Raw genomic sequence first — 72,089 nt, 5'->3', positions numbered from 1 at the left:
AAATATGCTTAAACATGCCAGGTCCCATACAGAGCCTTCTGAAAAGATGGCCTGTTTCTTTATAGGAAATGATCAACCATAGAGGGATGGAAATGTCCTTCATCTGTAACTTGTTATGCATAAACTGTAAGACAGATGTAGGATGTACTTGTACCTGACCCTTGTTCAAGCTCTTCAGGTTGGTTTGAGCTGATATTGAGAATTTACAACCAAATGTAAGAGTTCGCTTAAGTTTTATAACAGGGCACATACACCTGATGATGAAGCGGGAAAGGGGCCTGTTTCATTGGACAGACCATCGGCTATTACTATGCTTTTAAAGATAAATTCATGTTTTATACTTTATTTTTTAAAAAAGCTATGTATTTCAATAGTATTTCAGACACGTACAAGTGAAGATTTGTCTTTTTTTCTGTTTATTTTGACCACAGTGGTCCAAACTAAGCTGACTATTTCATTCATCGGCATAGAAAAGTAGTTGCATCACTTTCAGAACTAGCTCCACACAGCAACGCAAAGCAGTAATGTCCAGTCAAAACTTCCAGAACAAAGAGAGAAAAGACATCATGAGTTATTCAACAGTAAGTCAACATAAAATTTTAGCTCTTAGAAAGTATTTTCTAATTGCTCTTGATTATCCAGTTACTTAATCCAGCAGGCTATTGTGTCATTGTGGTGATAATAACGTTATTACATCAAATTAAATCAGTTTATTTATAAAACCTTTAAAACCAGCTCCAGCTGAACAAAGGTCTGTAAAAAAAAAAAAAAAAAAAAAATGTAGATAACATTAAACATATGAAATATTATTAAATAAGATTTAAAGAAAAACACACAACCCAATAAGAAGTAACAGCAAATAAAATCAGTTTTCAGGTTGGGTTGGAGTCTTATTTTGCGTAAAATAAGATGAGCTGTAAAAATAGACATTGACAGAAAATAGATGAATATGTAATGGTATACTGTTCTACAGTTAAGGTGCACTTACAGAGAAATGCTATCCCCTCTGAGCATCTTTTTTAGCTTTGGGGATGACGAGCAGCTGGTCAACTGACCTGTGGGACCATGAGGACGTGCAACAGGTTTGACAGATAAGCTAAAGCAAAACCATTTAAAACTGTAAAAACAAGCAGAAGGATTTAACAAATGATCTCTAAAATGTACAGGCAGCCAATGGAGTGAGGGAAAAATGGGGTAGTGTGTTCTTATTTTCTGCTTCCTGTTACAAGTCATGCAGCAACGTTCTGGACTAGCTGCAGAGTAGGGACTGGTTTAACTCTAAGTAACTTGTTTCAGTAGAATTACTGTGGTTTTTTGTCAGAACCAAAGCTGCAGGTAGTAACAATAAAAAAAAAAAAATGCTAAGGAGGGTGAGCTTTAGTACTCAGAGTTGTGACTTGAACTAAGTAACAGATCTTTAAAGAAGGAGCTGTATTGACATTCTTACCATCGGCAGGCAGACCAGTGTCCTCCCAAGTGGAAAACCATGGATGGCAAAGAGGTCCAGCTCCTTCTGAAAGACTGTGACATAATAACTAACAATTCAGAGAACAGCAAGCAGTAAAGCCTAGACAGACACAACCTCAAGAGGACATTAAAACAGCTCATCACAAGCTGCTTCTATTACCTTTTTTTTTTTTTTTAAATTAAAACTATATTTTTAAGTTTCAACAAATAAAATTGTGATTTGTGAGTGTTTCCACTGAACTGTCTGTAGCGCATTAGCATCAAGTCTTGTAAAATCTAGTTATTTTTGCAAGATTTTACAAAAATTGCGGCTTATGCAAGGTAGCCACGTAGCTTTTTGGGGGGTTTTCTACTTGCTACAAAGAACTTCCTACAGATTTTCTTAGCTTTTGTCTCTTATTTTAGTTTCTAAAACTCTGAAATTCACTGTTGTTTGTTCTACACTGTTCCATCTTTATTGGAAATTAACTGGTCATTGGCCGCTATGTCATGTCCAAGGACACGTAAATGAGGAAAAGAAGTGTTTCCATTACACTTTTGCAATACGTTTCTACATCGAAATTCACAGAGGCTTCAAAAGACATTTCTAATCTCTCCCCTGGCACATTGTATTTTCCTGACCTGTTCTAAATCTGCTGCCATCATTCCAATACCAAGCAGGCATCAATTCCCTCCATGACTACAGACCAGTGACCCAAACCTCAGCGGTCTCAAAGTGGTTTGAGAGACTCTTCCGGAGGCACTTTAAGACAGCACTCTTTCCCAATTAGGACTAGCATCAGTATCCCTACAGGATAAACAGAGCCACAGCTGTATGGAGAGCAGAATCATCCTCTATGTCCAACCTGGAGCAGAACAGGTCACGTGAGGCATTTTTTTTATAGATTTTGGCTCCACTTTAAATATTGTTTTCCCCAGCATACTAGTCAAAAAGCGGTGGGTCCGGGACCTCAATGAATATCTGAATCCGTGTATCAAAGCACTGACAAACTGCTCAAAAACAGTGAGATTTGGTGTTCCCCTGTTGTAGGAGCCACAATAGTATGTGTGGATATTCATGAGGTGGCACAGGACTCTCAGCATCAGCATCGGCGTGGGCGTGTTAGTGGGTGTGTGTGTGTGTGTGTGTGTGTCAAAATGTTTGAAAGGTACCAACTCACCGGTGTTTAGATGAATGGATGAGGAAGTGGGGTGAGCCGGAGGTTGTCCAGTTTTTGTTGACCGCGTATCGCATCACACATTCTGGAGGAGTCTGTATAATCAGTGTAACGTTTATTCATGTGTGGGAAATAATTATGGAACTTAATGGAAAGAATAAATGTGTCGCTAATACAGAAGTATTGGAATTCACTGGAACGCGCGTCGGACAAAGAGCCCCGAGTTTAGCCCACAACGGCCCTCATATAATTGATCTTTGCCGCAACAATTAAGTCAACAAAAAATTGGCTCTCAGAGACCTTGTCCCTTGGAAATATTACGTTTGGATTACCCTGGGCCTATGCGATTGCTTCTGAGGAGGAAACTTTCGGATGTGAGAGACGCTACTGGAGCGCAGGACAGCCTACATTCACCGACAGCCTGGTATTACGTTCATTCATGAAATTGTTGGATCCGAGGTATGGACACGCACACAACAGATGCATGTGCATGAAGATGGACATTTAATTAATCACGAGTAAGGGAATAAAATGCAGTCAAACAAATGCAACTCCGTTTCTGGTGTAAAAGACAAAGATGGAAAAAGACAGTCAAAGCTCACTGTTAAAGCTTTAGGAAATAAGATTGAAAGGCTTCAAAAGGAACGTCAAACGAAAGTTAATGAAGTTAAAGCTGTGATAAAAACCATCAAAGAATTTATGCAAAGTAGAGAAAATGTCAATACTGTTCAGTCTCATTTGGATAATTTAAAACTGCTAACACAAGAAATAACCATGCTTCGTGAATCTGTGGTTCCACTGCTTCCGCTAGATGAACAAGAGAAACAAAATATGTGGGTTTCAAGCATTCATAAATTCAATGGTGCATTTATGGATGATGTCAGAAGGTGGCTTTTAACTACAGATGGACAATTAGTCAGTGATAGAACTGCAACTACAGAGGGAAATTCTCATCCCCAAGAATCTCATCTAACTTGTGGTGAATCTTCTGGAGATAAAATCATGACAGAATCCTGTGTTTCTGACACCGCAAAGTGTAATGATGATATTGGAGAGGAGGTGAAGCCAAGTGACAGTGTTTCCAATGTTGGCAGCAGAGGCTCAAGAGGAAGCCGCTTATCTAAGAGTAGGTCATCTCTATCTTCAACATCTTCAGACCGCATAAAAGCAGAAGCGGACATGGCTGCATTAGTGGCGCGACAAAAGCACGCCTTGGAAGAGCAAGTGGAACAGCTCAGGAAGAAGAAAGAGGAACTGAATTTAGAGACTGAAATAGCAGCATCAATGGCTAAAGTAAAGGTGCTACAGCAGGGACCTGTTTGTTCTCAAGCAGCATTTGTTTCACAAACTGGATCAGATGGAATGAATTCCTATTTTGAGAAAGAACAGAAGAGATCTCAAACATTGAATGCTTATGCTAAAACATTTATGCCAACAGTAACTGGACAACAAGCTTGTGACAGTGTTTCAGCTTTGCAGTCGTATACACATCTGGGTGCCCGCCACAAAATAAAACAAGTGGATGTACAGATACAAGATACATCTTTAAGTCAGGACAATTTAACAATACAGCAAGATGGAGTTCAAACTCAGAATCAGTCTTGCTCCCAATCAACAAGTCAAGCACATCCAGCAACAGCTAATGAAAATATGCAATTAAAGTCAGTGTTGGAAAGACAAAACGAAATTATATCGTTACTGGTTAATCAACAGTCTTTATTTTCACTGCCAAGAAGGGACATTCCAATATTTGATGGTGATCCTCTCCAGTACAAGACCTTCATGAGTGCTTTTGAACATAGCATTGAAGCAAAAACACAAAATGCAAAAGATTGTCTGTATTTCTTGGAACAATACACCAGGGGTCAGCCTCGGGAACTAGTGAGGAGCTGTGTTCACATGCCCAATGATTCTGGATATGTCAATGCCAAATCATTACTTCAGGAACATTTTGGCAGCTCTATAAAAGTAATCACTGCTTACATGGATAAAGTTTTATCCTGGCCTGACATAAAATCTGAGGATGTGAGAGCCTTGCAATGCTCTCACATCCTGCAATGCTGCAATGTTATGATGGACACTGAATTTATGCATGATTTGGATGTTCCTGGCAATATGCAAATAATTATCAGGAAATTGCCATATAAGCTGAGAGACAAATGGAGGAATGTTGTTTGTGATATACAAGAGAGGTTTTACAGAAGAGCCATCCTACAGGACATTGTCCAGTTTATTGAGAAACAGGTGAAGATTGCGAGTGATCCACTGTTTGGTGATATTCAAGATTCCTTTTCATCAACAAAGGAATGTTGGAGCTTCTAAGTCACAGTCACACGCAAAGATTAAAAGAAGTAGCTTTGCTACCACTGTTGGAGCAACAGAGAAGAAGGTGTTCGGTATGAGAGAAAGAGATTCGCTTGTTGTTAAGAACTGTCTTTTTTGTGGATCAGGACATCACTTGGAGGTGTGTCCACTACTGGAAAGGAGGACACATGGGGAGAAAATGACATTTCTGAAAGGAAAGGGGATATGTTTTGGCTGTCTGTGCACTGGGCACATGAGTAAAGACTGCAGAAGACGACTTCACTGTAAAGTGTGTGGTTCAAAGCATCCCACAATGTTGCATGTTTTCTCCAAAGAAAAGGAAACTGGTCCAGTCCAGAAGGAGGATAATGTTGAGACAACAAGTAAAAAGGTTTCAATTGCTGTCCAATCCAGTGGTTTAACCGGGGCCGGGGAGCGTGATTGCACTCTGTCAATTTTGCCTGTAAGAGTCAAGTCCAAGAAGAGCCAAAGAACTATGATAACTTATGCCTTCTTAGACCCTGGTAGCTCTGCATCATTTTGCACAGAAGAACTGATGAGGAAATTGAATGTCACTGGCAGAAGAACCAATATCCTTTTGCGGATAATGGGTCAGGAGAAGATGGTTGGAAGTGACATTGTGTCAGATCTGGAGATTGCTGGACTGGATGAAGATGTGTTTTGCGAATTACCTGATTTATATACACAGAAGATCATGCCTGTACACAGTGGTAATATTCCTCATCAAGAAGACCTGCAAGGATGGCCACATTTGACACACTTGAGGATTACAGAGATTAATTCTGCAGTCGATCTGCTTATTGGAACAAATGTCCCTAAAGCACTTGAGCCATGGCATGTCATAAGGCGTGCAGATGGTGGTCCATATGCAGTTAAGACAATTCTTGGATGGACAGTAAACGGGCCACTCAGAGTTCACAGTGCAGGGGACACATCAAATATACAGTCAAGTGTCACTGTTAATAGGATATCTGTGTCTAGGCTTGATGATCTGTGACAACAGCAGATGAAACTAGACTTCCCTGAATGTGTTAAAGATGAGCAGCCAGGATGGTCCAGAGAAGATCATCGCTTTATGGACTTAGTCACAGAGTCAGTCAAATTGGAAGATGGTCATTATGTCATTGGTTTACCTTTGAAGCAGATGAATTTAAAGATGCCAAACAATAAAGAAGTGGCAGAACAGCGTGCTTTGATGTTACAGAGGAGGTTTGTCAAAGACCATCAGTATCATACTGATTTTACGCATTTCATGAATGACATCATCTCTAAGGGTTATGCTGAGAGAGTTCCAGTTCAAGATCTTGAACTAGATAATGGGAGGATTTGGTATATACCACATCATTGAGTCTACCACCCTAAGAAGAAAAGGATAAGGGTTGTGTTTGACTGTGGTGCTACATTTAGAGGAGTTTCACTGAATGGTCTACTTTTACAAGGTCCTAACCTCACCAGTTCGTTGGTTGGTGTCATCACCAGGTTCAGGAAGGAGCCTGTGGTCATCATGGGGGATATCGAAGCTATGTTTCATCAGGTCAGAGTACCACCATCTGATTCTGATCTATTGAGATTTCTGTGGTGGCCAAATGGAGACTACAAGCAAGATCTTGTGGAGTACAAGATGGTTGTTCATTTGTTTGGTGCTACATCATCTCCAAACTGTGCAAGTTTTGCATTGAGGAAATGTGCAGAGGATAGCCAGCAACTGTTCAGCTCAGATGTGACAGACGCTGTGCTTCACAATTTTTATGTGGATGACTGCTTGGTTTCAGTGAGCTCTGAAGAGGAGGCAATTGTAATGTATCGTGGATTTAGTACTCTTTGCAACAAAGGAGGTTTTCAACTTCTTAAATGGATTAGCAATCGACGCAACGTTCTTGCTGCCATACCACAGAATGAAAGGTCCACAGAGATGAAAACCTTGGATATGGACAGTGATGATTTGCCAGTGGAGTGTGTATTGGGTGTGCAGTGGTGTGTCCAGTCTGATCTGTTCAAATTTAACGTCTAACTTAAAGACAGACCTTTGACAAGAAGGGGAGTTTTATCTATCATAAGCTCCATCTTTGACCCCTTGGGGTTCTTGGCACCGGTTGTACTCGTAGCAAAGGGAATCCTTCAGACCTTGAGTAGAAGGCAAGTTGGTTGGGATGATCCTCTGCCACAAGATGTTGCTCAGAAGTGGATAGAATGGTTAGAAGGACTTCATCGGCTTGAAGAGTTTAGAGTCGAGCAATGCTTAAAACCTCTGGACTTTGGGGTAACTGCAAGCGCTGAGCTGCACCACTTCAGTGATGCAAGTGAGGAGGGGTTTGGGACGGTGACCTATTTGTTACAGCATGACCGTAAAGAAAGGGTGCACTGTGCATTCATAATGGGGAAGGCACGTGTTGCCCCACTCAAACCCATCACCATACCACGTATGGAATTGACGGCAGCAGTGGTTGCCAGTCAAATGGATAAACTCTGGAGGAAAGAGTTAACGATGGACCTGCAAGAGTCTGTGTTCTGGACAGATAGTACCTCTGTCTTGAAATATATCAAGAATGAATCATCAAGGTTCAAAACTTTTGTGGCTAATCGAGTCGCAGAGATACTTACCTTATCCTCATCATCTCAGTGGAGGTATGTCGATACCCACAGTAACCCAGCAGACATTGCATCCAGAGGAGCCAATATTGAGTCTTTCTTGAAGACTGGTACTTGGGTAGCAGGACCTAAGTTTTTGCAGGAGCCTGGAAAGAAGTGGCCACAACATCCTGATAGCTTCAGTAAGCTCTCTCCAGAAGATCCAGAGGTGAAGAGTTTTGTGACTGTGAATATTACAGATGTCAGTAAGCAGGTGGATCCACTCATGAGTTTCATTGACCATTTTTCTTGTTAGGTCAAACTGAAAAGGATGGTTGGTTGGCTACTCAGGTTCAAATCATTGTTGTTGACACTTGTTCGAAGAAAGAGACAGTTGAAAGTGAATCAGACAAACTCTGGTGTTAGAGTGACAATCCAGGAGCAGTTGACAGAGATTGGTTTGGACAAGATGCATGCTGGATCTGGTTCCTCGTCACTGGAGGCGTTTGAGGAGGCAGAAACTGCTATCCTTCGTTATTGTCAGTGGAAGAGATACTCACAGGAAGTGGCAAGTCTGCAGAAAGGAGGAAGTGTGAAGAAGACAAGCCATCTCTACAAAGTTAATCCCATTCTAGGAGAAGATGGTGTCCTACGAGTTGGGGGAAGGCTCAGTAGAGCAGCCATGCCAGCTGAAGCAAAACATCCAGCTATTTTGTCCAAGGATCTACACATTTCTGAACTTGTTCTAAGATATGTGCATCAACTGACAGGTCATAGTGGACGCAACCACATGCTGGCTGAGCTAAGACAAAGATTCTGGATTCCAGGTGCCAGTATTGCGATTAGGAAGATTCTATCTACGTGCATTACTTGTCGCAGACTACATGCTACACCAGGATGGCAAAAAATGGCAGATCTTCCACTGGAGAGAGTACGTCCAGATGAACCTCCTTTTACTCGCGTTGGAATTGATTGTTTTGGTCCTTTCAAGGTCAAATGAGGCAGAAGCATGGTGAAGCGGTATGGAGTCATCTTTACCTGTTTGGCAATAAGAGCTGTGCATCTAGAAGTGTTGTCATCTTTAGACACTGACTCTTTTATTAATGGCCTCCGAAGGTTCCTTTCCAGGCGTGGGCAGGTGTTGGAGCTGCATTCAGATAATGGAACCAACTTTGTTGGAGCGGAACGTGAGCTAAGAGGAGTAGAAAGATGGAATCATTCTCAAATTAACGACACTCTGCTTCAGAAGGGAATTAAGTGGAATTTTAATCCCCCTGCTGGATCGCATCATGGTGGAGTGTGGGAGCGACTGATAAAGTCTGTACGGAAGGTTCTAAACTCTGTGTTGAGGTCACAGAGTCTTAATGAAGAGGGTCTTCATACAGTTCTGTGTGAAGCTGAAGCTATCATTAATAGTCGGCCCATTACCAAAGCCTCCACTGATGTTCATGATTTAGAAGCTTTGACTCCCAACCACCTAATTCTTCTGAAGTCCAAGCCCTCATTGCCTCCAGGAGTGTTTTCCAAGGATGAAGTCTATGCTCGTCGTCGATGGAAACAAGTACAGTATATGGCTGATTTGTTCTGGAAGCGCTGGTTGAAGGAGTACTTGCCTCAGCTTCAGGAACGGCAGAAATGGCAGAGCATCAGAAGAAATCTGGTTCCAGGTGACATCGTTGTCGTTTTGGATGAATCTGCACCTCACAACTCATGGATGACTGGCAGAGTTGTGGAGACTGTTCCTGATATGGGAGGACTTGTGCGTCAAGTTTGGATTAAGACAAAGACTAGCTTACTGAAAAGACCTGTTACCAAGCTGTGTCTTCTCCAAGAAGCTGATGGACTGTAATCGTCAGGATGGATTTCTTTACCTGCATGTTGAAGATTATTTCAATTGACTTTGACTGTTGGACTTGTTTACTTGACTAATCACTTGGGTTGGGTGTTTGGCTCTTGAGTCGTTGATGTTAATCTGTTTATTATTAGTATGTACATGATTTGTCTCCTGTGTATTAGATACTGGGTAATTATTGTGTAATAATTAGGGGCCGGAATGTAGGAGCCACAATAGTATGTGTGGACATTCATGAGGTGGCACAGGACTCTCAGCATCAACATCGGCGTGGGCGTGTTAGTGGGTGTGTGTGTCTGTGTGTGTGTGTGTGTGTGTGTGTGTGTGTGTGTGTCAAAATGTTTGAAAGGTTGTCCATTTTTTGTTGACCGCGTATCGCATCACACATTCTGGAGGAGTCTGTATAATCAGTGTAACGTTTATTCATGTGTGGGAAATAATTATGGAACTTAATGGAAAGAATAAATGTGTCGCTAATACAGAAGTATTGGAATGCATTAGAACACGCGTCGTACAAAGAGCCCCGAGTTTAGCCCACAGGGGCCCTCATATAATTGATCTTTGCTGCAACACCTGTTCAAGCACTTGTTCATACTGGAGCACACCCACAGTGTGGGCTCAGCCCTGCCCTGTAGTCCCTCTACACCTGGGGTTGCTCACCCACCCAACACCATTATAAAGTTTACAGATGACATAATTGTTGTATGTTTAATCTTAAACAAAGGTGACACTGTATACAGGGATCAATTCTGCAGACTGTCTAGTGTGAGAATGAAAAAACCTGTCTCTGAATACTCTCATCCTGGACTTCAGATGGAACAGGACACCATGGGGTGGAGCAGGATCTCACATCAGCAAAGACGTAAAGAGGGGCATGAATATCCCCATTGCTCCATCTTCACTGTCTGAATTGCAAATTAACTTTATCACTGATGCAAATTTTTCTATGCAATTTTTCCACTGTATGCATGATATGTTTGTTTATGTGTTGTGGTGTTGCTGGTGTGAGGACCCAAATGCAGAGATGAAAGACTGGGATGCAGGATCAAGACTGTTTTAATGCCCATGAGAATAAACTCAGGGAGATAACACAATGAACCAGCAAACATAACTGAAACAGAGGGCTACAAATACTATGAAACCAAACAAGAAATAGGTGCAGTAAATGAAACAAACGAGACCAGGTAAAAGCAATGAACAGGAACAAAGGCTACACAGGAAACAAGGAAACTGAACTGGTAAACTACAAAATAAAACAGGAAACCGAAAATAAGAACAACACCTGAAACTTAATATCATGACAGTATGGCTAAGTCTCAATTCTATCTTTTACCCCTTCCCCTCGCTCTAGACCTAGCCCTAACCCTAGCCCTAGCCCTAACCCTAGCCCTAGCCCTAGCCCTAGCCCTACCCCTACCCCTAGCCCTAGCCCTACCCCTAGCCCTAGCCCTACCCCTAGCCCTACCTCTAGCCCTAGCCCTAACCCTAGCCCTAGCCCTAGCCCTACCCCTAGCCCTAGCCCTACCCCTAGCCCTAGCCCTAACTCTAGCCCTTGCCCTAGCCCTAGCCCTAGCCCTAACCCTTCCCCTAGCCCTAACCCTAGCCCTAGCCCTAGCCCTATCCCTCGGCCCCCCAGTGGAGGGGTAAGTGTCAATGGGTGAAAAAGTTCTGCTAAGAAATGGGACACCACTCCACCGTGATGACGTCATCAAGCTGCTGCACTCTAGCTGCTACACAATCAGAGGCGAAGAGTGATTGTTTTCCAAAATGCCGTTGTCGTCAGCCGTGCTACTTTCTGCTGTCTGGCCAGTCGGTATATCTCCCATTTCTTGTCTGCTTGTTGGACAGTCACCTTTCCTTCCAACCACACCTCTTTTATGAATGTTCTGTATCGAAAGTAGAAATGATTTGTTTTCATCAGCCCAATGCATTCCATTACAAGGGTCAGATACAAGTTGTCTATGAGATACATATGCATAGCTTGATTTTTTTTTTTTTTAATTTTTATCAAATGTAGATATAAATACAGACTGTAGTAGTAACTGTATAAAAATGTTAATGCTGTGTAAACTGCATAAAACGGGAACTACTGTCCCTTGAACGTTGTTTTGCAGACATTGTATTCACAACATGGGAATTGAACGTGTAACTTCTTTATGTAATTATAACTTAAAAGAGGCTTTTTAACAGAAATTAGTCCAAGAACAGGAACGTAAACGATAAACTCCTCTTTTTCTGCTCTGTAGTGGATAAGTGCCCTCGTGTGTTCTGGTGTTCCTGGTTAAAACATGATACAATTTAGCAGTGTGCACAGAAGTAAAGGAAATGCTGCAACATATAGATGATTGTCACTGAAAGAAAACAGCCACAGTGGTTTTATGTGTTCATATATCAAACCAGCAGTTCAGCGAATGCTAGCCTCTTGTGCTAACTGTAGCAAACTTTCACAGAGCAGAACATACGATGGTAAAATAAAACGCCGTAATTTCAGTTATGTTATTAAACCGTATTTTAATGCTGAAAATACTTAAATGTGTAAACCTCTTTTTCAGCGTTGGTAGACATGTTGCTGGTGAACGCGCTGTACAGGAACTAGAAACTGGCAGCCGTACGTCTCTACCCCTTCTTCAATGAAGTGTGGTCCTGGAAAATCTTCACTTTAAGGGGTGTGTAGCCCTCACCCTTAGCCCTTGTCCAAAGGAGAATTGGGATACCCCTTCCCCCCACATGATTGCGCAATATGGAGGGATAGGGCTAAGTGGAAGGAGGAGAATTGAGAATCACCCTATGTCTGTCTTGCTTGTGTGTCTGTGGGTGCAGGGAAGCGTCTCTTAAAATTTGTTGTACTGTTAATTGAAAGGTCAGCAAGTTCCATTCTATAATTGATTAAATTTTTATGAAAGGCATAATATGATACTATGGCATGTTTACTTGACCTTCACCTTTCTAAGAATAATTTTAAAATAAACTTTAACATTAAAACTTCTATGCTGTTGCAGTTTGTCAGAGTGATTGCAGATTTGGTTTTTGAGAAATATTACAGCTATAAGCCTCTTAAGCAGGAGTGTCCAAAGTTAGTCCTCATGGGCCAATGTCCTGCAGGTTTTCCATCATCCAGCTGGACACCCGTGCTCTCAGGAATTAAGTTGTAACTGGAGTTGTAAAAATATAGAAAAGATAAATGAGGATGTGATATTGCCTGGGATATTTCAAGATGGGAGTGAGAGAAGACTGTTTCTTGATAAACAAAACCGATTTGGTTCTTTGGTTGGGTTTGAATGCATCATTGTACTGGCTGGAAACATTATCCATCATATAATTATTATTTAGATAAAATGATATGCACTGGCCCTTAATAAAACAGTATTTGTGGTGTCAGCTGTGATGTACATGCCGTTAATTGTTTTCCTGTTGAACAAAGTTACCTCTCCCTCTCTCACATGCCCTCTGCACCACAGCTTCATAAATAGAGCAGCATTTTTCCTTCCTGACAGTCCAGCCAGCACTCCCTCTGTGGCTTATCTTTATCTTTTCTACTACTGAGAGACATAGCCTTCCTTAGAGATAGCTTACTCCGTACTTTGGTAATTTAGCTATATACACGAGACAAGAAATTGGTCCAAAAAGTGATTTTTAGATTGAGTAAATAGGAGACGAAGATGTATTCCAAACAGTCAAATAACTCTCGGCCATACAAAGGCAGGTCTTTTGATTCTGTCCATCCCGACAAGCAAACGAGGAGTAAAGTAAGTAGCACAAAGATATTCTATTTTGTTTCTTTAAAAGCTTTGCAATAACTATTTTCCTGATTACTAGGAGCTGATAAAGATGAGAATAATCTTGAAACATTTAATACATTAAAATATATTTGTTTAGACATTACAATAAAAAATAAAAAAGTAAAACTACAATATCTTGACCAGTGACCAAGGTAAGTGCTGACTACAAGTGTTAAGTAAGTTTCTTGAATAACACCTAATAACAGCTTTAGCTGGCTTTGCGATCAGAAGTAAAGTAAAAAAAAAAAAAAAAATCCTTCACATTGATGTTTATATTTATGTATTAACTTTATTTGATCAGTACTGACATCATTAGACTGGCTCAATTCCCTGACTTCAACAGGCTTACATACATGTGTACAAAGTCAGTAGATGTGTGTGTTTAGCATAGAGAAGCTGTGATTAACTCTCACTCTTGTGCTTTGCATTCTAAAGTTTACATACCCTGGCAGAATTTACAATTTCTTGGCCATTTTTCAGGGAATATGAATGATAATGCAAAAACTCTTCTTTTACTCATGGTTAGTTTTTGGGTGAAACAGCTGTGAATACTCTTTAAATCATCATGACAACAGAAACAACATAAATGACCCTGATCAGAAGTTCACATATTTCTAAGGTTAAGGGCCTGATAACATGCACACAGGTTAACACAAATGGGTTTTAATGGCTACTAAAGGTAACCATCCACACCTATGATCTGTCTGCTTGTAATCATGGTATCTAAAGGTTCAGTGAGTTTCTGGGCTCCAGACAGATCCTTGCACTGACATCTCTGGATTCTGCTTCATGGGGAAAGCAAAGAATTGTCAAAAGATCTGCCGTTAAAAAGGTAATTGAGTTGTATATAACAGGAAAGGGATAAGAAGATATGCAACTGAAAATGCCAATCAGCAGTCTCCAAACTCTAATCAAGAAGTGGAAAATGAAAGATTCTGTTTAAACCAAACCGCAATCAGGTCGACCAACAAACATTTCTGCCACAATAGTTAGGAAGATTGTTAGAGATGCAAAGAAAAATCCACAGATTACTTCAGCTGAAATATGACTGGTGTGGATGTTTTTAGATGCACATTAAGCACTTGAAGAAAAAATGGTTGAGTCACCAGAAGAAAGCCATTACTACGCAAATGCCACAAAAAGTCTCACTTACAATATACCAAACAGCACAGAAACAAGCATCAAATCTTCTAGAACAAAATCATTTGGAGTGATGAGAACAAAATTTAACCTTTTAGTCACATTACATTAGGAAATGAGTCAACAAGGCCTATGATGAAAAGTACTACTGTGAAACATGGAGGCAGATCACTGATGTTTTGGGGGTGTGTGAGCTACAAAGGAATGGGAAAATTAGTCAGACTTGATGACCAAATGAATGCGGCTTGTTATCAAAAGATACCACAGGGAAATTTGCACTCATCAGCCCAGAAGCTGCACATGACATGTAATATTCCAACATGATAATGATCCAAAAACAAAGACAAGTTGACCTGTCATTGGCTACAGCAGAATAAAGTGAAGGTTCTGGAGCAACCATCTCAGTCTCCTGACCGCAATATCATCGAGCCACTCTGGGGAGATCTCTACCATGCAGTTTATTCAAGACAGCCCAATATTTTACAGGAACTGAAGGTCTTTTGCCAAGAAGAATGGGTAGCTTTATAAATAAAGAGCCTCATTGACAATTACCACAAGACTACAAGCTGTCTTGATGTTTAAGGGGAGAAAAGCATAGTATTAAAACCTGGGCTATGTAAACTTCTGATCAGGGTCATTGGTGTAGTTTCAGTTGTCATGATGATTTAAAGAGTAAACACAGTTGCTTGATAATAAATGGCTTCAACACAGCACTAACCATCAGTGATTCAAGAGTACTGTATTTGTGTTATCATTCATATTCTCTGAAAAATGGCCAAGAAATGATCAATTCCGCCAGGGTTATGTAAACTTTTAAGCAGGGTTCCATAACTTCAGTCCTTGAGGGTTAGGTTAGTCAGTTAGTTAGTTAGTTAGTTAGTTAGGTTAGGTTATTCCTTGCTCTGCATGTTTTTGATGTTTTATAAAGTTACTTAATCAGTTTCAGTTTGTTTGATTGGATCCACCAAATACAACACAGACATGACATGTCTCAGAAATAGATCCACTTGCAACATATGGCAGCAGATGATGCCACAATTTCAAGACTTATTTTCAACATAACGTTTAGCACTTTTTAGCCCTGAACAAACATTTCAACTTTTGCCATGTTGATGTTTTGATTTCACTGATATTTGTACTTTACATATCTGGAACTCTTGGCGTTAAGGCGTCCCCAGCTGGCAAATTGCACTGCTTCTTTTCTAGCCAAGAGCCCCTGGTTCCAGCACTATATCATGTTAGTGACAACTGGCCATTTTTACCTCTGCCACGGAGCATGTATCTGTTTGTCTGTTCAAGATAACTCAAAAGGTTATGGATGGATTTTCATGAAATATTCAGGAGTTGTTGGACATATAGAAAGGCAGAACTGATTCAGTTTGGGTGTTGATCTGGACCAACCTTTTTGATCCAGGAACTTTTTAAGGATACTTTAACACTGGCTGTGGTTCCATGATGTTTTTCATTTCGGAATTAATAAGATAGAATTAAATAATTCAGAATTAATGTATTCTCCTACGAATTTACATGAAAATAATCATTCCAAATGAAGGTTTACATGACACACATCCTCACTTAATTCCTTTTAGAGCGGCTGGTTGGGAAGGGTTCTGATTGGACAGAGGGTGCATATGTGTGTGTGCATGTGATGTATGACGTATTCCGGAAATAAACAAAGTTGACTCCCTGCTTCTCGTCTTTTCAGTTGTAACTTGTAAAAACTACACAATTAGTACCCGTTTTGCCACTTTTTTTTATTATAAATTTGAAGTATCAGCTCAACACCAGCATACTACTTTAGTTTTTGCAGCAACTGAGAAGGAGAAGAACGATAGACTACCGAACACGGGAGGCAAAACAACGCGAGGACAGGACAAGGTAACGAGCATGCTCAGAACGACTGGCATTAACTTAGAGTGGAATGAAGGTTTACATGACAGAGGAATTAAATAGTTTGGTATTAAAATGTGAATAAACCAGACACTTACATTGGAATTAAGTTTCATTCCAAATAGAAATTTGCATCAGGAATTAAGTGTTTACATGGTCATTTTTTTATCAGTTTAAAGTAGATTTATCTTTTATTCAGAATTAAACAGAAATTAAAATGTCCATGTAAATGCAGCAACTGTGAGATAGTTTGTAAGGGATGGGGTGGGTGGGGCATGTGTAAGGAGGGAGTATGTGAATGGGGTAAGGGTAAGACACATAAAACACACACACACACACACACACACACACACACATGCGTGTGGTATGGTGGGTGTCTGGTGCCTGGGGAGAGTGGCGGGTGCCCTGGGGTGCGGCCTACCTAATGGTGGTCTGGGAGGTCCTGGCTCTCCTTTGGCATGGGCTGGGCCCTCTGCCTACGGGGTGGGGGGTCGCTTTTGGGCTCTTGGGGCCCATGCTTGGTCTGCCCTGGGCAGCCAGTGCCCGGCAGAGTCGGGCTTTTCTGGTCTGGAACCGCTGGGGGCTGTTCCCCCTGACTGCAGTGGCTCTGGCTGGAGTCACCCTCTGCCACCTCCTAGGTGGCTGTGTGATTGGCTCAGGGGTGGGGCGGTTGGAGTCTGTACTTGTGGGTGGCTGCCGGCTGCCTGGGTCTCAGGGTCCTCCTGGCATCTTGCCGTTGTGTAGGCAGAGCCACATTGACATGATCACTCTTTTCCGAAAATGTTCTACACTGTATGTTCTGCATTTGACACAATGCAGGTTTGTTCACGAACAGCAGGTAGTTTACTTTATATGTTTTTTATTTAACGTGTTAGTTTCTGGTGCTCCCAACAGTTGTTAGCTTTGTCTTCCTGCAAGAGGACCATGAATCTGTGATTGGCTTACTTGTGTTTATGTGTGTATGTACGTATGTGGATATGTATGCATGTTTTTTTTTCTTCATATCTCTCTCTTCAAGGTGTTTTCTCTGTCTCCTCCCTACTCTTTCTGCTGTCTTTAATTATTATATTTTTGTTTTTTTCTTTTTTCTCTGTTACTATTCTATCCTTTTTCTTTTCTCTCCAGTCTGCTTCATCAGTACTATACAAACTCAGTAATACAAACACTTGTGACATATAAATAGAAAATATTCATTTGGAATAGGGATTCATTAGGAATCCAGATTATCAAGGGGATCATTACATCTACAAAGTTGCCCTTGGCTAAATAATTTTGCTCAGCAGAACAGCATCCAGACCATCATTCTGCTTGCTTAAATGCTGGACAAGACAAAAAGAAAAGAAAAAAAAACATTGTGACATAGGACCATTTTCAATATTTGTTTACATAACTCCAACAAAAATGGTCATAGACCTTAGAAAAAAAAATACAGGACAAGCTTCCAACAGGTTCTAAAATATATCAAAGCTGGTATCACAATATGAAAATTAATCCAGTTTCAGCAGGCCAAAATTGTGATGGTATGGTTTAAAGTCCAGTGTGAGGTTGTATGCTTGGTCTTGCTAATTAAACAAGGGCCCTGATGCTGTGGTCCGTGAACAGCAGGATCCTCCTAAGGCCTGGGATATACTTGCCTTAGACCTAAGGCTATACTAATCTTGATTTGATTATTTATGGCATTTATTTACTTTCAAAAAGGTCATCTTGAAAACCAACCATGTGAACAAATACAAAGCACGCACACGGTCAACACCAGGTGCATGTACTTGTAAATGAGTAAATGAGTACCAGTAATTGAAAACACATGGCAAAGAGGCATTTCTGTACTGTGAGGGAATAACTGTCTTTGCAAGCAGAGAATCATCTTCATCGAGCCAATCAGTCCACTATGGACAGATATGTGTCCCAATGTCCTCGCCACAGTGACCAGCAGGCTCTCAGCTCTGCCACTGCAGCTCAACTTCATCAGCCTGCTCGCGCCACAGCTGGGGTTTTCCTTTTTAATGTGCATGGTCTGTTTTCCCTTTTGGAACTAAATACACACCATAATTATTCCTCCACAAAAGTCAAAACCATTTTACTCTTACCCCACACCCACACTACTTCACCGCTCCACCATCAGAATCAGACATACTTTATTAATGCCAGGCAGGGAAATTTCAGTGTTTGTTGAAGACAAAACCGAAATGGACTAAATTATTTAAATATGAGACGCAAAAAATGTTATATACAGAACAAACTTAATGGATGTCCAGGTCAAGGAGAGACTAATAAGACATTCAAGAACTTAGAAAGAAACACATACTTGTATACACTCATACATGCATGAATACTATTTACAATATACAATATAACTTCACGATAAAGGAAAAATATCCAGGTAAAAATATAAATAATGACAAATAATCACAGTAAAACAATAGTACATCTTGGTTTTTTAGACCACATTACAGCATCATAGTATTTGGTCTCTCTGAATGTATAATTAACAGTTTACTTGTTTGCAGTGAATGAACCTAGAGAAAAATACTTATGTATAAATATCTTTGCTCTTTAATTCCCCCATAAATCAGGTAACCTTAGCGAAACCAGAACAGAAGCAGGACAAGATGAGTCTTTCATCTAGAGGACCAATCTGTTCTGGGAAAAGCTCTTCAGCCATCGCATTCTCACTGAAGAAAGAAGTGGCTGGTCTCATTGAGGGTCTTCGGCTTTTCCAAGTGAGTGTTTAATTCAGACCATCATGATTCTTTCTAATAATAGTCCAAGTGATTAGTTTTAAACTATCATATTGGGTTTTTAAATGTGATGGTAATGGAACCGTTTCTTGTCTTTGGATCATGTTCTTGCAGGAAAAACATGTTAACCTTGTGCACATTGAGTCTCGTAAATCCAAGCGGAGGCACTCAGACTTTGAGATGTTTGTAGATTGCGACACAGATCATGAACAGGTGAAGGAGCTCATTCAGCTCCTTACAAAGCACGCTGATGTTGTTGAGATCACTCCATTGGACAAATCCACTCTTCTAGATCATGGTGGGCCACACCTCACTCAAGACTTTATATCACTTCATTTACATTTGTCTTCCAACTTTTTAGTCATGATGACATGCAACATAACTGTGTTGAGATGCCAGCAGACTTCTAACTAAATTGCTATTTCAGATCTGGATGGTGTGCCATGGTTTCCTAAGAAGATTTCTGATCTGGATCTGTGTGCAAACAAGGTTTTGATGTTTGGCTCCGAATTAGATGCAGATCATCCGGTACATAGCTGATAATGATATTGTGTTTTAAAGTTGCTTTATTTATGCTTTATATGAGTATATTTCTTACTGTGAATGTGAGGAAAGCTACAGTGGCTTCACTTTTATTTTGAAATTTTGAAGAAAACTGTTTAAAACTGTATTCCCATTTTTGCAGGGGTTTAAAGACAAAGTGTACCGTAAAAGAAGAACCTATTTTGCAGATTTGGCCATAAATTACAAACAGTAAGTTTCTAATTTGTCTTTTTTTATATTATGATACACTTTAGTTTATAGGATCATCAAAGTATTTGCCACTTTACATCAATGAACAGTTTTCTGAAAAATTTTAGAGTATGTTAGTTGTGTTAGTGAGATGTTGCCAATAAATCTAATTAGTTCTCAAATGTTTCTCCAGTTGCTACCCCTGTTCAAACTTTTTACAAATCAGCTTCCATTAAATTCAAAATGAGCTTATCTTCTCCGTGAAAAAACAACATGTCTCAGTGTTAACGTCTGACATGTTTATTTTGCATTGGGAACAAAATATGATCACATTGAGACTGTGGCATGTAAACAACCTAACAGCTAATTGGCACAAAATGCACTAGAAAAAAAAACCAGCAAAGATCTTCTACTATAAAATTGCACTTTGTAGATGACTTCAGCTCATATGTTATCTATAAAACGTTATATGTTGATCTAACGAATTGATACTGTTTTAAAGTGGCAACCCTATACCTCATATAGACTACACTGCAGAGGAGGTACAAACCTGGCGGGTGGTGTTCAGGGAGCTCAACAAGCTCTATCCCAGCCATGCATGCAGTGAGTACCTGAAGAATCTTCCACTGCTGACAAAATGCTGTAACTACAGTGAAGACAATGTCCCTCAGCTGGAGGACGTTTCACACTTTCTCAAAGGTAACTGTTCCACTTTGCCAGAGCTGCGAGAACAAGTTGAAGACAGACAGAATTTCTTTTCATTTTCGGCTTTTGTGTTAACAGAGCGCTCAGGCTTCACCATTCGGCCAGTTGCAGGGTACCTATCTCCCAGAGACTTTCTTGCAGGCCTGGCTTTCAGAGTCTTCCACTGCTCTCAGTATATCCGGCACAGCTCAGAGCCTTTATACACACCTGAACCGTGAGTTCACACCTGCACATATTTCATAGTACTTACTTTCTTTTTGAATCCTTCCTACATACATGGTTCCAAATGAGTGCGTGTGTGTGTGTTTTATGCAGGGACACATGCCATGAGCTGCTGGGTCATGTTCCTCTGCTGGCGGAGCCCAGCTTTGCCCAGTTCTCTCAAGAGATCGGTTTAGCATCTCTCGGTGCCTCAGATGATGCTGTGAAGAAACTTGCCACAGTAAGAAAGCCTTGCTCCTTTGTGATCACAGGATGAGTGGTCATTTTCACTAAATATCATTTAATTACATATAGTATCCAAAGTTGATGAATAGCTTAGTATTACTGAGTCTTTACACCCACACCACAAACCTGAACAATGAAGAGCTCTGTCATTCAAATGGTCACGCTTGTATGCAAGATGTGTTAAAAAGACAATCAGAGCACAACTTTTCTCATACTATAAATTACTGCTGTTTTCTGATATAAAAAGTCCTCTGTAATGAATGGCCAGCTGGTAAGAAATATATTAATACATTTATACAATGAGATTACTAACAATTACTACATACACAAGAAAAAAGGTATTAATGATAAAGCAGAATTGGGCTCCAGCAAGCAGTTATTTACATAATCAGTATTCTGTTGATCATTCTAATGATTGATATATTGATATGACAATAAAATACTTGGGTAATAACTATTCCAAAGGAGAAAAATGACAAAACATTTTTAAAGTAAATATTTTTTTCTGAAGTGCAAAACACTCATAAAATACAGTTACTGCAAATAAAGTTGCTTTAAAGTGTATAAAGTAGTTTAATGAAACATACAGGTGCTGCAATTGCACCTGTATGTTGGTATAATTAGTTAAGTGGTGATATTTTATTTCTGTCCTGGAACCACACCCAGTGTCATCAAGTGTGCATCAACGACAAACTATAGACTTTAGATGGCTTAATAAACCGTGCTAGAATCAGCAACTCATTCATGGAGTTCTAACTGGACTCACAACAATGATTTGGACACTCCAACCAGCCCATCACTGTCACTATCTTTTTTACACACCATCCAACGGACCGTCCTCTATACTACTCCTGAACAGACCTTACCAGGGAGTCTGAGAAGTGTGATTACAACATTATAATGTCCATCTGTGTTTTGGAAGGGTGTTGATAATCATTCTTTTACTTCTTTGATATTTACATAAATTATAGGAAATACCTTTATTGCATTTAAAACCAGACCCACTTGCTCAAAAAGCTTAAGGAGTCATGTTAGCTTTGGTCAGTAGACACACACAGATCTAATTCATTTTTTCATTCACTCCACTCCGTGAACAGCAGCAGCTGCATAAGCCTAGTTTGTCTTAATTTGAAATATATTTTCTCCTTTTGTAGCTTATGTGTTAAGTTTCATTTCTTGTGTTTACCCCCCCCTTATTTGATCTCACATGTTGTACCTGTCTAGTTTCACTGACCTTTGTGTCCATACAAGTTTGGTTTTCACTTTGCTATTGGTCCAAGTCTATGTTTTAGGCTTTTAGTTTGCTGTGTTTCTCTGTGTTAGCCATGTTAGATTGCTGTGTGTACTTTCCCTGTTAATCCAGCCTGTATTTTTCTGTTGAGAATATAGCCTTTATGAACTTTTGCAAACACTTACGTAATTTTCTCAACAACACTGCAACATTGAATTTTAGGGCTCCACCACCCGCCAATTCCCACTTTAACCACTGGTCACAACATACAGCTCACAACTGTCATAACACACATGACCATAGGTGAGGGTAGGAACATAGATTACCTGGTAAATCAAGAGCTTTTCCTTCTGGCTCAGCTCCTTCTTCACCACGACAGACCGGCGTAGAGTCTGCATTATAGCAAATGTTGCATCCTTCTCTCATTTGTGAACAAGACCCAAGGAATTTAAACTCAGATCTCAGATTTGGAGGTGCTGATTCTCATCCCAGCCGCTTCACACTCGACTGCGAATCGCTCAAGCGAGAGCTGGAGATCACGACCAGATGAAGCCAACAGGACCACGTCATCTGCAAAAAGCAGGGACCCAATCCTGAGGCCACCAAGCCGGATCCCCTCAACACCTCGGCTGTGCCTAGAAATTCTGTCCATATAAGTTATGAACAGAATCGGTGATAAAGGGCAGCCTTGGCGGAGTCCAACCCTCACCGGAAACAAATTCAACTTACTGCCGGCACTAAAGCTCAAAATCTGCACTGCTCTTCCTCAATCTAAGATTTGATTGTCTGACGGACCCTCGTCTCCAGAACACATGCTCCAGTCCCCCTTCTTGAAAAAGGGGACCACCACCCCAGTCTGCCAGTATAGAGGCACTCTCCCCAATGTCTACATGATGCTGCTGAAATGTGTCTGCCAGGTTTGCCCCACAACATCCAGAGCTTTAAGAGACTCCGGGCAAATCTCATCCGCCCCCACTGGGCCCCAAGGAGCTTTTTTAACCACCTCAGCGACCTCAGTCCCAGTGATAGGAGAGTCCATCCCTGAGTCCTTCAGCTCTCTTTTCTCATCAGAAGACGTGTTGGTAGGATTGAGGAGGTCTTCGAAGTATTCCCTCCACCGACCCACAACGTTCCGAGTTGAGGTCAGCAGCTCCCCATCTCCACTGTACACAGTGTTGATGGAGCACTGCTTCCCCCTCCTGAGTCACCGGATAGTGGACCAGAATCGCCTCGAAGCCGTCCTGAAGTCATGACATTCTCCATGACGTTGCCAAACTCCTCCCATGCATGTTTGACTTGACAACTGCCATGTCTGCATTCCACTAAATCTGTTGATTCTTATCAGCGACCTTTAAAGTCCCATAGGCCAAAAAGGTTCAGTACCCTAGACCCCTCGTGTCCATGTGTGACCTTACCAGGGACATAAAGCCCTCATTAACACAGATTCTAGGATCTTCACACAAACCACTCCACCTCTATAAGTTGGTGGGTCAGGGAGGGGGCCAGTTTGGACTGACAGAGAGAATAAGTTTCAGGGTTTTATTAGGAGTAGGATTTTCATGCTTCCACTTAAGTTTCATGTTGTCCTTTTCAAATAGCTCTTTAATAGCTCTTCAATCTGTTTTTTAGTGTTATTTCTTCACTGTGGAGTTTGGCCTGTGCAAGCAGGATGGCAGGCTAAAGGCTTATGGAGCTGGACTCCTGTCCTCCGTCAGTGAACTCAAGGTGACATGTACTTCTTTCTACAGTGGTATAAAAGTATTTAACCCCCTTAACATGTAACTTTTTAGATAAGAGTTGTAGTCATCTTTTGCAGAAATATTTGTTATTGTAGCTGACAAGAACCTTTTTATAACATTGTCCTTGAGCTGTTTGGAGAGCTCTTTGGTCATCATGGTTTCACTTTGTGGTTCATCTCGCAGATTTTCATAACATCTAGAAATACTAAGATTGTGTTACACTTATGTAGATTACACACAGATGGGCCATGCTTATTTAATAAATAACCCTAAGAGTAGCATCACATCACATTTAGGGGCTTAACAGTTTTTAAATTTGTTTTTATGTTACTTAGCTAGTCAGTGCATGTCAATTAGATATTATCTTGACCAAAAGATCTTCAATGTTTAATTTGATTTAATTTTGTTTTATTTTAGTCATGAACAGACCCCTACAAATTGCAACTAAATTTCATTTATTTAATTAAATAATCTTAAGAGTGATAAACACATGTGGTATCATCACAACCAGTACTAAAGTTATGAAAACCAAAAACAAAGAAAGAAAATCGTATATTTTTCATGATCTTTGTGCGAAAAGAAATTAACTTAATTTTTCACCAGTTGTCCGGGAAATAATATAATACAAACTGTGTTGATTTATGAGTCAGGTTAAATTGGACAACATTGCAATATGTTTCCTAACTTAATGAAATATCTGACCATGAATTGATCTTTGTCCTATCAGCATGCCTTCTCTGTCAAGGCCAATGTCCTAGAATTTGACCCCAGTGTGACCTGTAACCAGGAGTGCAAGATAACTACATTCCAGGATGCTTATTTTGTTGCTGAAAGCTTTGAGGAAGCCAAAAACAAAATGAGGTAAAATTTCTACTCAAAACATGATCAATATCCATTGTTAAAGAATTATTACTAATGCTGTCTTTGTTGCTTTAAAGCTTATACTTTAGTAATATTGGACAATTCAGTGTCAGAAGATAATTCATGGAAGAGCTGTTACAGACGTGCTGCCATCAAATATAAAAACAAGCTCATATTTATCATGAAATATGAAAATGCCTCAGTTTCAACATCTGATATGTTGTTGATGTTCTGCTAGGAATAAAATATGGGATGATTGCATTTTAAAACAAATGCATTCTGTTTTTCCATTTAAAATTTGAACAGCATCTCAATATATTTGAAACTGGGGTTGTATCAAGAAACAGTACAGATGACTTGAAAAAGAGAGACATCTTCATGTTTAAAATTAGATTTGACAGCTTTCTCTATTGGAGATAATATTAAAGTTGAATAGTCTCTTCTACATTATTACAATAGTTGCAAAAGTTCAATTGGGCTTAAGAATTGTGCATTTAATTATTTATTTTATTTCATTTGCAGGGAGTTTGCGAAAACCCTTCAGCGTCCATTCACAGTACACTACAACCCCTACACCCAGAGTGTGGATGTTTTGAATGATCTCTACAATGTCAACAGCATGGTAAAAGACATCCGGCAGGAGCTGGATATTGTGGAGGATGCCCTGAGTCATCTTAGCAAACACGGGGACTGAAAAGACAACAGCGGTTCATCCATTTGTGGAAATGTAGTAAAAGTGAAGTATTGAAGTATTGCATCCACACTGTGAACGCTACAGAAGCAGTCGTAATTACATTTCATTGATGACCTAATGTTGATATGTTGATAAACATTTATAAATTAATAACTCCATTTCGTTTTAGTTAAAAATAGTAAGTTACATGTGTTTGCAAAGAGTTCATGTAGTGAACATGATGGTAATTTTTGTATTGTGCTTGTTACAGTTTTTACTCTGTGTGAAATGATGTGAAGAACCACAGTAAAAAGAAAAGAGTGATGTCTACTACAACTCCTTTTCATTTCTGTGGAGTTTAGCTGGTTGTATAGCTGCAGGTCCTACACTGCAGTGAGCCCAACATACATGTCTTAAAGTTTGATGGCTAAATGCTCATCACTGTTAATCCATTTGTTGTATACAATATGTGTAATGTTGTTCATTATGTCCCCCTCTTGATCATTTAATTTCTTTGAGTGACTGATGCTGCTGCCCCAAAATGGCTGCAAAACTAACTAAATTCTTCACCAGTGACATGAAAGAAACAGCAGCTTGCTGAAGGCATTAAGTGACCATTCTTTCTCAGCCTTGTTTATTGTACAAGATAAGATTACTGTTCCCACACAAATGTAAGGCAACTCGTCTGTTGCAACTGAAGGCAAGTAGATGGGAACTTTTAGGTCCTCAAAGAAGACAGGATGTCTTTTACAGGACAAAGTCTTTCTCCTCATATAGCCTGAAGTGAAGATGATCCAGAACACGGCAACGCATCTGGTCTTCAACCAACCCAAACGAGCTCATGTCACTCCGCTGCTAATCGCTCTTCACTGGCTTCCGGTTGCAGCACGCATCAAATTTAAAGCTTTGCTTCTGGCTTACAAAACAATAACTCAAACGGCTCCCGACTACCTTCACTCCATAATCAATTCAATTCAATTAAACTTTCTTTATATAGCGTCAAATCACGGCAATGCCATCTCAAGACGCTTTACAGACAGAGGGGAAAACATAATGAAGGCCAATTCATAACAGCCTATATAAGGAAACCAACAGATTGAGTTGAGTCCAACTCAATCTCCCATCCTGAGCAAGCACACTGGCGACAGTGGGAAGGAAAAAACTCCCTTTTAACAGGAATGAAACCTCCAGCAGAACCCGGCTCAGGACAGGCAGCCATCTGCCTCTGCTGTGTGGGGGGAAGAGGACAGAAAGACAACAGACAACAGGAACTGCTACTCCCGGCCAGGGAGACCTGCTGAGACAGGAGACATACATGTTAATGATGCAACACTGTTATTGGGGGGGGTGGGGGGGTTAGGGGGGGGTTAGCCCCCTGGGGATGTGGTTAGCATCCCTAGCTATAGCTAGGGATGGTTAGCATAACCAAAGGCTCTGCCTCCTGCTCGGCTCTTTGAGACTCTAGGAACCACAAGTAAGCCTGCAGTCTGGGAACGAAGTACTCTGCTTGGTATATAAGGAACTATGAGGTCTTTGATATATAGTGGTGCCTGGCTGTGGAGGGCTTTATATGTAAGGAGAAGGATTTTAAATTCTATTCTAGATTCAACAGGCAGCCAATGAAGAGAGGCTAAAACTGGAGAAATATGATCTCTCCTGCTGGTTCTGGTCAGGACTCTGGCTGCAGAATTCTGGATCAGCTGAAGGCTTTTCAGGGCATATTTAGGACAGCCCAGTAATAGTTACAGTAATCTAGTCTCGAAGTAACAAAAGCATGAACCAGTTTTTCTGCATCACTCTGAGACAGAATGTCCCTAATTTTGGCTATATTACGTAAATGAAAGAAGGCTGTTTTAGTAACCTGCTTAATATGTGGGCCAAAGGACAGGTCAGGGTCAAATATTACTCCAAGGTTTTTCACTGTAGCACTGGAAGCTAAAGTAATGCCATCCAGGTTCATTACAAAACTGGAAAATTTAGCTCTGAGTTTTTCAGATCCAACGAGAATTACTTCAGTCTTATCTGAGTTTAAGAGGAGAAAATTTCTAGACATCCAAGTCTTTATGTCTATGAGACAATTTTGTAGCCTATTGGGCTGATTTGTTTCATCTGGTTTAAAGGATAAGTATAGTTGAGTATCATCTGCATAACAATGAAAGTTTATTCCATGCTGTCTAATAATTTTGCCTAAAGGGAGCATATATAGCGTGAGGAGTACTGGTCCAAGTACAGAACCTTGAGGAACTCCATGACTTACTGTAGTTTGTGAGGAGTTACATGAACAAACTGAAGTCTATCAGATAAATATGATTTAAACCAGCTTAACGCTGTACCTGTAATTCCAATCACCTGTTCTAGTCTCTGTAACAGAATGTTATGATCGACTGTATCAAATGCAGCACTAAGATCAAGCAAGATAAGTACGGACACAAGTCCTTTGTCTGAGGCCATAAGAAGGTCATTAGTAACTTTCACCAATGTCGTCTCAGTACTATGATGAGCTCTAAATCCTGACTGAAACTCTTCAAATAAATTATTTCTGCTCAGGTGGGCATGTAGCTGAGCTGAAACTATTTTCTCCAGAATTTTGGACATAAACGGGAGGTTAGATATAGGTCTATAATTTGCTATCACCTCTGGATCCAGAGATTGCTTTTTAAGTAAAGGCTTGATTACAGCAGTTTTAAATGATTGTGGTACATATCCTGTCACTAAAGACATATTGATAAGATTTAGTAGTGATGTATTAATTAAAGGGAAAATGTCCTTAAAGAGGCTCGTTGGGAGAGGGTCTAAGATACAGGTGGATGGTTTAGATGAAGCTATTATTTTAGTTAATTCAGAGGGTTGGACAGGACAGAAACTATTTAGACACAAGTCAGATCCTGGTTCTAAGGATGCTTCGGAGACCACAACAGGCTCAACATATATAGTCTGTAGTTGTTGGACACAGGTCACATGAAATGTCACATTCACAATGTGTGAAGTAGCGGACCAGCAGGTATGATAGGAATGATTGACAGCTCTCATTCATTCTTGTTAGCAAGAGGATAAAAACAAACAATATTGGAAATGAAAAAAGGAGGAAGGAGGAAAATGGAAGAAAAAGGAAACGGGTGAACAAAAACGGCCAAAGGATAAAGGCAAGTTACTAGTTGTCAAAACATTAGTCCTGCAAGCCAGCAATCCAGAATCGGATAAATGTTAGCCGGCTGGTTAATATTTTGTTCGTGATAAACTCAGATTTTTTGTTTTATGAAAGCTGGGCTGTCCTGCCATGTTGTACGGTGAGCTGATTTGACATTTATTCAAGCACACTCCTCTCTAGTTCCTTTAGGTAGATTCCAACATGAGATTTTTCCTGGTCAAAATTACATTCCTACTAGTCAGAATTGTAATTAATAATATCTTCAGTTACATTTTTGCTTGCAGAAACAGAATTTTAAGATATCTAAGAATGAGATTGTACCAGTAAGAACTAAGTTTCTGTTGTGAGTTCGGAGTGGGGTTCAGGATCCAAACGCAGACGGGCTCAACATTCAATAAGAGTTTTATTGTTTCCTTTTTCCCAGGCAGATTAGCAGGTGGACATGCAAGCAGCCAGACAGGACTCTCGGGGTGAAAGAAAAAAAAAATGGACAAACCAGGTTAGATCAGGCAGGGGAAAATTGTCAAAATGCTGAGAATGACCGAGAGCTGTACCAGTGATGGACAACAATCAGGCGATGACTGGAAGGCTGAGCTGGTCTGTTGTAGTGCTGCTGCTGATTACCAGGTGAGAACCAGGTGCTGATCTCGTTGCTGGGGAAACAGCACATGCCAGAGCAGGGACCACAACAGTTTCAGGTATCTACAAACTTTAGAATTTTTAAATGGCCACTTTTAACATAAACTATCTTGGCTGGAAATGTATTTCAGATTTCTTTAATTCAAGTATTCCTAGCCAGAATTAACATTTTAGATATCTAAAATAATATTCTTACTAAATCTGTAAAGCACTTTGTGCTATGTTTCTAACATAAAAAGTGCTTTATAAATAAAATTTTATTAAAATTGCTTGCTGTAGTCAGTGTTGTTCAGTGGAAGTTTGCTCCCACATATTTAACACTTAATGTTATTTTATCCTTACTTAGGATTAATTTACTGAGCTTGATGTGTGTTCCACAGGCTCCTGATTAGAAGTGTTTCATAATTCAAATAAATATTTGATGGAAATATTTGATGATGTTGACTATTTTAGACTATTGTGGCAGTGGATTATTTATCTTAGTTTTATTACTTTAACTAGTACAGTGTGTAAACTATTCAATTCAATTCAAGTCAACTTTATTTGTATGGCGACACTTCACAACAATGTTGTCACAGGGCACTTTACATACACATAAAACTAATGCATAAACATTTTGTAATCAGGTAAAAGCTTTAAAGAGACACTACTATCACAGTGTTTAATATAAAAACTAACTGATTTTATTTTACTGTATTACTGCAACATCACTACAATAATAAAACAGGAATATGCACTCATGATCTAGTTTACTTGATGATCTAATGATCTTTGTCTTTACAGGATCAACATATTTTGGAGCACCAGACATTGATCCTGCTCTCTGTCTTTCACTGTGGCCTCAGCAGAGAGGATCTTCTCTCATCAAGACCTACCTAAGGTCATCCAAGAGACGGCATCATCTCGCCGGTCCTGCAGGACCAGCCACGAGACGGCATCGTCTCGCTTGTCCTGCAGGACTCAGCCACGAGACGGCATCGTCTCGCCGGTCCTGCAGGACTCAGCCACGAGACGGCATCGTCTCGCCGGTCCTGCAGAACTCAGCCACGAGACGGCATCGTCTCGCCGGTCCTGCAGGACTCAGCCACGAGACGGCATCGTCTCGCCGGTCCTGCAGGACTCAGCCACGAGACGGCATCGTCTCGCCGGTCCTGCAGGACTCAGCCACGAGACGGCATCGTCTCGCCGGTCCTGCAGGACTCAGCCACGAGACGGCATCGTCTCGCCGGTCCTGCAGGACTCAGCATCAGACATGAGACAGGCAAACAGCTGTTATATGAGGACTTATTGATGACTTTGCAAACAGCCAGGAAGCAGACATTTTTAGGGCGATACACTGTGACTGTTACAGTGAATAATGTGTGTTATTATTAGGTGTTATCAAATCAATCAGATCAAATCAAAGATACTTTATTCATCCCTAAGGGGAAATTCAGAGTTCAAGCCAGCTCGTCCAAGGTTAGACATACAGACATGTAACATTCATGACAAAAGAGCAAAACAGAACTGAGCTAAGCTCAGGCCATTCAGCTATTACAGCACTGCCTTACAATAGATAAGAACAGAGATACATTAGGATCACGGGGGGGTCGAGGGCAAAAAAAGTTCATGCAACTCCAGGAAGACGCGGTCCGAAAATGGCGGGGTCAATTTCCACTGATTCTAGCAGACATCTTCTCCATGTTGTTATTGATTCTGCGGACCAGCTCCGGGACCGCGGGACCAGATGATCAGTATGGGCCAGACTGGCATCCTGCTTACGGTCGAGTCCAGTCAACGCAAGGGTCTGTACACTGCTACCTCGGCCCAAACTGTTACAGAATTCAGGCAACCTGCCAGTTGTTGCCAGAATCTCACGGGTCTTCAGGTAGATCAGAACTCCACCAGCGCCAATCAGCAGAATCCCGATCACCAATAATCCAAAGATGTAAACATCCTCCATGTCCTCAGAGGACAGAACCGACAGTCACATCGGTCTCCACCTGGCACATGAGTCCTAAACGTATCCAGCGGAAGCGTCCCCTCAGGACATGCGGGCTCCCCTCTGCCTGATCTCCGGGTTGAGAAAATTTGATCAATTGCGTTGATAGACCAGCCGATCAGATCCATGATGTAGTTTGAGTGGAAGTAAGAGTTGTAAAAAGAGGCTCAGAGTCAGACAGGACAAAGTCGCAGGGCAGAGTGGGAGGAGAGGGAGAAAAGGAGCGCAAAGAAAAAGCATTGGTTATGCTGATAAGTGTAAGTCTAAGGTAATTAAGCATTATTTTAAATGTTGGTTTGTTGGATTTTCTTATTTAAAGTAAACAGTTTTTATACATTTTTAATATTTTCTATTTATTGACATACAGGCAATTATTTTTCTTTGCATTATAGTGTTTTTCTTTAAACAGTTTCAACTGTTTCTCAACGTACGATGAATGCAGCCTGTTTTGCTCATGAAGTGTAATAGATGGCATCTCAGTAGACCATGTAAAGGGTTAGGAGTCTCTTCACCACAGTTTGACAAACTAGGGCCCCCCCAAACAGCATCTTGCTCAGGGCCCCCACAAGGCTTGAAACGGCCCTGATTTGTGGTTTATGTTGTATTTTGGATCAAATGTGGAAATCATTGTTTTGATTTTGCACAACTTTTCTTTGGAATTGGGATGATAAATAGATAGTTACTGTTCTCCAGACATGTTTATGAACATATAAAAAAATCACAAATGAATTTCTTTACCCCTCAATTAAAACGCTGTTCCGATCCAGAACTCTGATTGGTCTTTCTGCCTGTCAATCAACTGGAGAGCGGAAAGCCGCACGCTGCTGAGGCGTCGAGGGGGAGGGGCTGGGTGTTGCCTCTGCGCGAGCTCAGGTCAGTGTTTCCTGTAGGGCTGGAAGTGTGCGCGCGCTCCGAGCTGTTTTCCTGGGATTTCTGTACCGACCTGAGTCCAACAAAGCCGCCATGGGAGTGGAAGGTTGCACCAAATGCATCAAGTACATGCTGTTCGTCCTGAACTTCTTCTTCTGGGTGAGTACCCGCCTCTGTCCGGCCGTCTAGCGGTTCAGCTCCAGGCTGTGATGAAACCAAGCAGCTGCTCCACCTCGCAGATCAGCATCTACATGAAACATGTCTATCTGGAGCACAGGAGGTCTGCTTTGTTTCATCAGAGTCTTTATTCTCCTTTTCTAGCCGCTAAAAGAAATGAAGTTAGTGCATTTGTATAACCGCACATGTAGGAGATGACCCCCCCCCCCCCCCCCCAAAAAAAAAGAAAAAAACACACACACACCACTGTGCGCCTCCATTGTAATTAAATCCAGGTTTAATTCTGGTTAAAAACATCTTGTCGCCTGGTTCTGCTGTGAAGAACCACTAGGTCTCCAGAAAGGCTTTGTTTGGATCATATCCTGCTTCCAACTTGCATGTATGTGCGTGTGTGTGTGTGTGTGTGTGTGTGTGTGTGTATGTGCGTGTGTGTGTGGGACGGGTGGGGGGAGTGTAAGTGGAGGGAATGACATGGTGGTTTCCATTTGATGAGTCAAAGCCCTGTTTTGGATAAATAGACCAAGGAAACATTTGCGGTAAGGGTCTCTCCCTCTTTTCGCTACCGGAGTTCTTCAGCATTTCAGTGGAAAAGTGGGACGTCTTCTTGTGGCATTGTTATAACCTCACACCATTTTTTTTTTTTTAAAACAAAAAAGAGTAGTATTTACCACATTTCAGGGATCAGCTTATTGAAATTATAGGTGATTGCAGCATATTACACTAATAGAACATGAACATCAGATCAGATGTTGGAACTGAGATATTTAGTCATTTATGATGGAGCAACACCCATAAAAAGTAGTTCCAGGGTGACATTTACCATTGTTAGAAGCTGGGGCTGCATGATTCTGGATAAAATGAGAATCAGGATTTTTTTTGCTTAGAATTGAGATCACGATTTTTTTCCAGTATAAATATTTATTGCACGTGTTACCGGCACATCAACTTTACACCAGAAATGTCTCCAGTAACGTCTCCAGTAACGTCTCCAGTAACGTCTCCAGTAACTCCAGTAACGTCTCCAGTAACTCCAGTAACGTCTCCAGTAACTCCAGTAACGTCTCCAGTAACTCCAGTTACGTCTCCAGAAACGTCTGCAGAAACGTCTCCAGAAACGTCTCCAGTAACGTCTCCAGTAACTCCGGAAACGTCTCCAGTAACGTCTCCAGTAACGTCTCCAGTAACTCCAGTAACGTCTCCAGTAACTCCAGTAACGTCTCCAGTAACTCCAGTTACGTCTCCAGAAACGTCTGCAGAAACGTCTCCAGAAACTCCAGTAACGTCTCCAGTAACGCCTCCAGAAACGTCTCCAGAAACGTCTCCAGAAACGTCTCCAGAAACGTCTCCAGTAACTTCTCCAGAAACGTCTCCAGTAACTTCTCCAGTAACTCCGGAAACGTCTCCAGTAACGTCTCCAGTAACATCTCCAGTAACTCCAGTAAAAGTTGCTAGATTTGTCGCTGGTCGCTTTTTACAAAAAAAGTCGCCAGATTTAGCGAGAAAGTCGCTAAGTTTTTTCTACCAGCTGGTATCTGCGTCACGTGGCGTAAGGATCCACCGTTGTCATTTGTTGAGGGAGAGAGAGAGAGCGCTTGTTTTGATGCAGGTGATGTCCCAGTTCGAAATGCGGTACATTCGTGGTCTTTTTTTGTAAAAATAAATCGTTATTTGAAAATGAGATCGTATAGGAGTATGAATCGTATCACAATTTTTTTAACGATTAATTGTACTGCTCCATGTTAATGTGTGTAAAAAGTAGTTCCAGAGTGATGTTTCGCATTGTTAGTGGCTGTTAGCATGTGCGCAACATAGTTCCAGAATTATGTTTAGCTTCATTAGCAGCTGTTATTGTGTGTAAAAAGTAATTCCATGATGATGTTAAGCATTGTTAGCAGCAGTTAGCGTGCATAAAAAGTAGTTTCAGGATGAAGTTTAGCTTTGTTAGCAGCTGTTAGCATGTGCAAAAAGTACTTCCAGGGTGACATTAAGCATCATTTGCAGCTGTTAGCGTGCATAAAAAGTAGTTGCAGGGTTACATTTAGCATCGTTAGTAGCTGTTAACATGTGTATAAAGTAGTTCCAGGATGATGTTTAGCATTCTTAGCAGCTGTTAGCATGTGTAAAAAATAGTTCCAGGATTAGGTTTAGCATTGTTAGCAGCTTTTAGCATGTGTAACAGTAGTTCCAGGGTGACATTTAGCATTATTAGCAGCTATTAACATGTATAAAAAGTAGTTCCAGTTTGATGTTTAGTATCAGTAGCAGCTATTAACGTGCATAAAAAGTAGTTACAGTTTGATGTTTAGCATCGGTAGCATCTGTTAACGTGTGTAAAAAGTAGTTCCAGGATTACGTTTAGCATTGTTAGCAGCCTTTGGCATGTGTAAAAGTAGTTCCAGTGTGACATTTAGCATCGTTAGCAGCAGTCAGCATGTATTAAAAGTAGTTCCAGAATGATTTTTAGCATCATTAGCAGCTGTTGGCGTTTGTAAAAAGTAGTTTCAGGATGATGTTTAGCATCATTAGCAGCTGTTGGCGTGTGTAAAAAGTAGTTCCAGGATAATGTTTTGCATTGTAAGCAGCTGTTACATGTGCAAAATATAGTTCCAGAATTATGTTTAGCATCATTAGCAGCCGTTACCGTGTGTAAAAAGTTGTTCCAGTTTGATGTTTAGCATTGGTAGCAGCTATTAGTGTGTGCAAAAAGTAATTCCAGGGTGATATTTAGCGTCGTTAGCAGTAGTCAGCATGTATAAAAAGTAGGGCTGGGCGATATGTCGAATATACTGGAGATATCGTTGCTAGTCCCCTGTCCCAATATAGAAATGTCCTATATTCGTCATATTTGAGTATCCTGTTTTTGAGCTGTGGGCGGGGTTTTCTCCCTCCTCCTCCAAAGCAAGCGCACCTAACATAAGCTACGTGCTACGACATGAGAGGCAGCGTGGAGCCACTGTTGCCAACTTGGCAACTTTCTCGCTAAATCTGGTGACTTTCTTTGTGAAAATTGACTAGCGACAAATCTGGCGACTTTTACTGGAGTTATTGGAGACTTTCCTGGTGTTGTGGCGACTGACTTTAAAGCGCATATTGTAAAGTTATTGTCACGAACGAGTCTCTCCCCGTCCTAAAGCACTCAGTTGCTCTGACTGCAGCTGCAGCCAGTCAGAGGAGCAGAGAGGACAGCGATATCGTGATATGGCATGTCACGATACCGTGTATCGTGACATGCAATAAAAATATCGAGATATTACTAAAAGGTCATATCACCCAGCCCTAATAAAAAGTTGTCGCAGGATGACGTTAAGCATCATTCCAGCTGTTAGCGTGTGTAAAAAGTAGGGTTAACTCTATTCTTCCTGAAGTCCAGGTTGAGCGCTTTGATTTTACAGTTGCTGATTAAGGAAGGCTGACATTATAGTCATAAAACTATTTGTCGCAAAAACAATTTTGCCAGTGGTATGTTTCAGTGTGGTTTACAGGTCAGAAAAAGTTTCTTAATATGCATTCTTGCGCTGATTTATCGCCTGCAACACATTTGTTGGTAAATGTTTCACCACATTTCTTCTCACATCACTTTTTTTTTTATTAGGGGCACCACTGAAGTGTTTCTGGGGTAATTTTGTCCACATACCCTCTTCTGCAAATCATCCATTTTAATGTTTGAAAAAATACAGTATCATTATCTTGTTGCAGATTGTACCTGGAAAAGAAGATGATTTGAAGGGAGGATATAGAAAAGAAAGGGAAAGACATGTTGTTTTTGGCCCTGATACAATGCTGTGTCATTACAGAGCCTGACTTTTGGACTTGTTGCTGATAACAGTTTGGATGGCCCTTTAACTCTTTGTTGTGGACAAACGTTATTCATATTCCTATAAAAGATCTGGAATACCGCTTTGATTCCACTGTGTGACGGTGCATTGCAGTTGTTTCACACACTGGTTGTGTTTATAGCTGGAAAAAGGAATTCTCATCACTTTGCTGCTGTTTGTCATCAGTATTTCACACATGGCAAACAAAAGTTGTGCAGCATGTGCAGGGCAAGCCCTCTTGCCTGGTTAGATGACCAAGTTGGACCAAACTTGTAATCCACATGAACTATTTATAGAGCACGTTAACTCAAAGTCTGTTTAAAGAAAGTGCTGAACAAAGAAGTGAAACATTTGAAGTTTAAAGTAAACCAGGAAATCTCATATTTCATTTTACAAAATCAGGAGTCTCACATTGGATCGAAGGCCAGGTCTTAAAGATGGGTCTGTATTTAAAAAGGGACAGTGATGGGCTTCTTTAACTTACTTACATGATTTAGAGCAGCATGGTGAAGGGCCTCTCCCCTGAGCCTTGACTTCGGTAATTAGCTGATCTGAGGCACTGGGCTGGCGAAAATAGCCGTTCAGAGAGGTACAAAGGAGTCAAATTATTTAAGATTTTATTAAAATCAAGTAGAAAGTCTTAAAATGAACTCTTAGGTGATACAAAAATAACCATAATGTGATCATTTAGGAATGAACAGCAGCATTTTGGACAATTTGACAATTTTGGACAATGCACAAGAGATGACTCCAAGATACGATGTGTTACCGTGATCCAGCTGGGAGGTGATGAAAGCATGGATCACTGTCGCAAAGTGCGGAACAGTGGAAAACTCTTCGGGGAGAGTGAATTTTTTTCTAACTCGCTCGTTTAAAAAATAACTTAATCTCGAAGTTCGGCATATTTAGGGGCGTGTCCTTTTGATTGCCAGGTACCCGATCCCCGCTTCATGTAAGAAGAACGTAGAACAACCGCGGTTTTTAGCCGGTTAACAACGTGACTTAGCTTTAGTCCGCTTACCTCCGTTAGCTGGTTAGCTCCTGTTAGCTCCAGGTTAGCTTGGTTAGCTTTTAGCTACAGAAAGCTCTGAGTTTGCGCGATGTCAATCATCCACCATGACGCTCACAGCCCCCCTCTCAGCTCCACCACTTTGCCCATATTTGTATTTTCCGGGCATGATGCTGCCAAGATGGTGATGGTAGGAACCGCCCACCGAGCTTCAATTCAGCTCTTCAGAAACCTTCAGAAACCTACGGGTGACGTCACGGAGGCTCCGCTCATCTTTTATATACAGTCTATGGGCACACATCGAATACAACTTGCAAGGCAAATATTCATATTTCCTCTAATTTTTTACTATTACTAATAAATACTTGAACAATAAATGCAATAAAAAAAACAATAAAAACTACAGTGTTTGCATTTGACATTTTACTGTGCAACAGTTGACACATAAAAAACCAGCTGCGATGAAACAGAATCAGGAACACCTGTTTGTGTTAAACTTTAGAAGCATTTTGGTCTCCTCGGGGCCGGTTGGCAGCCTCCTGCCTTCTAAATGCAACTGGGAGTGGAGTGCCACGTTCACCACACAGATCATTTTGCATTTAGTGTTGCAGACTGGCACTGTGTTTTATCTAAATATCTTGTTTTAGTTGTGTGGGACTTGTTTTATCTGTTCTTTTGGTTACACGTTGTGTTCCCTGCATGTTGTGGGTATTGACAGCAAAATTTGCAGTTCATTTAATCCAAGTCCTTAAAAGACATCAGCCAGGTGAACGTGTTCATCAGAAAACAGAATTTCCTGACTGAGTCAGAGTCATCGTCAGCATCTGTCTCATCTGGAGCACGAGGTTTACTGGGAAGAAAGCGCTGATAGTCGTCTTCGCCATCACTGACCTAACACAGTTTAACATGGAGCCGATGCAGAATTGCCAAATCCACAGCAGAAATGTACATGCTAACAGCCTAATACAAAAAATATGTACTTTAGGTTTAATAGGTCACGTTCACCTTCATGACAACTGTGGGGAAGGGATTTGTTTTTATAACTGATCTGCAAAGGTGTTATCCAGTTTTTAAATTTGGCACGATTAGGCTTGTCCTTTTGATTGACGGGTATCCATCCGGACTTAGCTTAACTCTTCTACTTATCAGAAGAGTTGGAGATCTTGGCCCAGTAAGGGAAACCCAGCTCTGAACTAGCAGCTCCCAAGATGGTATTGTTGGCTCTATTATTTCTGTATTTTACCAAAGGGACTATTGCAAAGAGGGGGAGTGGGGGGCACACTGGTCGTAGCTCTACCTGGGAACATCTGCATCTAACTGGACTCACACCAGTCTGACCAGCACTCATCTATTATCTCTGTTTGATTCCCTGCTGGTGGTGTTCTCACTCTGAGATGGAACCCCCCCCCCGACCTCTGTAACTCTGATTCCATACAATTGTTCTAAACCCAAAACACACCTGTTCAAACTGGCCGACTATCTGTAACATTTCATACTGTCTCTGGTGATTATTATTATTATTGTTTGATGCATCTTTTATTTATCTTGTAAGGTAACCTTGAATTTCCAGAAAGGCGCCCACAAATAAAATGTGTTGTCGTTATTATTATTATTATTATTATTATTATTAATGATAATAATAATGATGATGATGATGATGATGATAATAATAATAATAAATATAATACTGAAGTTTGAGTGGCTCTACACGGGAACAGAGTCCATGGAATCATTGGTGGATTTACATTTTTAACTCCGATCAGACATCTGAAGACATCAGATGGAGTTAAGGTCTGACAGTTTTACGGACTTTTTATGAGTTTATCCTTCAATGTATGACTTCTGCTTTTCTGCCATAGTTTCAAAAATAGTTGTTTACATTTAGAAGAAAAGGGCCAAAAATTTTGAAGCAATGTTGGACTTTTTTAAGTTTTTTACAGTGGTGACGGAAAAACCAAATAGGAATATGTTGTTGGGAAAGTCACTGAGCAAAAAAAACAGCATGATAGTGGGTGGGTAGCTGTGGTAAGGATTCTTTGTGGTGTTAAAGCAGACTCACAGGAACTCCAGACGAGACCCCCACCCCCAGCATGCTCCACATTCTATATTCTATTCTGAAGCCGGCAGAAATAGACGCTGCTGGAAAGCTGGTGAAGGAAACATGTGCTGAAATACATGTTGGTCAGACTTTCAACCAAATTTTCCTTTCAGAGCAGAATGACAACTTTTAACAGCAAAAATAATCACTGATATAGAGGACAAGGCGCCAGTCTTTTCCTACTCATGAACACAATACAGGCGAAAACAATAAAGAAAAGGAAATACTGTAAACATACTCCAAATTGTTCATGTGTTAAGCAGGGTAGGGAGAAAATATCAACACATTGCATTTCAATTTATTTTCTGTACCTATATTTTCATGATAAGAACCTATCTGTGGAATGAGCTCCTGGCTGGTTATGATACGAAACAACTATATCTGCTTTTTGCTATCATGCACGATTTCAAGCATGAAGAGTAAATCAAATCTGGACTTGATGAGAATGAACACAAAGGTTATGTGGACTGGAGGAACATCCAGGGGGGGTTAGGTGCATCCTTATAGTACAGCTGCAGAGTGTACAGCAAAAATTCAAGATAAAATACCAGCATAACCCATATCTTCACAACTCAAATGTTATGGTTTTGTCAATGTCTTCGATGCATCATGTCCACTTCTATGTTTCAAGGCTGTTTTCTTCTATATTCAGAAGTGAGGATGGTATATTTGCAAGTTTGCCACTTCAGAGTCACCCAAGACACTGCTACTCACTGAGGAATAAACTGTATAAGGTTTCATAAATGAACATAATTACCAAGTCTACCTCAGTGATAAACAGGAACATCACACTAGTTAAGTTATATAAAATATTTCTATTGCTTAGATAAAACAAACTAAATAAAAAGTCAAAGAATATTAAAGACAAAGAAAAGTGTCTCTGTACATGTCTGTAGAAGTAAAATATGTGAAAAAAATGTGGCATTTTAAAAATAATTTATGCATCAGAGGTTCAAAGTAAATCTGCTTCCTTTTTGCACCGTGAATAAATGTGTCGTATGTTGCAGCTTGCAGGAGGCGTAATCCTGGGTGTGGCTCTGTGGTTGAGACATGACAACAAGATCAGCAGCCTGCTGGACCTTGAACTGGAGGGGACTAAACCCCCCAGCACCTTCTACATCAGTATGTATTTCATCCCTGTTCATTTGCCTTTATTGTCTTCACACCATGGAATGACTCTGTGATTGATTACATATGCTATAATCATGAAAGGACTTTTCAGTCTCTCTCCATGATCAAAAAGTGGGATTACGGTAGAAATTTGAGCTATACGTTCAAAATCTAAAATATACTTAAAAAAAAAAAAAAAAGATCAAATGAAGGATCTAAGAGTCAATCAGTTAATCAGTATTTTTCCCCTTTTCCCTCTAATCTAGTTTCCTTGGTCAGAAAGACACTTCTGGGTTTCTGCTGCATTTGTTGCTGCATTTAATGTACTGTAAAACTCTGGACCTGTAAGCTGAGAACTTTTTAGACTTCCAGTGAAAGAGAACAGTTCCTGAGAAAAGCTGCTAAATGGAAGTTACTTATTATTGTTTGACAACAATTGCAAAATGGATTGTGTGTTATCAGCTGTTCTTAAAAGAAAGAGGTAAAAAATTCACAGAATCCTGTCACAAATCTGCAGACTTGTAATTGTTCCAGAACATTAATTATCCGTCCTTTACAAGGTCGCTTGTCGATGTTCTAACCAGAACCATCAGCAAGCCTCTTCAGTACGGTCAGCATCCAGACGTTATCTCGTCAGTACAGCCTCTGTTGTCACATTATGAGCCTGAAGTGATGAAGGATGGATGTTGTTGCATTGACCTTCGGCTGCTCCTGATGGGGGTTACCAACAATTTTCACTCTCGTCTTTGTCAAAGATTTGACAGGAAGTAGCTTCGCCGCCATTTCTGCATCAAAATAGATGTCTCCTAAAAACTTAGGAGGGATGGTGATCTTTTTCATGATGAAAATATGAGTAAGCAGTACATTTTGCAGCTAGATTGTAAACTTCCTGGGCAGGATTTCATTTCCTGGGAAACCTCTGTAGATCACAGAAAGTCTGAGCTATTGGTTATAATTTACTCAGGCTGCCACAAAAGTTTGCTTTGATAATCCACCAATTATTTGGTTGAATAGAGTGGACTGATGGGATCATGGGTGTATAAGCATGATGCTTATTGTGTCGTCATGCAGCTGCTGTTGCGTAACTATATTCGATTCCCGCGTCATCTCTTCATGCTATCTAAAAATACAAAAGTGCAACAGTTCAAACTCATCGACTGTGGATGAACTCTGCAGCCTGTAAATAAAGACACGAGGCTGAAGAAAACAATAAATACTTAAGTTTTTCTTCACTTCATTTGTCTGTGGCATTACTCGGCTATATTTTGAAGTAGTATGTACGATGTAAGTGCAATAAAATGAAATTAGGTTGGAACCTGAAGTCAGCAACAAAAACTTTTTTTAGACTAGTGCTGCCATTAATGATGGCAGCTAACTAGCAGATAAGTGTCTAGAGACAACAGTGTCCCTGAATCAGCCACAATGTGCGCCATCATGGTAACACCTCCCGGACTAAGTTTCTCCAATACTGTCGTTTGGGCGTATATTATCCAGCGACGTCGCAGCCGACCTGATCGGCACTACTGTACTGACAAGGCATTGGAAGGTCGGCCATAGCAGCAGTGTTCACGAAAAAAAAAACTTCAAAAGACAAAATAATTACATCAGCTATTAGATTAGTATTTTACAGCTTGGCATATTAATGATGAACTGACTAATGTTGGCAATGCTGCAATTTACCCACAACTGAATCAGTATTTAGTCCGTCTCCGACAGGCCGAATGGAGGTCCAGCTATGGAACTGAATCCTTACGTAAAGCCTTCCTTTCATTCAGGGGTTAAAGAAAAAAATATATAGGAAAAAATTCCTCACTGGCCCTCCCTCTCCTCCCCCAAGCCCAGCAGTCTTCCTCCCCCCTGTCTGAGGGCGGACTTTTCCTCAGACTGCCAGTGGTTTTTTCCAGCGTGGCTCTCGTTTACCTCACCATCTGGTTGTGGTTAGTGTTTAAGTTGCCTTGCGTCTTTTTATTTTTCCCTGTTCCGACTGCCCCTTTTTCCTACATCTGCTTCTCTCCTCTGTCAACCCCAAACACTCCCTGAAACACTCACCAAACCAACCCCCTCCCCCTTTCTTCTTCCACTCCATTAAACATGCAGTTTTTAGAGTTCTGCCTTTGTCTGCTTGGTCGACAGTCACTGCTAACAGGAAACAACAAAAATACAGCTGAATTATCCATTCCACAGTTTCGAATGTTTCATAGTAATAAACTCCACTTGCGGCTTTAAAAGATTTTATACAATTGACTTTACATACAACGTCCCATATTGTCATGTAACTTAAGAATTACACTTAGTTCCTTTATGGTTGTATAATTTGTAAAGCTTTTGTCCCTGTTAGGGACTGCTGGGAGGTTTTTTTGGGATGGAATGCTAGCAGGTTTACCAGTAAACAGAAGCACTTTTACTTATGTCTGAACTGACCAAACATTCGATCACACTGTAAGTTGTGATATTTCTAAACAGAAAATGCTGCTTACACTGTCAGAAAACTTCACTAAGTATGTTTTCTTTCACCGTGCATCATCATGCTTTCTATCACCTTTCCATCAGCTGTTTGTGGATAGCACAGCTGTAAGAAGCTGCATTTGACTCACTTCTTAAGCCACGTCCACATCAGCTTTATTGATCCGAATCCGAGTCCGTTTGCTGGGAAAGTCGCTTCGTTTAGGGAAATGTGAACACGCCAAACCAATTCTGATTTGGACCAAAGAACCGGGCTCGGTCCGCCTACAAACGCAGGTCTCGTTCCGTTCCAAGCGGACCAAATCCAGGAAGCGGACTACAAACCAAGTCCCTTCCTGCATGTGGCGTAGCGTTGCATTGTGGGTAAATCCATAGCGATGGCGTTAAGGGTCCTCTGCCTCGTCTGGTGTTCATACTGCGTCCATTGTTGCAGTGGATTTCTGCAGTATACTTGCATAAGACACAATAAAAACCCAAAACAGCCATAGTTTGGTCTCCATGTTTAACTGGCAGGTGGAGGAAACACCCTGCTACAGCTGAGCCAAGTCCCCAATCGGACCGAGTCTTGTAAATCTACAATTGTTACTAATATTAATATCTGTGATTATTGTTATTATTTTATTAATTAGTATGTATATGTATGTATGTACGTATGTGTGTATATATATATATATATATATATATATATATATATATATATATGTATATATACACACACATGTATGTATATACACATATGTACGTATATTTTTCTTTTATTTCTTTCATTTGTTCAAATTAAATAAACTAATTAACTAACTAACTAACCACAGAATGTTCTGACCATTAGTGCACACTACCGTGACACTGGGAATACTTCTGTGAATTAGTCAGATATGAAGTTAGGAAATTATCTGCAACAGAATTAAGGCTAATTCTACATTAGGATAGTCCACTAGACTCCGGTTGGGGACTGGGTACGTCTGTAGGGGGGTGTATCCATGTGGACCCAGACCATGTTCATGCTGCACTTTGGTGAAACCAGCCAAACCATTAGAATAATATCTCCCCATTCCCACCAGAGGTGGCGCTGCACTAGTGTTTAGCAGAAGAGAGGACCAGACTGGCGTGAAGAAGAAAACTCTGTTTCCTCCACCTGCCAGTTAAACATGGAGACCAAACTATGGCTGTTTTGGGTTTTTATTGTGTCTTATGCAAGTATACTGCAGAAATCCACTGCAACAATGGACGCAGTATGAACACCAGACGAGGCAGAGGACCCTTAACGCCATCGCTATGGATTTACTAGGGCTGTGACGATATGCTTTTTGTCCCGATTCGATTTTTTTGGGTGCTGATTCGATTTAAATTGTGATTCTCACAATTCTCTGATATTGCTTATATTTGTAGATTAAAAACCAAAAAAATATATCTTTTTTTTTTTTTTTGCTTGTCATTTTTATTCATTTCAATGAGGAAAAAACAACACAGTAGCCAGATCATCATTCTACTGCTATGATGTCCAGGAAGACAAGTAAAAAGATCAGTATAAGCAATAAAAATAACAAAACTTTTATAGTGTATTAATTTCATTTATTTGGACAAACAATAGATTTTTTTTTTTTTTTTTAAAGGTATCATAACCGGGTCTTTTCATGTGCCCACTGTCCTCTGTTTTTAAATAACTGTTTAAACACATATAAATAAAGAAAAATTCAAAAAGTGCTTTTTCTGAGCCTTTATTCATAACAAAATTTTCTTGTGAGAATTCATGCGAGATTTCTATCAACCTGGATATGGATTGAAATAATGTTAATGAGGTGCTCGCTGATTGGTCGCTGGAAGTCTGGAGTTGGAAGGGGGGCGAGGCCAGTAGTTTCCATGCTAAAAACATTAGCGGCTAGTGATAGCAGCTAACCTGACAGCAACAGCTTTCTGAATTCAGCATTGATGTCTGAACCGGACTCTGAGCCTGAGAGAGAAGATACCGAGATGGTGGAAGGAGCACGTTTACAACAAACTGTCTCTGAATGGTAAAGTCCTCACTTTTAATGTCTGCTCGCCTTGCCAGTTCAGATAGCATGTTGACAACGATGCATGTCGTTCATGTTAATACGTCTCCATTTTATTCCATGTTGGACCGTTTTTTAAACAATAAATGTACTTTTTAACACAATCTGAAGTTGCAGATGTAAAAAATGAAACAGATGTTGACTGAACCAGTCGGTACGTTCAGTGTCCAGCTGCCGGCCGATCTGCACCCAGATAAACACACACACATTTTAACCACACGGAATTTCATGAAGCAGCGCTTTTTATTGAGGTTTTATTTACCGTCAAGTGTTTTTCTAAATTAATTAGATTATTTATATTTCCCGTTTTAGCCAGGAGTGTGAAAAATGTTGTTATGTCAACATGACAGATCTCTGGTTGATGCAACCACTGATGTGGGCTGCTGTGTTACTGTACAGATAATAACATGAAGTCAGATATCTTGTATCATTAATCAGACTTTCTGCTGACTAATGTAGACTTGTATTTTATATATTCCAGCATCACTTACCATCTATTATGTTGGTCTAATTCAGTAGTTCCCAAACTGGGGGGCGGGCCACCCAGGGGGGGCTAGAGTTATCACAGGGGGTGGGGGGCGCGGAAAGGCTAAATAAAACTTGGGAGACTTTACACTGGATGAATTTGTAAAAGTACTCATAGGAAATTACGATAAATGTACAAAAGAGACTATGATGGAGCATATCTGTCCCTGCTTGACCAGTAATAAGAATTAATGGTGGGTAATAATGAGAATGCAGTCATTTGCATGTACCAAAATACTATCATCTAATATAATGAAGTATGAAGCCAAACAATTTACAACACCACTTGGGGACTTTTCATCCTCAACACAAAGAAAAGCCTGCAGGTTACTTTTGACATAAACTGTCCAACTATCATATATAGCAAAGTTGTTTCACTAAAGCAGCATCGTCTCATAGTAAACTCCACTCACCTAAAGTAGTTTGCAGAGTTTCCTGGTTTAAAATGTTTTATACTTACACAGAAGAATGGATAATAGTACTGACATGGTTTTAATTATAGTTATCTACAATACAGCCACTAAAACTAAAGACGTATTCCTTAGTATGTTTCTTTGGTTCATGTGACGGGAGGGGAGGGGGGGGGGGGGACATTGTCGTCGATGGAAAAAGGGCCCTACAGAAAAAGTTTGGGAACCACTGGACTAATTGTTTGTTAAGCTGCAAATGCCAACAGGAATAGACAGCAAGATATTATTACTGTGCTTAGAAATAAAATTTCTCTTTTCATTTCCTTAGGTGCTGAGAAGGATAAAGCGGGTTCAAACTCCTCCGTGTCTGACCCAACATCCTGGCATGGAACCAGTTTGCTTCAACGCTTTTTTTTAAAAAACCTGTCCTGTTCAGCATCTCAGCATACAGAACAGCAATCTGCGTGCCATATTTTTGCCAGACAGATTTTCTCTGTCAAGGGAGACATCTCATGTATATAGCTGCCCTTGATAATCTGAATATTTTTATTATCATGATAATTATTTTATTTTATTTATTTATTTATTTATTTATTTTTCCTTTTATCATTTTGCAATCATCGTCAGTCTTGATATGGCTGAGCTGGACCTGGCAGGGAAAGGGGGAAAAAAAGAGGAAATGAAAGGAGGAAAAAGAGAGAGAAAAGAAAGGCGTGTCTAAGCTGCTAAAGTTACAGTATTTGCAAAACAATATAAAGTACTGAAAAAATACAAGACATAAGTAGGATAGTGACAATATTGAAAAACTGACAAAAAAAGAAAAGTATAAAAAAAGTAAATGAATTAATAAAATAATTCCAATACCAACCGTTATTAAACATACCTACAGAGAGTCATCAGCAACATTTAGTAGGAAGCAGATGGGAAGATGAGCGCTTTGTGGGCGTGCACTTGTGAGTGTTCAACCTGTGATCATGCAATCAAAGATCAGCTGAGTGCTTGTAGGGGAGCACAACCACGACCCGAGGTGTAGGGGAGGAAGCCAAGGCCCCCAGGGCCCGGCAAGCCCACCGCACACAGAGCCCGGGCAGGCAAAGCAGAGAGAGCTTCCATCCCCCGAGCCCAGGGCAGTGGAAGCCTCCAGGCAGGCGCCACCCGGCGCCACGAGGCAGGGGCACCGGGTAGCACAGGGCGACGGCAGGCCGGCCCGCCGGGTGCTGGAGCGCGGGCCGCACAGAGAGCCGGCAGCCCGCAGGACCACCCATAACCCCCGGCAGAGCCCCGGCCAAGACCCAGCGGGCCCCGCCCGCCCAGAGCAAAACCATCGCAGGCCGGCGCCACCACGATACCAGGGCGGGATCCCCAACGACAAGGACACGTCCGTAGACCATCCCCCCCAACAACCTCTCCCCACAACCCTCCCGCTGCTTCCTATCTCCCCTCCCTCCCTCACCAGCACCCTCCCCATCCCTCTCCCTCCCAAGCCCTTACCGTCCCTATTCTCCAACCCCCCCCCCCCTTAATAGGATTGTTTTTTTTGCTATACATCGGGCCACAAGGATAGTGTGTGTGTTGTTTGGGTCCATGTTGATGTCACTAAGGTCTTGGGGCATGCAGGAATGCTGCATCTGAGCCATGTTGATAATTCCCCACAAACCTTATTCCAAAAATTTTGAACAGGTGCACAGAGCCATAGAGCATGTAAATAATTGTGTGAATGCTTTTAAGCTCACACAATAGTTTTCCTGTTTCTCTTTATTCACGTTTATTATTATTCTTCCGCCGTTTTTCGGTCGTTCACTGCTTCCGCTACGTTCTACCAATTTCAACAAGTTTGGTATCAAAACGTTCAGCTCGTTCAGCAGAAAGGTGCTCTGAAGTTTCTACTCTGTAACTGTTTTACTTTTTCAAATATTCTACTTTTTCTACTTTTTTTCTACCATTGAAATGAATGGAAACAGCTGAAAATTCCACAAAAACTTTCGCCCTTTCAAAATGCTACTCCTTCCACAAATTTTCACCTAGAAACACCATTCAAACTTTATACAAGTCACAAGAAACTCAGCTATTTAAAAATGACTTTTCTTGTCCATATGTTCTACCGTTTTTGAAATATCGCAGTTTTAAAATCATACAACTTTTTTCAAAATTAGATTTTTGCTGTCACTCTAGCTCCACTCTAAATTTTTAAAACTTTTCGCTCCTCGAACAAATTCTCATAACTCCTGAAGCTTTTGCCCTACAGACACATATTATACATCAAAACCTTGGAAATCTTCCTGGCTTTAACTCAGTCAAAGAATGAAAGAGCTCGGATCTACAGATTTTGAACTACGGCCCTCCAAGCGACCTAAAGTCTGCTTTTTCCCCATTCAAGCTGCCATAGACAACGGAAAAATGTCCTCTCAGCTCCACTTTTTTTCTAACTCGCTGTCATTTAAATTCAGTTCGCTCTAGGATCAAATAAATTACATCCCTGTGTTCCTGAAAGCCTTCTGCCACTCACGGTGAAAGAATTATTTTGATATCTGTTACGGTTTTCGTGTAACGTCGAGCAGTTCGGAAGGCTCGCAGAGGGTCTGCGAAGCAAAAAGTCTCCCCCTCTCAGCCCCAGCGTGTCATTTTGGAACTGCAGTGAGTGAAGGGAGGGGCCGTTGTCATGACAACTAATGGGTCAAAGGTGTTCAGTGATGATTCAGCACTGTTAATACAGAGCTGTTTATGTCTCCTGTCCAGCTTAGGCCTCAACAAGAACATTTTAACCACGTTTAACTGTCTTACTCATTTTTCAACCGTCGTCAACTGTCTTGCACTCATTTCAGTTCAACTTTCAACCCTCTTCACCCCTTTTAAACACCATTTCAGGCTTCATCACTTGTACAAATGGATTCAGCTTTATATATACTTCAGCTAAAGGCTTCAACCAGGACATTTCAGCCATGTTCAACTGTCTTCCACTGTTGTCAGTTCAACTTTCCACTCTCTTTACTCCTTTTAAACACCATTTCAGGCTTCAACACTTGTACTAATGGCTTCAGCTTTATATATACTTCAGTTAAACGCTTCAACCAGGACATTTCAGCCATGTTCAACTGTCTTCCACTGTTGTCAGTTCAACTTTCAACCCCTTTTTACTCCTTTTAAACACCATTTCAGGCTTCAACACTTGTACTAATGGCTTCCACTTGAGAGTAACTTGGGGCTCATTTGTAACGCAGGACGTTAAACCTTCAGGCTCATCTCATTAGCATTAGCATTATCTGCACCAGCTTAAGTCACATCTCAGTCACGACAAAGCAGAACTTTATAGCAGTAGTGACACTTACCGACTGCATTGATGGTGAACCGTTTCAAGTTGCAATCCCCCCTCTTTCCAACTGGGTTGATGCCGTCTTCTCCTGGTATTTTCCCAAATGTTAGCAAAATGTTTGGCACAAACAGGCCGCAGCCGGCAGAGATGCAGGTGCATTATCAGCAAAAAATAATGTAATCCATCTGTCCCTGGTAGTTTGGTCCGCTGATGAAGGGAGGGAAAAACCTTCTGGTGTCGGTTTTGGTAACAGACAACCGAGCAGTGGACATGACCGCTGCTCGCACGTCTTCACACAGCTTGTTGCTAATAGCAACTGAGGCAGGTCCAGCAGGTGTATTTAGGCAGGAAAAGGGGCTGGTTAATGCAAATAGCTCCCTGGGACTATTTGAAAAAAGAAAATGAAAAAACGCGTTTGCAAGACTTGTGGGCAGTTTTGCTGCAAACAAATCGTCCAGATGGAAAAACCCTGTCGTCTTCAAAAGAACTGCTTCTGGGGATGTTACCACTTCCACCCAACACTAATACACACGTTTTAACTCGAAAAAGTGCAATTTCCGGGTGATGACTCCTTTGAACAAAAAATCAATTTTTTAATTGTGAAGAAAAAAATCCTGATTTCCGATTTTTCAATTAGATTTTCCCACCCCTAGTATTTACCCACAATGCAATGCTACGCCACATGCAGGAAGGGACGTTTTACCTAGTCCGCTTCCTGTATTTGGTCTGCTTGAAACGGGGCGAGACCTGCGTTTGTAGGCGGACCGAGTCGCTTCTTTGGTCTGAATCAGAATTTGTTAAAAGCAAACGGACTTAGATTCAGATTAATAAGACTGATGTGGTATTTCTTTACGATCTTATGTCAGGCTAGGTTTATTGTTGGGAAAAATTGTGACTGATAAACTTGTGCAGGGAGACAGCAAGAAGTTTAGTATCAGCGTTGTAGTTTCTCTCTAACATCTATTATTTTGCACCAGCATGGATTAATGTAGAGCCATACACCACCACCATGATGTTTACCAGTCAGTGTCGCGGTCAAACCTTCCAGGAGACCTGAAGCCATCCATATGCAGGCTGTCACTGCTGTACTTCCTATTCAACAATGTTTTCCGTGAAAGCAACAATGGACGCCGACACGTGAAAAACGTTAACTTGCAGGTCATCAGTTGCACAATGAGTGCATATTTGCAAAGATCACAGAGGAAAGTTTCTTGTGTGTAGTTGTCTAGTCTTGTTTTGATTCCACCCTTCAAAGCAGTTATTTTGAAACTCAATCCAAAAAACAAAAAGATTCCATAGGAGGTACATTGCTGGAAGACATTTTTCTAGATTTGGTGGAGGAAGTGGCCTAGAAGAGACAAGTCTGGATTTTGCTGCTTTAGCTGCCGCGAGCTTGGATAAACAGTGGAAGATGGATGGATGTAATCACTCTTTTATGTCTGTTCAGGTGTCCACATCCTGATAGCAGTTGGAGCAGTGATGATGGTGGTCGGTTTCCTGGGCTGTTATGGTGCCATTCAGGAGTCGCAGTGTTTGTTGGGAACGGTGAGTCTTCCTTACTCCTTTGGAGTTTAAACATTTAGTTTTTCAGTAAAACTGTTTTTAGAAAACTTTCAGATTGCATTAATAAGAGGTGTCAAGCTTAGTGCTGTCTGCAAATGTTTTGTGCATTAATACACGTTCTACACTTACTATCACAATAAAACAAGAAAAATTTTCATCACATCAAACACAGAATGTTACCATTGTCCTATTAATGTATTTTTGCTTTTAAAGGAAATAAAGGAAATTAAATCATTTTAAAGGAAATTATTTCATTATATTTGTCCTTTGAAGCAAAAAATTAAGTGAAATCCTTAAATTGCCTGTCTAATATTTTCTTTGCAGTTCTTTGCATGCCTGGTCATCCTCTTCGCCTGTGAAGTCGCAGCTGGAATTTGGGGTTACATGCACAAAGACACTGTAAGCCTGGCTTCATACAGCGGTGAAATATTAAGCCACTGTGGGACACTTCTGTTTCAATTTTCCTTTCATGTCAGACTGTTGAGAACGTGCCTGGTTTTTCATGAGACGTCCCATCAGGTTTTTTTAGACTGGTGCATTGCTGGTATCAAATGTAGAAAATGAGCTGCTATTTTTCTAACGGCCCTTTCCATCAGTATCAGCTTGTCTCAACTTAACTCGGTTTGTAGGGTTTTCCACTCGGCTTTTGCACCCGTTAACTGGTACTTTTTTGCAACTCCTTAGCCCAGATTCTAAGCCAGCTGAGTCGGGTTGTGTGTGACATCGCCAGACTGCATGCTGCTATTGGTCAGGGGCGCGGCCAATTGGGCCAATCAGAGGTCAGGGTCAGGGAGCGATATCACTGGAAGAGCGACTCGCAAGTTGTTTACATTACATGACAAGTAATGGTGCAACAAAAGTCTGTTCCGTGGTCCAACACTGAGGTGGAGACGTTTCTTTGGTTGCTGTGGAAAGGATACAGAGGGAACGAGATGAAAAAAATCTATCAAGAACTTTCCAACTCAACGGCTACGGGTAGCAAAGAAGTTTTCAGCAGTGTTGAGAGAAGCTGAAAAAGCTCAGAAGGGACTATCGGCGGGTCAAAGACCACGATGGTCGGAGTGGGTCAAACAGACCAGACTGTAAGAGGTTCCAACAAATGGAGACGATTTATGGTCAGCGACCGGCGAGCCGCAGACCAAGTAGCTGATTGCCTCGACGTCCCTCTGTGTTGTTATAGAGCATGTCGTGCACAACACTGACGTCACAGCGATTTCACACAAACCCCGCCCCTTTTAGACCTGGTACTAAACTGTAATGGAAAATAAACAGGAGCAAGCTGAGACGAGTTGAGGCGAGTTCAGTTGAGACAAGCTGATACTGATAGAAAAAGAGGCATAACATGATCCAAATTGTTCAATTTCAGTGTATATAGTTGCAGAAAAAATTATTTGACCACCTATGTTTTCCAAACAAAGGTACCCTAAGTTGTACCAGGCATTAGAAATAAAATTATAATAAACACAATGGTCTATTAACTGTTTCCGTGCCCGTAATCTGTTGTTGACTGTATTGTTTCTTTAGTTTGCCAATGTAAACTGACATTTTTAGCTTCTTAATTCTACTCAGAGCTGAAATTTTGAAGTTTATCTGGGAAGATGAGTTGATATTTGCATAATTTCCTTTCTTAGGTCTCAAATGAGATTATCCGCTTCTATGATGACGTCTATGACAAAGCCGTGGCAGATACCATCACTGACTTGGACAGAAAGACAGCTATCAACAATGTACTCAAGGTCTTTCATGAGACGGTACGACTCTTAAGCATTTAATCAAAGCCTATAAGAGATTTAGATTAATATAAAATGCTATATTGGTAGTTTAAAAAATATTAAGAAAAAATAAAGAAAGAAAGAAAATGAACTGAACCAAATAACTACATAACCTGTTATCAGTCAGCACAGTTTTATGGTATGTCTCAAGAAATCTGAGCTTTGTAGATATGATTAATGTAATATAGTCTCAATAAAAAGCTGCCTAACATCATTCTCACATGAGAATTATTGTCTTTTAGCTGAACTGCTGTGGTAAGGGCCTGGGGAGCTCAATTCTGACCCAGGTGGCTGACAAGCTAATTGGCAGTGACATCTGTCCCCGTCAACAGTATACTATTGTAAGTGCTGTCGTTCTTCTCTGTAATGCATCAACTCATTATGAAAGTGTTCATGCTTCCACTGGATTGACACAAAGATATACAATAATATATCCCCATTCCCACCATAGGTGGTGCTGCTGCACCACATGAAGATGAAAATTCTGTTTCTGCCACTGCAAGTTAAACGTAGAGACGAAACTATCGCTGTTTTGGGTTTTTATTTTGTCTTATACAAATATAGTGGAATTTTTAAAAAGGGACATGTAAAGACTTGTAAAGTGTGAGATGTATAGAGGGGGGTGTAAAGTGAGAAATGTAAAGAGGGAGATGTAAAGAAGGAAACATGAAGGGACTTGTAAAGAGGGAGATTTGAATAGGGAGATATAAATAGCGACTTGTAAAGAGTGACTTGTTAAGAGTGAGACATAAAGAGGGACTTGTAAAGAGGGAGATGTAAAGACGAACTTGGAAAGAACGAGATGGAAAGGGACTTGTAAAGAGTGACTTGTAAAGTAGGAGATGTAAAGAGGGACTTGTTCAGAACGAGATGTAAATAGGGAAATGTAAAGAAGGACTTGCAAATAGGGATATGTAAAGAGGGATATATATAGTGGGAGATTTAAAGAGGGGCATGTAAAGAGTGATATGTAAACAGGGAGACGTAAAGAAGGATTTAACAGTTACAAAGTGGCAAATTTAAATTGGGAGATGTAAAAGGATACTTTAAGAAGGACCTGTAAAGAGAGAAATGTAAATATGGATTATTAAAGAGGGAGATGTAAATAAGTTGATGTAAAGAAAGATTTGTAAAGAATGATATGTAAAGAGTGACTTGTAAAGTGGGAGATGTAAAGAGGGAGATCCATCAAGGGGATGTTATTAGGGACTTGTAAAGAGGAAGATATAAAGAGGAACTTGTAAAGTGGAAGATGTAAAAGTTGGACTTGTAAATAGGGAGATATAAAGAGGGACTTGTAAAGAGTGAGATGGAAAGATTGAGAACACACCCTCCGGTCCCCCTTCTTAAGAAGGGGGACCGGAGGGTGTGTTCCAATTACAGGGGAATCACACTCCTCAGCCTCCCTGGTAAGGTCTATTCAGGGGTCCTGGAGAGGAGGGTCCGCCGGATAGTCGAATCCCGGATTGAGGAGGAGCAGTGTGGTTTTCGTCCTGGTTGCGGAACAGTGGACCAGCTCTATACCCTCTTTGGGGTCCTGGAGGGGGCATGGGAGTTTGCCCAACCAGTCTACATGTGCTTTGTGGACCTGGAGAAGGCGTTCAACCGTTTCCCCCGGGGGGTCCTGTGGGGGGGTACTCCGGGAGTATGGGGTACCGGACCCCCTTGTACGAGCTGTCCGGTCCCTGTACGACAGGTGTCAGAGCTTGGTCCACATTGCCGGTAGTAAGTCGGATTAGTTTCCGGTGAGGGTTGGACTCCGCCAAGGCTGCCCTTTATCACCGATTCTGTTCATAACTTATATGGACAGAATTTCTAGGTGCAGCCGAGGTGTTGAGGGGATCCGGCTTGGTGGCCTCAGGATTGGGTCCCTGCTTTTTGCGGATGACGTGGTCCTGTTGGCTTCATCTGGTCGTGATCTCCAGCTCTCACTTGAGCGATTCGCGGCCGAGTGTGAAGTGGCTGGGATGAGAATCCATCCATCCATCCATCTTCTGCCGCTTATCTGGGGTCGGGTCGCGGGGGCAGCAGCCTAAGCAGGGAAGCCCAGACTTCCCTCTCCCCAGCCACATTTGCCAACTCTGCGGGGGGATCCCGAGGCGTTCCCAGGCCAGCCGAGAGATATAATCCCTCCAGCGTGTCCTGGGTCTTCCCCGGGGTCTCCTCCCAGAGGGACGCGCCTGGAACACCTCACCAGGGAGGTCCAGGAGGCATCCTGACCAGATGCCCAAGCCACCTCAACTGGTTCCTCTCGATGCGGAGGAGCAGCGGCTCTACTCTGATCTCCTCCCGGATGACCGAGCTCCTCACCCTATCTCTAAGGGAGAGCCCGGCCACCCTGCGGCGGAAACCCATTTCAGCCGCCTGTATACGAGATCTCGTTCTTTCGGTCACGACCCACAGCTCATGACCATAGGTGAGGGTAGGAACGTAGATCGGCTGGTAAATCGAGAGCTTCGCCTTCTGGCTCAGCTCCTTCTTCACCACGACAGACCGGCGCAGAGCCCGCATTACTGCAGACGCCGCACCGATCCGACTGTCGATCTCGCGCTCCATCCTTCCCTCACTCGTGAACAAGACCCCGAGATATTTAAACTCCTCCACTTGAGGCAGGACCTCACTCCCAACCCGGAGAGGGCAATCCACCCTATTCCGGCTTAGAGCCGGGATGAGATTCCGGGATGAGAATCAGCACCTCCAAATCTGAGACCATGGTCCTCAGCCGGAATAGGGTGGATTGCCCTCTCCGGGTCGGGAGTCAGGTCCTGCCTCAAGTGGAGGAGTTTAAATATCTCGGGGTCTTGTTCACGAGTGAGGGAAGGATGGAGCGTGAGATGGACAGACGGATCGGTGCGGCGTAATGGGTAATGCGGACTCTGCGCCGGTCTGTCGTGGTGAAGAAGGAGCTGAGCCAGAAGGCGAAGCTCTCGATTTACCAGTCGATCTACGTTCCTACCCTCACCTATGGTCATGAGCTGTGGGTCGTGACCGAAAGAAGGAGATCTCGTATACAGGCGGCTGAAATGGGTTTCCTCCGCAGGGTGGCCGGGCTCTCCCTTAGAGATAAGGTGAGGAGCTCGGTCATCCGGGAGGAGATCAGAGTAGAGCCGCTGCTCCTCCGCATCGAGAGGAACCAGTTGAGGTGGCTCAGGCATCTGGTCAGGATGCCTCCTGGACCTCCCTGGTGAGGTGTTCCAGGCACGTCCCTCTGGGAGGAGACCCTGGGGAAGACCCAGGACACGCTGGAGGGATTATATCTCTCGGTTGGCCTGGGAACGCCTCGGGATCCCCCCCGCAGAGTTGGCAAATGTGGCTGGGGAGAGGGAAGTCTGGGCTTCCCTGCTTAGGCTGCTGCCCCCGCGACCCGACCCCGGATAAGAGGCAGAAGAGGGATGGATGGATGGATGGATTGACTTTTAAACAGGGACATGTAAAGTGGGAGATGGAGAGAGACTTTCAAAGACTTGTTAAGAGTGAGGTGTGAACAGGAAGATGTAAAGTGGGATATGTAAAGAGAGACTTGTAAAGAGCGACGTGTTTTTCTTCCTGTGGGATTTTCAGCCTTCAGTTGAACAGGGGGCTTTCCTGTCAACGAGATATCAATGTTACACCTATTTAATATCTCAGCTGCTGAATAAAATAGCGATAATTAATGTGTGATGATTTTGTAGGTGTGGCGTCAGATGACTGACAGTTTGACATTTGTCCCGTCTAGGGATGCCATAGCCGGATTCAAGAGCTCTTCTCAGATAAGATTTATCTGACAGGAATTGCTGCTTTGGTTGTTGCTGTTATTATGGTAAGAACATGAACTTAACTGTCGTTTACCTTCTCCTTAAATCTTGGAAAACACCAGAGTGAATTATGTGAAATCACAAAGTTTTGCCCATCATGAGTTTGTTTTTATAACAAGCACTGCTCTGGGAACTTAAAAATGAACTACACAGAAATCCTTGAATCCAGATTTCTGCACCTTTTCCTTGTTTTCAGGCTTTAGAAAATGTAGTTGGGTCTGTGATTTGACAAGTTATGCTTGTACTTTCATGTAGTACACTCCACTGTCTGCAGAGACATTTTAATATCTTGATCACAGTTTGTTTTATGACATTTCAGTAATCATTTTTCAGGATATGGTATCACACACTTTTTTCACGTTTACTTTCTCATGCAGACGCAAACAAACATTACATATGAAAATGTAGTTTTTTTCTGAGCTTTAAACATTAACATCAATGCGTTAGTCTTCCTAAAACTGCCTCAGAGCCAAGCGCACCAGCCACGGACTCATTTCTCTTCCATTATGTCTTTTTTCAGACTTTCTGCTCAAGTCAGGAAAGGGGGCGGTCTGTGATGTAAATTACATAGATGTGATCTGTGTGTCCAGATGACCCTTCTGTAAATCACAGTTCTCTATATGACCTAGCAGCCGTCTGTGCTGAGCCTGAAGTCAACTGAAATGACTGAGATTAAGGGCCTGCTCTGTCACTGTAGCAACTAGTTACATACCAGATTTCATCATTCCTGCCTGCTCGTGTGTTCCAGCTCTCCACGAGCAGCATTAGAAGTTTCCTGCTTACAGTAAACATTTTGACACACAAAGCATGTGTATATGTCAAAGCTAGTCTGCAGGGAAAGCTTGTCGCTATTGTGAGTACAATGCATCTGAATTTATTAAGTAAGAAAATATTTTCTCTTTTCACAGATCTTTGAGATGATTTTCAGCATGGTTTTGTGCTGCGGGATCCGCAACAGCCCGGTGTACTAGAATGAGCAGGCACCAACAGCTCATTAGATGAATGAAGGATGATCACACACAATCTTTTTTTCTTTTCTTTTCTTCTGTTATAACCATGAGATCTTACATATAGCAGCTGTTGGAATTAGTCAGCTCTTTCATACAAAGACTAACCTTTTTGTTTTTGCCAGAGATGCTGTTCAGTGTGTTAGCTCAGTGCTACTCCTCCACAATATGTAGATGTTATATCACACTGTTGTTCATCATCTATATTCAATGTGCTGTAATCCTTCAGTGATTGGTTGCTTTTTACCGCTTTCTTGTTTCTTAACATGCTCTTAGATTCATTTTGTGATGGATTTTTATTTGACTGCTTTATGTAAAAACTGTATATAAATATCTGTTGCCAGTACTTTGTCTGCCTGAGCATGCACGTTGCATTACATGAGACCTTTCTCTAATCTCCAACCCATAATGTCTGCTTCCCCATCTCTCCGTCGATGCTGAATTGAATGCTGGGGTATGTGACCCGACACTAGTGATGCAAAATGAGTTAGCTTCACTTACATGTTAGTAACTCCAAGTGGGACATGGACCAACATGGTAGTATCTCCAAGCGGGACATGGACCAACATGGTAGTAACTCCGAGTTGGACATGGACCAACATGGTAGTAACTCCGAGTTGGACATGGACCAACATGGTAGTAACTCCGAGTGGGACATGGACCAACATGGTAGTAACTCCAAGTGGGACATGGACCAACATGGTGGTAACTCCGAGTGGGACATGGACCAACGTGGTAGTAACTCCGAGTGGGACATGGACCAACATGGTAGTAACTCCGAGTTGGACATGGACCAACATGGTAGTAACTCCGAGCGGGACATGGACCAACGTGGTAGTAACTCCAAGTGGGACATGGACCAACATGGTGGTAACTCCGAGTGGGACATGGACCAACATGGTAGTAACTCCGAGTGGGACATGGACCAACATGGTAGTAACTCCAAGTGGGACATGGACCAACATGGTGGTAACTCCGAGTGGGACATGGACCAACGTGGTAGTAACTCCGAGTGGGACATGGACCAACATGGTAGTAACTCCGAGTGGGACATGGACCAACATGGTAGTAACTCCAAGTGGGACATGGACCAACATGGTAGTAACTCCGAGTGGGACATGGACCAACATGGTGGTAACTCCAAGTGGGACATGGACCAACATGGTAGTAACTCCGAGTTGGACATGGACCAACATGGTGGTAACTCCAAGTGGGACATGGACCAACATGGTGGTAACTCCAAGTGGGACATGGACCAACATGGTGGTAACTCCGAGTGGGACATGGACCAACGTGGTAGTAACTCCAAGTGGGACATGGACCAACATGGTGGTAACTCCGAGTGGGACATGGACCAACATGGTAGTAACTCCGAGTTGGACATGGACCAACATGGTAGTAACTCCGAGTTGGACATGGACCAACATGGTAGTAACTCCGAGTGGGACATGGACCGACATGGTAGTAACTCCGAGTGGGACATGGACCAACATGGTAGTAACTCCAAGTGGGACATGGACCAACATGGTAGTAACTCCAAGTGGGACATGGACCAACATGGTAGTAACTCCGAGTGGGACATGGACCAACATGGTAGTAACTCAGAGTGGGACATGGACCAACATAGTAGTAACTCCGAGTGGGACATGGACCAACATGGTAGTAACTCCAAGTGGGACATGGACCAACATGGTGGTAACTCCAAGTGGGACATGGATCAACATGGTAGTAACTCCGAGTTGGACATGGACCAACATGGTGGTAACTCCGAGTGGGACATGGACCAACATGGTAGTAACTCCGAGTTGGACATGGATCAACATGGTAGTAACTCCGAGTGGGACATGGACCAACATGGTGGTAACTCCGAGTTGGACATGGACCAACATGGTGGTAACTCCAAGTGGGACATGGACCAACATGGTAGTAACTCCGAGCGGGACATGGACCAACATGGTAGTAACTCCAAGTGGGACATGGATCAACATGGTAGTAACTCCGAGTTGGACATGGACCAACATGGTGGTAACTCCGAGTGGGACATGGACCAACATGGTAGTAACTCAGAGTTGGACATGGACTAACATGGTAGTAACTCCGAGTTGGACATGGACCAACATGGTAGTAACTCCGAGTTGGACATGGACCAACATGGTAGTAACTCCGAGTTGGACATGGACCAACATGGTAGTAACTCCGAGTTGGACATGGACCAACATGGTAGTAACTCCGAGTTGGACATGGACCAACATGGTAGTAACTCCGAGCGGGACATGGACCAACATGGTAGTAACTCCAAGCGGGACATGGACCAACATGGTAGTAACTCCGAGTTGGACATGGACCAACATGGTGGTAACTCCGAGTTGGACATGGACCAACATGGTGGTAACTCCGAGCGGGACATGGACCAACATGGTAGTAACTCCGAGCGGGACATGGACCAACATGGTAGTAACTCCGAGCGGGACATGGACCAACATGGTAGTAACTCCGAGTTGGACATGGACCAACATGGTTGTAACTCCGAGTTGGACATGGACCTACATGGTAGTAACTCCGAGTGGGACATGGACCGACATGGTAGTAACTCCGAGTGGGACATGGACCGACATGGTAGTAACTCCGAGTGGGACATGGACCGACATGGTAGTAACTCCGAGTGGGACATGGACCAACATGGTAGTAACTCCGAGTGGGACATGGACCAACATGGTAGTAACTCAGAGTGGGACATGGACCAACATAGTAGTAACTCCGAGTTGGACATGGACCAACATGGTAGTAACTCCGAGTTGGACATGGACCAACATGGTAGTAACTCCGAGTTGGACATGGACCAACATGGTAGTAACTCCGAGTTGGACATGGACCAACATGGTAGTAACTCCGAGTTGGACATGGACCAACATGGTAGTAACTCCGAGTTGGACATGGATCAACATGGTGGTAACTCCGAGTGGGACATGGACCAACATGGTGGTAACTCCGAGTGGGACATGGACCAACATGGTGGTAACTCCGAGTTGGACATGGATCAACATGGTGGTAACTCCGAGTGGGACATGGACCAACATGGTGGTAACTCCGAGTTGGATATGGATCAACATGGTAGTAACTCCGAGTGGGACATGGACCAACATGGTGGTAACTCCGAGTTGGACATGGACCAACATGGTGGTAACTCCGAGTTGGACATGGACCAACATGGTGGTAACTCCTAGTGGGACATGGACCAACATGGTAGTAACTCCAAGTGGGACATGGACCAACATGGTAGTAACTCCGAGTGGGACATGGACCAACATGGTGGTAACTCCGAGTTGGACATGGACCAACATGGTGGTAACTCCGAGTTGGACATGGACCAACATGGTGGTAACTCCAAGTGGGACATGGACCAACATGGTAGTAACTCCGAGTGGGACATGGACCAACATGGTGGTAACTCCAAGTGGGACTTGGACTTTGCAGACCTGTGTGTTGGTTCACATCCGCTTGGCTCTGTGATGGATGCATGTACAGCCCCTGTTAGTCATGGAAACCAGAAGCATAGTCGGTGTGTGTTCCAGAAAGCAGCTCGTTGCTGTGGTAACTAACTCTGTAAACACATGCAGAATGCTTGTTGTCTGCTACCTGTTGACACCATTACTGATCATTTAACGTCATTCTTGTGTTTATCACAAAAATTGGTTGAATGCATCTATGCATGAAATATTTGTTGTCTATGGATCCATTTTTTTGTGTTTTTTCCAGCAAACTGTTCATAAGTTGGTTGCTTCCAGGCTGTTGCAGGAATAAAAGCAGCTGGAGTCTTGTTGTAAATCTTTGTTGCCTTAAGACAAGCGTAGTGGAGGGCCGTTCTCGTCTTATCTGACATGATTGTTAATGTTTTTCCAGCTCCACTGTCTACTAACCTTCTGCATTTCCACTAATAAGTGTCTTCATCAGAGGGCCAGAAGAGTCTAAATAGTCTTATGTGTTCTTTTCCTCCCAATGGCGGGTTGTCTTTTCATAATCTTCATGTATGTTGTGTACCTGTGTCTAACAGTCAGAAGGAGTTCATGGGTGTTCAGAGTATGTCCAGTTCTGCACTATGAAGCAGGATGAGAGAGGGAACTTTAAGATTTAGCTGTCTGATCTCAGAACCCAACATCGCTGTTGGCAGTTCTTCCTCACCAGACTCGAATTAAAGACTAACCAGGCCATTGACTCTGCTCTGATCCAAGCTGGAGCATCACAATGAAAGTTTATGAACACCATAACACTGACTGGTACATGTAATAATCTGAAAAGCTCCTTCATTTAAATGAAATTTTCACTCTGTATGGTTTAAAAATGAATTTAAAGATGTGAAGAGAGGAGTTCTGCACCTGACAAATTCAAACTAAGTCTAAGCAAATCAACAGTTGTAAATTGTGAAAATGTTTGACAGTGCAGCAACATCAATTGGCTAATGTGGTCCTTTCCAGCCGGCTTTTGGCCGTCCCACCTTCCTGCTTTGGTTGCAGAAGCCTGTCGTCATCGCAGGCTGACTTACCAGCTCAGTCACAGCATCACCTCAACAGTAAAGGTCAGATCAACCAGTTCCAAGGTCCTCTGGGCTTGTTTTACCGCTCTCAGTAGTACAGACGCAGCAGTGTAGACGTGGTGGTGGACTTGATTCCGGTCTGGTGTGGAACACAGAAAACTCTGCAATCCGCGGCAACAGTTATGGAAATAATCAGTCTTGGAGGATAGAAATGAATTTTGTTTTACTTTGTAAAAAAAGAATGACACAAAACTATTTTATTTAACTTGTTCTTACTAAAAAAAACCAGAAATATTTTAATAAAAATGATAAAATGTCAAGAAACGAGGAATAATCCCTTTAACTCTTCTGGTTTTTATATTTCTAGATTCTTCTTCATTCATGTTTTAATTTGATCCCCAGCAGATCAGATTTTATGTTTTTATCCCAACTGTTTACTGACCATGTTGTAAATCGTTCTTTCTTTAAAGTTTTTTTTTTTTTTTTAAGCTTGTTTTGGACAGAAATCGTATCGCTTTTTTAAATTCACTGACAAACGTCGACACAAACGACACTTTTTATATTTTAATGTGCATGTCCTGTGTTCATAGAGCATATCTTCTCTTGTCAGACGGTCAGACATGTTTCCGTGTTGTTAGCATTGATATGACTCCTGCAGGTAGTTTTTGAATTTTCTCTGTCCTGAATTTAATACATCAAGGTAAAAATAAAAAAAAAACTCTTCACCTATTAAATAAACCAGTTTTGTGTCATCTGGGTGTTTTCTTTACAAGATTTTGAATTATTTTTGATATTCATGCCAGATGTCCAGATGTTGGATGTTAGTCCGTTCGCTGTTGCTTGCATGCATTAACTACTCAGGCCTGCAGCTCTTAACTCTTCATTAACAAGTTCATTACATCAGAACATTTTTGTCATCTCATACAATATTAGCTTTTATCAACCAGTTAAAACTTGCCTTGGCAACACTTTCTTCATATACTCCTATTGTACTGTACTAATGAAGGCTGTAGAAAAAAACTATGTATGAGCTGTTTTTTCTTTATATTGTGATATTTTCTCTGACTGGTACATTAAGTCTGGAAAGGGTGGAAGATTTTGTGGCAGTCAAACTGAGTTTTTCAGTGATTTAGGAAAAAGATAAACACTAATGATGACAGTCATCTGAGAAAATGTGTTAATGCTTTTCTTTTTGGCAATGTCCTCAGGGCCCACTGCCACCCAAATCTCAACCACTCTACCCTCCAGACATTTTTTCCCAAAATATTAATGGATTAAATGTATTTTACAAATAGTGAAAAAGTTGTCGTCTTTTCCGTCAAGAAGCTGATGTTTAAAAAAATATGTGAAACTAACCCTAACCCAGTTCACAAGTTTGCATAAAGAATATTATGAGGCAGTGGTGAAGTGGGTATACTCTCAGTTATTTACCTTTATTTTAAAATGAAAAAGAAGATGCCCAGAAAAATGCTGTTACAGAAAAAGTGATATGTTAGACCGTTTAGTTTAGCCAAGTTCTGGGGTTTCTAAAACGTCCCGACCTCCACGCCAACTCTGACCCCGGCATACGACAACATCTGGAGAAACGGGAAACGGCGACACCAAAGGCAGAAAATAAAAAGAAATCTGAGCCATTTGTTCCAAATGAAACGTAAACTTTCCCCCAGAATGTTGGACATTAACAGCATCTGCAGAAGAAGAGAAAAAGTTCCTCCAGCACGTAAAACGTCCAGCAGTAAAATGTTCTGAAACCAAGCAGTTCTACATGTTAGAAAAGCCACATCACACAGTTAATAAGTCGTACAGAAGCTGCCGTACTAATAAAGCTCTACATGAAGACCTGCAGGTAAAAGGAGGCGGTCGCCATGACAACAGCCCATCATCAGGCTGCTCAGGTGTTTCCTCCACCTGCAGATACAGAACATGAAGTGATGGTTGGATATAAAATGCTCCCCAACGTGGCTTATCTGTCCCTGCTGGTGGACATGGAACATGGAGACTCTGGACTCCAGTCCGGCACCTTCCAAAGGGAAGGGACTGACAGGTCGGGTCCGCTCCTTTTCCCAACCCAGAGCAGAGGAACAGAACGATGTTCTCCACAGCCAGACGTGGTGTAGCGGCCATCGGGCAGATGGAGGCAGGTGGAGGTGCCTCCATGCCCAGGAGGAAACCTGTTGTACAGCTGCAGATGTGTGCAGATAGTGGAGACGCTACATAACATGCTACTAAATGGTAACGTGTCCCGTTCAGCTGCGACCAGCGCTGTTGTCCCCGACCTCCAACCATCATGTTGGAACCAAACTGCTGCCAAACGTCTAGAAGTGATGCAACACATCAGAGGTGGACAATTCTCATTTATTCATAAGTTTAGTCTCATTTCTGTCTTTATGTCTCCGTCTCCTGCACCTCCTCCTCTGCCAGGACACGCCTGCTGGGGGGACAAGGTGGAACCACTGCCCCCCCTCTCTGACCACATCTGCAGCGCTGCAACCCAGCTGGGACACACAGGAACACCAGTATGTTCCCAGTGAATAAACTGGAGTCAGAGACGTCTCATTTTTGTGGATTTATTTTATCAAGTTAAAAAAAGAGCATCTGGTTTCAGCGTATCTGGACTCGTTTCCTTGCTAGCCTCTAATATGTGATTGTGAGCAGCTGCATCAGTTTTTTTTTTGTGCCACATTTACTGTTTTCCGTATGTATGCCACTTGTAGTCATCGTTGCTACGCACAGTTTTATAAATGAGGCCCCAGGTACGAATGGATAAAAGAGGTCGGGTCGAGAGCAAGATGTCCCTCTACCGCTGGACCATCCTGGGAGGAAGAATTGGGAGTGCTATCAGCTAAGGATGTCAAGGCATTTTTCAATGAAGACAACTGAAGTCGTTTCACTATATAAAGTTTTCAAGAATCAAAGTTAGGACACGAGACATTTTACTATGACTGATGGAACTCTGAAAGGCGCATCACACGCAAACCGAGCAGCAACGCCCGCCCTGCCAGCAGGACGCCTGCAGGTCTCACACTTCCATATGAAGATTGTCCAAAAACTTTTGAGATTGCATCTTTGATAGCGGATAAAGCAGAAGGAACTAACCGAACAGGAGAAGACTTTAACTGCATTCTCAAGCAGTCTGTAGAAAGGCTCCCACCAGAAAAAGGCCCTGTATCCAAAAAATCTGCAACTCTGCATACAATAATGGATGAGTTGGGACTGGTAGATGTCTGGTGCCATTTACATCCTAAAGAAAAAGATTATACCTTCATGTCACAGGTGCACGGCTGCCATTCCAGATTATGTTCGTGATGTCAGGGATGGATATTTACAGGACTAGAGAATGCAACATAGAACCAATATCCATAAAGATTAAAATAGAACCATATAAACAGTTTAAATACTGGAGATTCAATGTTTCACTACTAAATGACGAAGCAATCCAACAAATAAAAATTAATATGACAGACTTTTTAGAGTTCAATGATAATGATAATATATCCCCCTCTAGTCCACACTTTAACCGCACTGTATTCAGTGACAGCAGAATTTTGATGGAATAGTACATGGCACTCTGTGTACAAGAACTGGCATACCATCATGATGTACAATGTTTGATGCTGGATTTGATCCCTCTCCTTGTATACCAATGTGTACCTATGCACCGGTGCAGAAAATGGACCAACCGCTGCGCTGCATTTTCTGTTTTTTCCAATCACAGGAACAGATTTGAAAAATTGACAAAAACTTGAATACCTTAAAAAGTTTAAACGTTACAAAGACCAAAAGTCTTAGCACATATCTCATAGCATAACAGTTTGACATTTGAATGGTTGAAGTGAGACAAATGCCACTGCTAGTCCCTCCTTTTCCAGTTGTACCTTTTTCTGCTGCTGTGAGTGTGCATGACACATAACCTATTGTTTTTTTCTGATCTGTCCTCCATCCAATGTGAAAGGACAACTACAACTCCATAGGGAGAGGCATCACATGACAGAACCACTGGTTTCTCTGGATCAAAATGCACAAGCACTCTATCAGAATGTAGTAATTCTTTCACCTGTCAAAATGCGCTCTCTTTGGCCTGCTGCCACTTCCACCTGTTGTCTTTGTGCAGTAGCTGGTAGACAGGAGCAAGCATTGTGGAAAGGTCAGGTACGAATTTGCCATAGTAATTTACTAACCCCAAAAAGGACCTGAGCTCCGCAACATTTCTTGGGCTTGGGGCATCTTTAATGGCCCTGACCTTCTCATCCACCGGAGACAGCCCCTGAGCAGATATTCTGTGGCCTAGGTGACTCTTGGAGCTTGGAACACACACTTGCTGCATTTCAGGCACAGAGCAGCTTCTTCCATTCTTTTCAGCACCTGTTCAAGGTGCTGTAAGTGCTCTGGCTCTGTCCTCCCCGTGACCAGGATGTCGTCCAAGTAGACTGCAACCTGAGGAATCTTCTGCAACAAATTGTCCATTGTGCATCCAGTCTATTGCTGGACTGGATGCAACACCAAATACCAGATGGTTGTACTTGAACAAGCTTTTGTGAGAATTTATCATGACGTACTGCTTTGAATCCTCATCAAGCAGCAGTTACTGGAACGCGTAACACATGTCCAGTTTTGTGAAGGTCCTACCACAATGTGGCAAACAAATCCTCCACTCGTGGCAAGGGGTAGGTGTATGGTTGTGAGACTTGGTTCACTGTAAGTTGTCACCGCATATCCTGGCATGACCATCCTCTTTCAATACTGGAACAATTGGTGCTGCCCAGTCAGAGAATTTGATGGGTTCAATGACCCCCAGGTGCTGCAGCCTCTCCAGCTCTGCTTCAACCTTGGCTTTCCTTGCAAATGGTACTGGGCAGGGCTTAAAAAACCTGCCTTGCTTTGGGGTCCACACATAACTTAACCGTTGTGCCTTGAAGAGTGCCAAGTTCATCATTGAAAACATCTGCATACTTTGCCAGAATGTCCTCAAGTACTCTAATGTGCTTTATTTCTTTCCACTCCGGACAAATGTTCTTTTAAGATGTCCCACCCCAGCAAACTTGGCCCCTCCCCCTTCACTACAAACAACCTCACTGCAGCTTCCTGCCCCTGGTACAACAGGTTAGTTTGAACCTCTCCCAGTGGCAGAAGACAGTTCCCTGTGTATGTCCTCAGTTTAACATTAGCCACCAGTAGGTCAGGTGCCTCCTCAGCACTCCACAGCTCTTTGTAGGTGGCTTCACTTATTACTGATGCGGACGCCCCATGTCAACTTCCATGTCAAGCTTCTTGCTATTTAGCTGTAGTGTCACTACAATGGGCTCTGCTCGAGACTCAGACATTAATGTGATTGAACATATTGAAAGAAACTTCTTGCTCAGCCTGCTCACACTTTTCAATCTGCAGGTGATGTGCACTCGTTTTTTTAAATGAAATTAAATCAAATGAAAAATACTTTACGAATCCCCAAAGGGAAATCCAGTAGTGTAGTAGCAAGTTATTTATGTTATTGTAGCATTAACCACTCTGGTGGCACCAGACCATCTCGTGCAAGACGAAGCTCACAATTTAAAACTCTGCTGTACTCTCCATCCTACTCTACGGCTCAGAAACATGGCCTTTAAACAAAACCCTGGCTGTCACAATTGATGGCTTTGACAGCAGAGCCCTCAGAACTGCCGAAAACCTCAGATGGCCCCAAAAGGTCACAAATGAGGTGCTCAGAGCTTGCACGTGCCAGCCCGGAGCATTCTGCCTGGCCACACAACATCGTACCCACTGGTTCGGTCATGTACTCCGCCTTGCCTCTGACCACCCGACAAGAGCCATTTTCCAATTCAGTCCTCAGAGGCTCACTACAACATAGGTTTTACCATGGTGAGTGACAATGACTGCATTATCTTCGTATAAACGCACACGTAGTTTGACGAGTTAAATCACTATAATATGGGGCGTTACCATAGCAACGCGTTAATCAGCTGGTTCAGATCAGCTCTTTTAACAGGTGTAACGCTGTAGCTTGACAGCGTTTGTTTGGCATAAAAACCACATCCAGGCCAACATGAAATAGTTTGTATAATTTAATATATTTAGCAAATGCTGTAAAAAAGAAATACAAATTTGTTATAAAATGTTTACTGTCATGGCATAAGCGGTTTAAACAGCTATAGTTATAATGCCCGACGCTGAGTCGAGAACACTACAACGAACAGCATTGTTTATTCCTTACTTATATTTATCTATTCAGTTTACATCAATATTTGCACTTTGCACAAAGCTTCATGTTATTTGTTTTCTAAAATTTGTGGAATCCTAAAGACATTGTTTAAAAGCCACAGTTTAATGTTAACTATATTCATGTTGTTAAAGATAATGGAGAATTGTGTTAAATAATCGAGATCTCAATTTCAGTCAAAATAATCGTGATTATAATTTTTGCCATAATCGAGCAGCCCTACTCAACGCACAGAGGGGGGACGTCCCCTCCCTCGCAAGAGCCCTAGATAGATCAGTCTTATTGTTATTGAGCAATTTGCCTTGTATTGTCTTTCTGCTGCATAGTTATTTATACATTTTGTATTTTATACGTACTTTTAGTCCTTACTTGAACTTACTTACTTTTTAACTATCTTTCCTGTAACTGACTGCAACATTTCCAATGTACCTGGAGTTTATGAACAAATAAAAACCTTGAACCTTGAATCCCAGCTTGATAAAGTGATGGATAAACTCTCCCTGAATGAAGCCACAGGTTCAGATGGTCTCATCGAAAACGTCTGACATGTTTGGGATAATGTCAGAGAACTACTTTTTTTTTTTAGACCAGTACACTCCCAGTGACAATGACATATAGTTGACATGGGATATAGTTTCCATTGTATGAGAGCCGTTCCACTGCAGACTTCAGACTACAGGTTGTTAACTTCCATCATTACCTCTCATCTCCAAAAAGGAGTATCAAATATTGCTTCAGAAATACAGTCTGGATTCTTAAAGGCATATCGATCCACAACAATGTGAGGTTATAGAAAGAGGTATGTAATCCAGTATAGAGATCTACTTGAAGACTATGCTTTTATTTTATTTCTGGATTTCTATAAAGCATTTGATTTGATGGAACATAATTTATCTTATCAGTACAGAAAACTTTGGTTTTGGAAACAAATTTAAAGCCCTGATCAGTGGTCTTTACATGAACATAATCAGCTGAGTTATTCTTTCTAATGGCACAACTCTGAGCTTTAAAATGAATGTTGGAATCCATCAGGGATGCTTCATCTCACCATATCTGTTTATTCCTGCTACTGAAATTGTATCTATTTAGCTTAAAAACTGCAATGATAAGAAGAAACTTACTGTGCTTGGAACAGAAGCCATCAGCCAACCAGCTAATGACACAACTTTGATTGTAAAAATGAAAAACAAATTACGACATTAATAAATCAACATCAACAAATTCCCCAAAACCTCAGGATTAACCTAAAACATAATGACTAAATCAAACTTCTGGTTCCAAAGAGACCTTTCAGTTTCAGGCCCGATTTATGTGAGAAAAATGTATCTACCCTTCTTACATTGATGTTATCCAAATAAAACAATGAAGTCTATCAACCAAATCAATCTGAACTTTATTTGGAGAAATAGACTGCATTATATGAAAAAAGCAATATGTTCAAAGAAATAAAGGATGGTGGTCTGAAGGTTATTGATCATGGCTGCCTTAATGGTACCTTCAAGACAAAGTGGTTAAAATCTTGGCTTAAACACAGCAACTGCTTTTGGTTTTGTGTCCAGCTACCTGTTTAAAAATTATTTTGTTGGTTTGAAGTCTCTACTTACTAATGACTACGATATTAATAAGCTTCCTAAAGCACAGAGTTCCAGAAACAGATATTGTTGGACTGGAAAATGTTGCCAGTACAGAACTCTGTTATCTGGAACAGCAGATATATCCTGCATCACAAGTCATTATTCTGTGGAAGTTGGGTGGAGAGGAACGTGTGGTTGCTGACTTACCTGGTAGATATGGATGGGAAATTATTTAGTTATGAATAATTTGGCCTGAAAAATAACTTCAACCCCCCTATCTCGGATTTTTTAGCGTTTACAATGTACCTCCCAAACAATTTGTATTCCTGACCAGGAATATAGTATTGCATCAAACTATCCAACCCTAAATGGCCCCTTGTACATTGAAGGAATTCCTCTCCTAGACTGGAAATCAAACAACTCATTTGTTAGAAAATGCTTTAATTTGATTTTACATAAATTTCACACAATTAGCTGAGAAGGGGGCTGACGGTGTGAGGGTGGCTAATTGACACCATAGACATATAATTATCATATCTGGGATGGTCAACTCCAGTCCTCGAGAACTGCTCGAGGTGTGTTGTAGCAGGGAAACTGCCAACACTTGCAGTACCATGGTTCCTGAGGATCGGAGTGGCCCACCCCTGAACTAGATGCTTTATGGCTTTGAACGGCATCGTTGGCAGCCATCTTGCCACTTCTCTTGGACCTGTGGTGTTTGAGGTAAGGTGAGGGATCTGCACCAACACAAATACTATGAAATTGCTGAAATCTTGACTAATTAATATTTTGGTTTCCTATAGAAGTTATTCACATGGTGATAATCCTGGATACTTAAATCTGTAGAATATGCAGCTTTCGTCTTTGAAAAACTACTTAATTGTGCAGCACAGTTGTGTATTTGAAGGATTTACTGACACCAATGATGCCCAAATTAGAGCAGGGATAGTTCATTGAAAGGTATTCTACTCTGTCCAGGGTTTCAGTGGAATTCTCAATGTAAAAACCGACAGTCTCTGCACTTGCTTTCTTGGCACTCACCAGCTCCTCAAAACATTTCTGCAAGGTAGGATCATTCCTCTGCTCGGCAGCCAACATTGCACGTGAAACCAGAAGTGTGAAGTCAACACGGGGTTGCAGAGCTGTCTGAAACTTTACTTCAGAAGCCGTTGCGCCCTCTGTAGTAGCACGAGTGAGCACACATCAGAGTTAATTTGCTTTCAATACCAGACTCTACTGGGACGTCAAGAACCTCAAGGGCAGGAATTACTCTGCCATCAGCAATGTCATTGCCTAGAAGGAGAGAAACACCATCAGTGGGCAAAGCTGAACATACCAAATCAGTTGTCAGATGCACCAAATGTAGCGGTCTGGGTGCATATCCCATTTTCACACCTCGATGATACTGACCGAGCATAAGATGCATCAGAAAATGGTAATGTGTTGGCCAGTGTAGTAGTCTGGGACACACCTGTGTCACACAGAACATGTACCCGTTTTTCCTCAGATGGAGTTTCAGATAATAGGGTTCAGGCAGGAAACCGTTCCTGCAATCAAAAAGGGCTGAAAACATGGGTCAAGGGTCCAGTCAACTGAACTCATCATACCTGAACCTGATTTTAACAAACCCACACCTTTAGGTTTTGATGGAGAGTTCTAATTTTTATGCTTCAAAGCCAGACAGGTGGAGGTGAGATGTCCAGTTTTGTGACAGTAAAAACATTCCCTCACCTCTTCTGTGTCATGATGTGTTGTTGTGTTTCTCCTTAGTTCTGGTTCCCTGTTTTGGTTTGTAGTTTGCCTTGTTTAGTTCTCTGGTGTCTAGGTTCCTGTTCATTAGTTTCACCTGGTTTGATTTTCTGATTAGTTTCACCTGTGTCTCGTTGTGTTCTGTGTATTTTATACCCTTCAGTATTTGTCTTGAGTTGCTGGCTCATTTTGTTAGTTTGCCCTCACTAAGTTCTAGAATTAAAATCACCTCTGATTTCTGCATCTTGGCTTCCCGACTCCTGCATTTGGGTCCACGTCCCCACCACCACCATGGTATACCAGCCACCCAGGACCCAGCAGGAGAGAAGGCGCCATAAGCAGAAACCCTCTGACACCATGACATGTGGCAAACTGGTGGGTATTTTGCTTGGGCCTGGACCAGTTCCTAAGCTGGTGGAGAGGGAGGTCTGGTCACGGTTCTGTGGAACCAGACTGGCTATCAAGCCACCAGCTCCACGGTCCATGTCTCCAGTGTCGCCGCCTGCGTCCCAGCCCTGGTCCACGCCGCCTGCGTCCCAGCCCTGGTCCACGCCCTGGTCCACGCCGCCTGCGTCCCAGCCCTGGTCCACGCCCTGGTCCACGCCCTGGTCCACGCCGCCTGCGTCCCAGCCCTGGTCCACGCCGCCTGCGTCCCAGCCCTGGTCCACGCCCTGGTCCACGCCGCCTGCGTCCCAGCCCTGGTCCACGCCGCCTGCGTCCCAGCCCTGGTCCCAGCCCTGGTCCACGCCCTGGTCCACGCCGCCTGCGTCCCAGCCCTGGTCCACGCCCTGGTCCACGCCGCCTGCGTCCCAGCCCTGGTCCACGCCGCCTGCGTCCCAGCCCTGGTCCACGCCATCTGATTAGACTGAAGTGTGCACAAAGCTAAATAAGCAGAGGCCGAGAGCTGTTTACCACTGGACAATCAACAATCGGATGCTGGACAACAGGCTGAGTTGGTCTTAAATAGGTTGTCGT

The 72,089-nt window shown here is 41.9% G+C and overlaps 2 protein-coding genes across 3 annotated transcripts; both read left to right on the top strand.

The window, feature by feature from the left end:
• Positions 1–16,692: 16,692 nt before the first annotated feature.
• Positions 16,693–25,325, top strand: LOC306757962 (tryptophan 5-hydroxylase 1-like; the record flags this gene model as incomplete). Its single annotated transcript, XM_079243156.1, has 12 exons — positions 16,693–16,918; positions 18,102–18,190; positions 18,752–18,898; positions 19,031–19,214; positions 19,344–19,444; positions 19,602–19,669; positions 20,151–20,347; positions 20,432–20,567; positions 20,669–20,795; positions 23,661–23,756; positions 24,498–24,631; positions 25,154–25,325. The coding sequence occupies 12 exons, from the start codon at positions 16,693–16,695 to the stop codon at positions 25,323–25,325; spliced, it is 1,677 nt and encodes a 558-aa protein (XP_079099282.1).
• A 6,630-nt stretch (positions 25,326–31,955) lies between these two features.
• LOC306755719 (CD81 protein-like) lies at positions 31,956–57,889 on the top strand. Of its 2 annotated transcripts, none has more exons than XM_079240220.1 (8): positions 31,956–32,101; positions 40,049–40,163; positions 50,358–50,455; positions 50,798–50,872; positions 52,105–52,224; positions 52,488–52,586; positions 55,961–56,044; positions 56,948–57,889. In XM_079240220.1, exons 1-8 carry the CDS (start codon positions 32,036–32,038, stop codon positions 57,008–57,010), a joined length of 720 nt encoding a protein of 239 aa, XP_079096346.1. In that variant the 5' UTR covers positions 31,956–32,035; the 3' UTR covers positions 57,011–57,889. The 2 variants fall into 2 exon arrangements, with proteins under 2 accessions (XP_079096346.1, XP_079096347.1); XM_079240221.1 differs by lacking the exon at positions 56,948–57,889 and adding an exon at positions 56,560–56,717.
• The last annotated feature ends 14,200 nt before the right edge of the window (positions 57,890–72,089 follow it).

Source organism: Telmatherina bonti (genome assembly GCF_933228915.1).
Source record: "Telmatherina bonti genome assembly, chromosome: 1".
Taxonomy (NCBI): Eukaryota; Metazoa; Chordata; class Actinopteri; order Atheriniformes; family Telmatherinidae; genus Telmatherina; species Telmatherina bonti.
The sequence above is the reverse complement of the archived record's forward strand: the minus strand, read 5'-3'. Positions and strand labels throughout refer to the sequence as shown.

Excerpts from the sequence above, each read along its gene's own strand:
- LOC306755719 (XM_079240220.1), top strand. The coding sequence starts at position 32,036 with ATGGGAGTGGAAGGTTGCACCAAATGCATCAAGTACATGCTGTTCGTC. Across the intron at positions 50,456-50,797 it reads CGCAGTGTTTGTTGGGAACG|TTCTTTGCATGCCTGGTCAT; the intron begins GTGAGTCTTCCT and ends TTTTCTTTGCAG. Across the intron at positions 50,873-52,104 it reads GTTACATGCACAAAGACACT|GTCTCAAATGAGATTATCCG; the intron begins GTAAGCCTGGCT and ends TTCCTTTCTTAG.